Source organism: Carex rostrata, chromosome 25 (assembly GCF_964058835.1).
Source record: "Carex rostrata chromosome 25, lpCarRost1.2, whole genome shotgun sequence".
Lineage (NCBI taxonomy): Eukaryota > Viridiplantae > Streptophyta > Magnoliopsida > Poales > Cyperaceae > Carex > Carex rostrata.
In genome coordinates, this window is record NC_135942.1 from 3279977 (window position 1) to 3351433 (window position 71457).

At 34.1% G+C, this 71457-nt stretch overlaps 5 protein-coding genes, 1 long non-coding RNA gene, 1 other non-coding gene and 2 pseudogenes across 9 annotated transcripts; 4 read left to right on the top strand and 5 right to left on the bottom strand.

Moving 5' to 3' along the window:
• The first annotated feature begins 829 nt into the window (after positions 1-829).
• On the top strand, positions 830-901 carry TRNAP-CGG (transfer RNA proline (anticodon CGG)). Its single transcript has one exon. It is a non-coding gene; the product is annotated as a tRNA-Pro (tRNA).
• A 399-nt stretch (positions 902-1300) lies between these two features.
• On the bottom strand, positions 1301-18452 carry LOC144576242 (uncharacterized). 2 transcript variants are annotated; one of them, XM_078326554.1, is made up of 20 exons: positions 8967-9054; positions 8491-8540; positions 7727-8145; positions 7119-7269; positions 6541-6860; positions 6338-6419; positions 5326-5614; positions 5165-5223; positions 4982-5071; positions 4716-4807; positions 4519-4617; positions 4341-4418; positions 3822-3906; positions 3670-3728; positions 3503-3572; positions 3185-3406; positions 2513-2764; positions 2268-2384; positions 2028-2180; positions 1301-1626 (listed from the first exon to the last, which is right to left on the bottom strand). In XM_078326554.1, exons 3-20 carry the CDS (start codon positions 8110-8112, stop codon positions 1420-1422), a joined length of 2811 nt encoding a protein of 936 aa, XP_078182680.1. In that variant the 5' UTR covers positions 8113-8145; positions 8491-8540; positions 8967-9054; the 3' UTR covers positions 1301-1419. The 2 variants fall into 2 exon arrangements, with proteins under 2 accessions (XP_078182680.1, XP_078182679.1); XM_078326553.1 differs by lacking the exons at positions 2028-2180; positions 2268-2384; positions 2513-2764; ... (14 more) ...; positions 8491-8540; positions 8967-9054 and adding exons at positions 12800-12952; positions 13041-13157; positions 13277-13528; ... (12 more) ...; positions 17629-17779; positions 17996-18452.
• A 4502-nt stretch (positions 18453-22954) lies between these two features.
• On the bottom strand, positions 22955-24394 carry LOC144543933 (UDP-glycosyltransferase 92A1 pseudogene; annotated as a pseudogene).
• Positions 24395-29744: 5350 nt separating this feature from the next.
• LOC144543636 (putative F-box/kelch-repeat protein At5g24040) lies at positions 29745-32187 on the top strand. The gene is made up of 3 exons (XM_078291971.1): positions 29745-29994; positions 30295-31399; positions 31567-32187. Exon 2 carries the CDS (start codon positions 30299-30301, stop codon positions 31361-31363), a length of 1065 nt encoding a protein of 354 aa, XP_078148097.1. The 5' UTR covers positions 29745-29994; positions 30295-30298; the 3' UTR covers positions 31364-31399; positions 31567-32187.
• A 4280-nt stretch (positions 32188-36467) lies between these two features.
• Positions 36468-37312, top strand: LOC144543765 (uncharacterized). The gene is made up of 4 exons (XR_013508061.1): positions 36468-36492; positions 36574-36659; positions 36745-37009; positions 37103-37312. It is a non-coding gene; the product is annotated as an uncharacterized LOC144543765 (long non-coding RNA).
• A 2700-nt stretch (positions 37313-40012) lies between these two features.
• NPQ7 (antigen receptor-like protein (DUF565)) lies at positions 40013-43677 on the bottom strand. Its single transcript, XM_078291972.1, has 2 exons — positions 43280-43677; positions 40013-42570 (listed from the first exon to the last, which is right to left on the bottom strand). The coding sequence occupies exons 1-2, from the start codon at positions 43417-43419 to the stop codon at positions 42114-42116; spliced, it is 597 nt and encodes a 198-aa protein (XP_078148098.1). The 5' UTR covers positions 43420-43677; the 3' UTR covers positions 40013-42113.
• Positions 40024-41466, top strand: LOC144543934 (UDP-glycosyltransferase 92A1 pseudogene; annotated as a pseudogene).
• A 6381-nt stretch (positions 43678-50058) lies between the features above and the next one.
• Positions 50059-53980, bottom strand: LOC144543810 (3'-5' exonuclease domain-containing protein). Its single transcript, XM_078292220.1, has 8 exons — positions 53486-53980; positions 52777-52908; positions 52541-52664; positions 52103-52365; positions 51373-51449; positions 51147-51282; positions 50776-50979; positions 50059-50330 (listed from the first exon to the last, which is right to left on the bottom strand). The coding sequence occupies exons 1-8, from the start codon at positions 53891-53893 to the stop codon at positions 50271-50273; spliced, it is 1404 nt and encodes a 467-aa protein (XP_078148346.1). The 5' UTR covers positions 53894-53980; the 3' UTR covers positions 50059-50270.
• A 6935-nt stretch (positions 53981-60915) lies between these two features.
• LOC144543695 (alpha-galactosidase-like) lies at positions 60916-64843 on the bottom strand. 2 transcript variants are annotated; one of them, XM_078292056.1, is made up of 15 exons: positions 64629-64843; positions 64273-64331; positions 64119-64175; positions 63897-63931; positions 63692-63795; positions 63265-63340; positions 63114-63172; positions 62891-62956; positions 62610-62693; positions 62216-62280; positions 62014-62096; positions 61802-61892; positions 61621-61670; positions 61404-61547; positions 60916-61159 (listed from the first exon to the last, which is right to left on the bottom strand). In XM_078292056.1, exons 1-15 carry the CDS (start codon positions 64739-64741, stop codon positions 61073-61075), a joined length of 1173 nt encoding a protein of 390 aa, XP_078148182.1. In that variant the 5' UTR covers positions 64742-64843; the 3' UTR covers positions 60916-61072. The 2 variants fall into 2 exon arrangements, with proteins under 2 accessions (XP_078148182.1, XP_078148183.1); XM_078292057.1 differs by lacking the exon at positions 62891-62956 and having other exon boundaries at positions 64629-64841.
• Positions 64844-71457: the final 6614 nt, after the last annotated feature.

A 71457-nucleotide genomic window follows, 5' to 3' on the forward strand; every position in this document is an offset into this window, starting at 1 on the left:
GTTTACTTGCTTACACATAAATATGATATAGAAATTTATTACTTCGACGGTATCTACTTTTACTTGAGAAACTAATGTAACATGCTATAAAAACAGGAAAAATAATATATTTATAATTTAAGCTAATTTTTAGAGCTATTTTTCTTGTTATTAACTTTCTTTTCCACCTCCTTTCTTTTATTTTGTTTTTCCTTCTTGCCATGTTCTATCTCCTCCTCTGCCTCTTTTCTCTGCATCACAAAAAGAAAAAAAAAAAAATTGAAAACAGGAACCAATGGTATAGTATATATTATCTTCTCTCCGACTGCTTGTGACCAAACAATACTAGCCAAGAAATATATACTTGGTCAAGAGATGTTTGGAATTGTACTTGTGATTTATAAAAAATATGTTGGGCCAACAAAGTTAATATTGGCACTTGTCATAATGAGAAGGATATAGAAAAAAATCAGGTTGACAACATACGTCAATAGTATCAGTCACTGGAGAGCGGGACCCATGCACAGCTGCTCGATTAGCTCCTTTAGCAACAGTATTACAGTACCCATGAGCCTTCTTCTGACCAGAGAAACAAGTGCAGATCCTTGACCGGCCATTAATACTTGAAATATATTCGCTTCTTTCTTCTTTTGGTATAATAACAAGGACTCCACTTGCTCGTTACAATCAAAGGGCCACTAAATAAGCTGGAAAAGATGATGTTTATTTTTTATTTTTTTGTACTTTAGTGTCCAAGTAACGTGGCGGTCCGTTGGGCAATCCAGCAAGAGAACAGACACGCATATTTTAAATGTTACATATTAAGATTTTAGTGCAATAGAACAGGAAAGGGTGTTTGGTCTAGTGGTATGATTCTCGCTTCGGGTGCGAGAGGTCCCGAGTTCGATTCTCGGAACACCCCCATCTGTTATTTTTAGTTTGATTCGCGTTATTTCTGTTAATTTGATTCGATTTTTAGTTTTCCATTTCTTGTTCGTCTTTTTTTTTTTTTTTTAATTTGATTCGACCTCGCACTGTCGCAGAATTTAAAGTATAAATAAAGAAGTTCAAATTTCTTGGTTAAACAGACTTTTTTTTGCAAAAGTGCATGCCCGTAGGCTGAAACTATGTATTTTACAATTAAACAAGTGACCGTGTTCTCAAGCATTGAATGAACCCAACCGCACTAATTGGTGATATGAACCATAGTTTTCATAAGTATATTTTTTCTTTTCTAAATTTAATTAAAAAATAATAATTTGTTACAATTTTAAAACAATTGAAGTCAACATAAATCTCACAGTTTCTTACGGCCACGTAATTGGTTATATGAATCAACAGTTTTTCTCTGTCATTGTATGATTTAATTGCTTTGGTGGAACTTTTTCTTTTCAAAATGGAAGGCGCGGCAGAATGAACATTGACCGTATTAAGAGCATTCTATAACTCAAAAGCCATAATCAATACAATATCTGATTGATAGCATACAACATAATGAATTTTTTCCAACTCTGAAGTCTCGTGGAGAATTAGATACTGTACTCGGGTAGTAGTAGTATCACGCCTTTGAATTTTTTCCAGCCTTTGAATCTCATCAAGAGAACTGCTGAGTGCTTTGAATTCGGCGGTTTCCATAAAATCCCCTGCCTGAAAAAAATACACACTTTTGAATAATATGTAAAAAGCCGATGAAGTAATAGTTGTAATACAGTTCAGTTCGCTCTGAACTGTCAGTCTCTCCAACACATACTTGTTTTTGACCAATTATTAGGGCATGATTTCACGAGGGGACCCACAAAACCTCACATATTCACTGGACATCTATACAAAAAAATAATAATTCATTGGACATAATGCATGTGCCTAAAAAAAGAACATCAGTATCCCCACGAAAAACACCCAAGGGACCTCTTTCCCCGATTTTTTTTACATGAAGAGTAGTTTGGCTATTTGTTTAGAGAAATTGAGATCAGGGCATAGAAGTGCATATGATATTTGAATGTTTTAAGGCAAACATTGAAGTTTCATAATAGAAGCAAGCGATAAACCTGATTTAAAGTGCTTATAAGGTGCATCTGAGCTTTTGATAGCTCTTCCCTGCTCCCACTAGAAGATGAAATTTCCACATAAATATTACATAATTGTAGGGATGCGTGAGCATATATTTTGAACTTATTTTCATCATGCCAAAGCTCTGACCCCTGTCAACACAAAATTTTAGAAAGGAAAGAAGTTAGACAATTTGCCCACACCTTTGTATTAGATTATAAATTGGGAGAATGATTTACCTGGAGTGATCGAAGCTGCTTTACCAGTGCTTCTGAGCACACTGTAAGGTCGCCCTTTATTTTTTGCCACCTCGCATAAATACTCCATATGCCTTCATTTGGGTTGTTTTTAACTATCTAAAATACAGAAAAAGGAACTCCCATTTATATGAAATTTAACTTCCACATATATTGCTTAAAGGTGAAAAGCACAGAAGAATTTATCCTCCAAAAATAAACCATCATGTTAAAGATCGTATTAATACCTGTTGCAGTATATTTCCAAGCAAATCCATCAAGAAATCAAACTCCCTTTGTTCTATAGGGTTATTTGAATGCAACTCTGACTTTTTAGAAGAATCGTCGGTAGAATTATTTGCTTCACATTTATTGTCAAATGGAGATAGAGCAGTGTCCTGTGACCTTTGTTCAAGCTTACACATTATCTTATCCAATATTAGTACATCAATCCGTTTGTTAGATGACAAATCTAATACCTTCTTTACGGCTTCCAGTGCCTGTATTGAAATGAAGTCATAACACAACAAGTCTCCAAGTTAGTGACTTCTTCGAAGAAAACAAGTTGCGACACAAAGAAAACCATCCATTGGGCATGAAAAGTACCATTTCGGATATATTTTTTATACCACTTCAGATACTAGGCCATTGGCTACAAGTATCATGTACCAGTTCCCTATCTCACAACACAATTTCCTATTTTTTTTTTCCTTACATATGCTTCTTTTGCTGTTTGGAAGCTTAAGATTAAGAAATAGCTGATGCATAGAAATTATATCTCTGCCGAAGTACATTCAATAATGAGAAAAAAAATTTAGTTTAGAAAGCAAACATTTCGTACCAAGCAACACCAGATCCCTTTTTCTATTTAGATGGAACCATTAGGACAAAAAAGGCCCACAAATGATTTCAGATAATACCTGGTGAAGATTTCCAGAGTCAAAAGCAACTTTGCTGAAATTCTCCCAAACCTCCCAGCTATTCCTCTTGTATTTGATGGCCTCCTTGAAGGCAATGCATGCTGCTTTGCTCTTGTTCCTCTTCATATGCAAACAACCAATGTTATTCCACGACTCCCCATTTTCCGGGTCTAATTGAACCGCTCGAATAAATGCATCCACTGCTTTATCTAAATCTTGGTTCTACAAAAGGGTGGACAAAACACCTTCAATTTCTAACTACTAGACTTAAGTATAGCACTATAATTTTGTTAAAAAAAACAATTATAAGAGCAAAACCTTCCAAGCAGCAGCGCCAAGAGAAAACCAGCCATCAGGATATAGTGAATTCAAGGCCAATGCTGATTCCCTGAAAGTGTATATCCAAATGTATAATTACCGTTTTAACAATAGATAACACACGCAAAGAGTAAGTTAGATGTGCATCAACTAGTGAATTAACATACCAAAGACTTTTGGCAGTTTTGAAGTCATCTCTATTATATGCACTTCTCGCCAATGAACGCTGACATATTTCAATAAACAAAGATATTTGTTAGTGTCAACTTGCAAGTATTTTCTGCTGGTGGACAAAAAAAAACAAAGAGAATAAACTTACCATTGCTCGAGCAGATTTATTATTTGAAACTTCCAATGCTTTTTCATAGTAAGCATCTGTGGTTGTGACATCACCTAGTGAACACCTGTGAAAGGCAAATTCCATGCAATTTTGAGATTAGTAGGCTTTTGAGTTTCTTCAACGGCCTCCCAGATACAATAAGTAAAATGAAAACAAATAAAAGCGACTAAATTATACAACAATAGTAATTAATATGTAGAGTTAGGATTCCTTCACAATATTTTAATTAGTCAATTGTTAGAAACCACAAAATATAGGTTTCATAATTGAAACTCAACACAACATATGTGACATGCACCAACCATAACTTATTATATAGAAAACAATGAGAATTGCTGCCTGTGTTAAAGACACCAAATAACTCAGGTTCTCAATAGTCTGTATTTCATAGAATAAATTATCATCAAAATTGCAAAATGGAGATATTTGCAATGGATCCTATCCCAATAATTCATAAAAATAACAACAAATAAGCAAATAAGTGAACAAAATACTCACCATAATCTCGGGTCATTGGGTTTATCAAGCAACCGTGCCTTGATAAGATCAACTGCAGCTGACTTTTTACCTAAATATCTGCTCATAGAAACGAAAACCGAGTCATAATCCCATTTAATTGCATGAGGGGAAGAATTAGTGATGATTTCAAAATAAGATATTGCTATAATTAATATACCTATAACAATCGATTAAATTATCCCATAGCTCAAGATCTTCTAGTATTGTCAGTGCCTCGCTTATTAATCCACAACTTATTAGTAGTTCGCTGTATTCCCTGAAAACCAAATAGAGCAGAAGAAATAAGAAAAGGATATTTGCATGAACGATGAATTAAAGAACTAAAAAAAAATAGAAGAAAAATATATATTTTACTTCCTCAGTGCAGGTATAGTTGGCAAATAGACACCAAAAGCCAAGCGAATCCTTTCTGATGCTTCCGGAAGGGGTTTCTCAATGAGTTCAACCTAGAAAAGAAAATTTCTAGCATAAATGATTTGAAAAGAAAAAAAAAGAAAGATTGAAAATGCCGAAAGTATTATGTTGCAATATAGCAGAAATTAATTTTTAGAAAATAATAACTGGGTGGAGCCTAATACGGCTTGTACAGGAACAGCCATGTAAGAAAGAGAAACCCTTACTAAATTCTCCATCATTAGTAGTGCCCGCTGTTTTGTGCGGCCACGATCTGACTCCCATCTGACACGTAAAAGATCACACAGGCATCTCACCTAAAAGAGTATTTAATTCAATTAAGCCTTGTAATGAAATAAATTAAAAATAAATGCATCAAAAAGACTTCTGTGAGTTAAAGATGGTAGTACCGCATAGTAAGAAATCTTTTGAGAATCAATCAACTCTATATATGGAGCTTTATCCCATCCTACAATTAGAGAAACACGAATTACACCAGTAATACTGCATTTACTTTAGGATGCTGAGATGAATCAAAAAGAGGTCAAACTTCATTACAGAACTCATGTACCTGACATCTCATCATCCCTACTGGTACATCTCAGTTGTAGGCATTCTCCCATCACAACTGCTTGCTGCAAACCCTTCAGTGATACGTTTTTGCCGTTCTCAAGAAAAACATTGTTTCCATTGGATTCTTCAGCATCTTCACTCGGCACCAATCTTGGAGCCCTCAATATTTCACACGATTCATCCTCTTCACGAGGGACAGAACCGTCATTACGATCTTTCAAAGTTGTAGGAGCTTCACTTGAATCCTCTGTGTTTGCTAAAAGTACTAATTGGGCTTTTGGATTCACCTACAAAACACACGAGTCTGGTTAAGTTTATTCTCTACACCAAAATTTACGGAGTGAGGCTATGGCACCATGCACAGCACATATCGGTCCCTAGTCCATACTATGGCTTCATATCTCTGTTTTCAAAGTCCAAACGGCCGATAGGAACCTCTCAAGTCTCAACGTGATCTCCATATGAAAATGTACTTGGTGACTATATTTTATATTTTTTAGAATTTTTTTAATATTTTTTTAGATAGGTTGAAATTCACTAGTTTCAAATGGTCCAAAATCTTTAGATCATGTTGAGTGGTGCGGATTCACAGTTAAACTTTGAAAACAAAAATATAGAGCCATAGTACGAAACAGTGTGCACCCTCACTCAAATTTCAATATCCCATATACTCGCAAAATCTGAATTATTAGCCAGGCTCCTAAACAACTTGAGAAAAAAAAACTGGGTCATCCCCTGCCTCCCCACATTTTAAGGAGCCAAAGTACTAATCTTTTTTAACTCTTTAAATTTATAAAATGGGCATATGATTATGAAGGGTATATAATATGCCTCAAACTTTGAAAGGTACAAATTTCTGATTTTGCCTAATCATATTTAAGGGTTTTATGCAAGAAAACAATTCATGGAGGAATCCATCCTTTTGATATTCATACAATCAAGCTGAATGTCAAATTTCACATGTATTTGAGCAATATATAAGAAAACTTTGAGACCACATGTTAGATAACCTGGTGAATTGTACGAAAGCCAAGAACCCCGGTCAGAGAAAGATCCACTTTGCATTCTTCTTTTGCACAGTCCAAATGCTTCCTATTGCATATAAAAGATAGAAACATAACAATTGGAAAGTTATAAAGTTCAAGGTAAAAGGGAAATACAATAACCAGCCAAATTAACACAAGTATATAACTTAATAATTTACAATAGGAACCTTGAAGCATCAACACGGCCATATTTATAATCTACCATAGCTGCTTCCAAACAGGCCATACATGCAATAGTTGAACCTTCTCCTTCCGCAAGCAAATTACACCAATATTTAGAAACTCCTTCTAATTTACCAAATTGGGCCAACATATCCTTTTTGTATAACTCCAATTGATCAAATAAAGAAGAGGAGAGCTCGTCCAAAATTCTTTGTTGGAGGAAAACAGCTCTATATAGCCACCAAGATATGCTGAGAGAAGAGTTGCTTGATTTTGTGAATAAATCCTTGATATTTGTGAATATTATTTTGGCACAAATTAGGTACTGCACAAGAAAATAGAACAACTTAGGCTATATAAGAACTACGAAAAATATTTGAAAGGAGCAAAGGAGCACATAACTGGTACTCTGGTACTGTACATTGGCCAAACATTGTGCATTGAAGTAAGAAATGACTAGCCTATTTAAAATACAAACACAAACTAGTACTACCAAGAGAAGACAAACAACACTAGAAAGATCAAGCCGGTACCAGTAACATTTTTATTTTTTTTTATTTTGCATGGAACTTGGAATGAGTACCTGTAAGAGAGAGAGCTTTCCTTGGATATGTGACCCAACCGAAGACAGCTGGTTTGCAGCCCACAAATCCCACTTTGCTCCAGTTGTATCATCTCCATTTGATTCAACACCTCCAACCTTTACAGGAAAGGGAGAATATTTTCCAATAAGCCTTCATGAAAAGCAATTAGACAAAAGAAAAGAACTTACATTAATTGGTATGTACATTAAGAGAATGGAAATTACATGATCACCTCCCATGCAAATCAGATCATAACCAAATAGAAGCCGACTTTGGAGGCTAGAAAACTAATATCAGTTCTCACATGCATATTTTTTATTTAAATAAGGCTACGAGGCCCGTTGCATTGCTTGAAACTTGGTAAATTACAACTTAAGGTCTTAAAAAGGACAGACAGATGTCTTCCTGAACGGTCATCACATAGCTCTGTCTATTACAGAGAGGATGTTTTAAAAGTTTGACCAAAATAACCCCTACAAGTTCTTAAAACACAAAACAGCATAGTAAAGCATTTTCAAAATAAGCTAAAACAAGCATTGTTTTTTAAAGTTCTTGTTCTTCTTCTTCGGATTGGTGCACCTCACATGCATATTTTAAACAAACTTACCCAGCCAGGTTTTGTTGTGTAAAAGCTAGAAGAGCTGCCACACCGACACACAACAAAATCGCACACTTGATTTCTCTCTCTTCCCCATCCAGTCCTTCGATAAAATCCCTGATTTGTCCTTCCAGCTCACGATAAAATCCCTCGGCACACTCAATCGAGTCCTCAAACTGCCACTTGGAAGCAAAGCCGAAGGGCTTCTCCGACATGGCAGCGGTGCAGCATAGCGCCCCAGCATAGTCTCCTTTCTCGATTGAAGAGAGGAGGGATTCGATGAGAGAAGGAAGAAGTGGCGATGGTGGCGTGGTGGTGACGTCAGGGAGAGTCGCGCAAAGGAGACGGAGCTCGACTTCGCGCATGTCGAGTTGCTGGGATTTGGAATTCGCCATAAGAGCTTGTCTGGTAAAGGGTTTTGTTCAGGCCTGCTAATGAGCAGGTTTCAGTACATAACTGGCTCATATCGAAATTTGAATAATAATGTCCAGTCCTTGTGGACTGAACTTGAGAAGTTTTTGACCATGTTCGGTCCGTCCAACTCAGATCATTACAAACCCCAGTTCCAACTGGCCCTGTTTGGACAAAAATATATGGACAACCAACGGGCTTTGTGTGGACAACATATATGGACAATTTAGATAGAAGAAAAAGTTATTAAAACTTGTGCTTTCTCCAAAGAAGAAAAAGTTGGAACTATAAAAAATAATAAAACTTGGAACTATCAAAAATATAAGTTAAAAGAAAAGAAAGAACCAATTTCAAATTCTTACCCTGAAGCACGTACAATGAAGATGGTTCTCTTCCCAAAAATAGGAGGCACCTGTATAACAAATAGGAGGTGCAAAATTAGCTACTCTGACATTTCATTCAACAAAACTAAATGACCTATCAAATCATTCAGAATCACAAAAAAAATATGTTCAAACTTTTTATTTCTCAAAACGAGTGGAGCAAATATGCATCAGCAAAAGATAACGGGGAACAGTACAGGTCAAGGTAAATTGTATCAGATCTAAAAAAAATAAAACTTTATTGGCCCAAAAAATTACTCGTAAAAGAAATGGTATTAACATGCTACATTTGGAATTTCAAAGAAAATATCTAAATTTATTGATTTCTGATGTTATGAACTAGTATTCTCAATAACCAAGTATCGATTCAGAATCCATTTCATCGTATTCTCAGCAGGCAAACCAAAACTATCGCTACTGGTCTACTGTGTCCGAACTCAAAGGAAAGTTTGTACCTTGAGGGGAAGAGGCGTTGGAGACTGAGAAGAGGCGGCGTGATGGAGGAGAGGCGGTGGCGACTGAGAAGAGGCGGCGTGATGGAGGAGAGGCGGTGTGACGAAGGAGAGGAGAGGTGTCGCCACGGAGGAGAAGCGGCGCCGGCGCGAGCGAGATAGAGAGGCGGACTGACAGCGGGAGATTATTTGAGTTGCACAAACGGGCTTGTCCAGTGGACAACTCAATGGACAGGAAAGAACTGCTCAATGGGCTTTTAATTTGAACAACTCAATCGATCAGATCTGGTTCGGATGTAAAAATTAATTCGAACATGGACCAAATTTTGGGCTCTGTTCAGATCACAACTCGTCCAGCATCAATTAATTATCTGCTCGTTCTGTTTGCCCACGGGTTAACCAAACGAGTAACGACTAAATGAAATGTAATATTATTTTTATAAAAAATTTGTAGAGTAAAAATCAAATAAATATTTCTATATTGCATATATTCTCCGTTCTCTTAGCTTTATATTTCTCTAACTAAATGTTTAATTCGTCAAAATAAATTAAAAAAAGATTGAAATGTCTTTATTTTTTGTGTCTAGGTCGTGCCTTCATATTTTAATTTTATAATGATAAAATTTCTAAAATTTAAATATCAAAATAAAACTATCAAATACAATCTATATTATTTTCTCTACACAAAAAAAACTACTTTTAGTATTATTTTCTCTAACCCTTGATGCTAATCAAAACAAGTATCCATTCATACAATCAGCATAATTGAACCAGAAAAAATGAATCACTAATACATACATGTACCAGTCAAGATTACTCCTAGCAACACCTTAGAAATAAAGTTCTGAAATCGGTACAAGCGCTTGAAGCAAGAAATTGACCGAAATTTTTAAATATACCATTATTCAAAAAATAATAAATCAAAACATCATTTTTCTGTAGAAATTATAAAAATAACATGGCCACATTCCCTAGAAGCGGCCACTGTTTTGGTGGCCGCATCTACATAAATCGGCCACTATTTTGGGCCGCCTTTATGGGCTGCGGCCATGGTCACTTCTAGGGGATGCTGCCATCCCTGCCCGCTTCTAGGGGATGCGGCCACTCCCCAGGCCTATAAATAGTGGCCGCTGGTTTCATTTTTTTGTCACAATTCCATTTGGTTCTCAATCCCTTCGAATCAGGTAATTTTCTTCTTCTTTTCTAATTTCAATTTTTAGTTTAGATTAGGAATAAGAGTAGGAGTAGGTGTATAATTAGGAGTAGGGTTTAGAATTTAGGGTTTAGATATGTACCAAAGCTAGTTATTGATCAAAATTATTAGTTATGGACCGAAATAATTAGTAATTGTCCAAAAAGTTAGTAATTGTCCAAAAAATTAGTTATTGACCAAAATAATTAGTTATGGACCAAAATAATTAGTCATTGACCAAAATAATTGTAAATTCTAATAAAACCAAAATATAAAATACAGTATGTCATCTACGAAAGATATACCTTCTTCCAGTCGAGGTGCAGCCCCTATACCTACTCCTATTGAGATGTCACAGTACGTCGATGAGGCGTTGACATCTGTGGTGCCCGGTATTCGGTACCGCACTGATCGAGTGTCAGACTTTCTCTGATACCCGAACGCAGAGCACCGTATCTTCGAGGCTGCCACTGGGTAAGTTTTATATTATTAATAAAATTATAATTTTATTGCAATTTATATTTATATGAATACTCTGACATTTTTAAAAATTTAGGGACTAGATGCAGTTACGGTACGCCACAACAAGATGTGGCTTAAGTACCAGACAGCCTATACTGGGACATTGCGTGCCATGGGATTATATCAGCTATCCCAGATGGCCGAGGAGAATGCTGACGAGGGATTGTGCTCTGGCCTCATTGAGCGATGGCATCCCGAGACCCACTCATTCCATCTCCCCTACGCTGAGATGACAGTCACCCTACAGGATGTCAGCTGTCTGTGGGGCATGACTATTGTCGAGGAACCTCGACTCTCTCATGAGATGTGCAGGATTGCCTGGATGTGATGCCATTGATGACATATCGGATGAGCCAGATATCTACGTCCAGTACGTTGGTGACGAGTCTATTTGGGCTTCAGTCTGGGATGCGAAGACTGTCGATCAGGCGTTCGACATAGGTGCTGAGACGTTGCGCTAGCGTGCCGCAGAGCATACCATCCCTACTCAGGAGCAGGCCGTCCCTACTCAGAAGCAGATCCCTACTCAGGCCTTCTCTACTCAGGCCACGCAGACGCAGGTATGTTTTTTAAAAATATACAACTTGTGCATTTTAAAAAAAAAAATTTAAATAATGCATAACTAATTTGTAAATTTGTAGGAGGACGATGGGCTAGGCTTCAATATCAATACAGACCCCGATGGTTTGTATTCTCCGGGTTACATTGTGACTCAGTCGTTGCCTGCATATCTACCAGGGTTTGTTCAGCCGAACCCCTTCCCGCAATTTCCTGGCACCTGCACACAACCGACTCAGTATCCTCCCGTCTCGGACATTGCTGGCACCTCCACGCAGTAATCTCCTATCTCCATAGAGGATCCTATCATGAGATGTGCCTACGGTTTATTCCCGCCTTCCGAGACCGGACAGACAGTAACATTCGGTCCTGCAGTCCAGCAGTCAACCGACATTGAGATTCAGGATGCTCAGGTAAAGGATTCTCAAGCAGAGGACCAGCAGTCACCTGATAACTCAGATGATTCTATGAATGATCATACACCGATTGCAATTTTGATTCGAAGTATGAGAACTAAGAGGGCGAGGCAGCCGTTCACTCCTTCTGACTATTAGATTGTAGTATTCATTTTTTTTTTACTATAGTGATGTCAGATACTGTGATTTGTTATATCAGGATGCTTATTTTGTCATATACAGTTTATTTATCGTACTATTTCACTTTTATCTTTATCATTTTGGCGTCACAGTAAAATTTAAATATAACGACATATTAATTTCTTTCGACAAAAGTAAAATATTTTCAAAATAAGAGAAAAAAAAAAACAATTACAACTATTTTTAAAACAAAAAAAAAAATCAAAACCAAAAACACAATAAATTAAAACAAAAACAAAATAAATAAATACATTCTAAAAAAAATAATAATTGGGTGACCGCAACCCCTAGAAGCGGCCATGGCCGCATCCCATAGAAGCGGCCACTTAAAAGGTAACCGCTTCTAGGGATGCGGCCATATCATTTTTATAATTTCCACAGAAAAATAGTGTTTTAGTTTATTATTTTTTGAATAATGGTATATTTAAAAATTTCGGAGATATTGAAGCGTACAACAGCTCAACTCAATCAAAAAACAAAATAAAGCCAATTGAATACTGTATCCTTAGGTAGAAGCAGCATCAAGCCGCCTTTCAATTTCATCAAGAGAACTGCTGAGTGCTTTGAATTCCGCGGTTTCTGTGAAATCTCCTGCCTGAAAATATACTCACTTTTGAATAATATGTAAAAAACTGATGAAATAATAATTGTAAACAGTTGCTTCCAGTCCACTCCGAACTGTCAGTCTCTCAAACACATTCTTGTTTTTGACCAATCAATAGGGAATTATTTCATTAGGGGACCAACAGAACCTTACATATTCACTGGACATCTATATAACCCAAAATAATTCATTGGACATAATGCATATGCCCAAAAATAAGAAAATCGAAACATGAAGGGTAGTTTGGCTATTTGTTAGAGAAACTGACAGGGCAAAGAAGAAATTTCTTATTTTACAAGTGCAGATGATATTTTAATGTTCAAAGGCAAACATTGAAGTTTCATAATAGAAGCAAGCAAGAAACCTGTTTTAAAGTGCTTTTAAGGTGCATCCGAGCTGCTGATAGCTCTCTCCTGCTCCCACTAGAAGAAGAAATTTCCACATAAATATTACATAATTGTAGGGACACGTGAGCAAATTTTTTGAACTTATTTTCATCATGCCAAAGCTCTGACCCCTGTCGACACAAAATTTTAGCAAGGAAAAAAAGTTAGACAATTTGTCCACACCTTTGTATTAGATTATAAATTGGGTGTATGATTTACCTGGAGTGATCGAAGCTGCTTTAACAGTGCTTCTGAGCACATTGTAAGGTTGCCCTTTATTTTGTGCCACCTCGCATAAATACCCCATATGCCTTCATTTGGGTTGTTTTTAACTATCTAAAAGATGGAGAAAAAAGAACTCCCAATTATATGAAATTTAACTTCCACATGTATTGTTAAAGGGTGAAGGGCACAAAAGAAAAAAGCAAACCATCATTTTAAAGATCGTAATATACCTGTTGTAGTATATTTCCAAGCAAATCCATCAAGAATTCAAACTCCCTTTGTTCTATAAGGTTATTTGAATGCAACTCTGACTTGTTAGAAGAATCGTCAGCAGAATTATTTGCTTCACATTTATTGTCAAATGGAGATAGAACAGCATCCTGTGACCTTTGTTCAAGCTTAGACATCATCTTATCCAAAATTAGTACATCAATCCGTTTGTTAGATGACAAATCTAATACCGTCTTTACGGCTTCCAGTGCCTGTATTGAAATGAAGTCATAACACAACAAGTCTCCAAGTCAGTGTCTTAAACAAGTTGTGACTTGTTCCTATTTGGGCCCAATGGGCCATGCATTTTTCTTGTACATATTATGTAATTTAGACTCTTAATGAGAAAGAAAATTATAAAATTCAGTAACCAGGCCATTGGCTACAAATTTTATGTATCAGTTCCATATGTCACAACTCAATTTCCTTTTTTATTTTTCTTTCATATGCCTTACTGCTGCTGTTTGGAAGCTTAGTATTAAAAAATAGTTGATGCATACAAATTATGTCTTTGCTGAAGTACATTCAATAACGAGAAAAATATATTTTCAGTTTAGCAAGCAGGTATTTCATACCAAGGTGAAGCAACACCAGATTCCTTGTTTCTTTTTTTGATGGAACCATATAGACAAAAAGGGCCCACAAAATGTTTTCAAATATTACCTGGCGAAGATTTCCAGAGTCAAAAGCAACTTTGCTGAAATTCTCCCAAACCTCCCAACTATTCCTCTTGTATTTGATGGCCTCCTTGAAGGCAATGCATGCCGCTTCACTCTTACCCCTCTTCATATGCAAACAACCAATGTTATTCCATGCCTCCCCATTTTCAGGGTCTAATTGAACCGCTCGAGTAAATGCATCCACTGCTTTATCTAAATCTTGGTCCTACAAAAGGGTGGACAACACCTTCAATTTCTAAATACTAGACTATAGCACTATAATTTTTCAAAAAGAAAAAAAGAAACAATAATAAGAGCAAAACCTTCCAAGCAGCAGCGCCAAGAGAAAACCAGCCATCAGGATACAGTGAATTCAAGGCCAATGCTGATTCCCTGAAAGTGTGTAGCCAAATGTATAATTACCGTTTTAACAATAGATAACATGCGCAGAGAGTAAATTAGATGCGCATCAACTAGTGAATTAACATACCAAAGACTTTTGGCAGTTTTGAAGTCATCTCTATTATATGCACTTCTTGCCAATGAACGCTGACATATTTAAATAAACAAGGAGGTTTGTTAGCGTCAACTACTAAGTATGTTCTGCTGGTTGGTAAAAAAAAAAAAAAACAAAGAGAATAAAATTACCATTGCTCGAGCAGATTTTTTATTTGAAACTTCCAATGCTTTTTCATAGTAAGCATCTGTGGTTGTGACATCACCCAGTGAACACCTGTGCAAGGTAAATCCCATGCAATTTTGAGATTATAAGGCTTTTAAGTTTCTTTGACGGCCTCCCAGATACAATGAGTTAAATGAAAACAAATAAAAGCGACTAAACTATAACAACAACAATAGTAATTAATATCTACAGTTAGGATTCATCACAATATTTTATTTAGTCAATTGTTAGAAACCACAAAAAACAGGTTTCATAATTGAAACTCAACACATCATATGTGACATACACCATCCATAATTTATTATATAGAAAACAATGAGAATTACTGCCTGTGTTACAGACAACAAATAACTTCAGGTTCTTAATAGTCTGTATTTCATAGAATAAATTATCATCAAAATTATAAAATGAAGATATTTGCAGCGTATCCTATCCCAATAATTCATAAAAATAACAACAAATAAACATACAAGTGAACAAAATACTCACCATAATCTCGGGTCATTGGATTTATCAAGCAACCGTGCCTTGATAAGATCAACTGCAGCTGACTTTTTACCTAAATATCTGCTCATAGAAAACGAAAACTGAGTCATAATCCCATTTAATTGCATGAGGGGAAGAATTAGTGATGATTTCAAAATAAGATATTGCTATAATTAATATACCTATAACAATCGATTAAATTATCCCATAGCTCAAGATCTTCTAGTATTGTCAGTGCCTCGCTTATTAATCCACAACTTATTAGTAGTTCGCTGTATTCCCTGAAAACCAAATAGAGCAGAAGAAATAAGAAAAGGATATTTGCATGAACGATGAATTAAAGAACTACAAAAAAATAGAAGAAAAATATATATTTTACTTCCTCAGTGCAGGTATAGTTGGCAAATAGACACCAAAAGCCAAGCGAATCCTTTCTGATGCTTCCGGAAGGGGTTTCTCAATGAGTTCAACCTAGAAAAGAAAATTTCTAGCATAAATGATTTGAAAAGAAAAAAAAAGAAAGATTGAAAATGCCGAAAGTATTATGTTGCAATATAGCAGAAATTAATTTTTAGAAAATAATAACTGGGTGGAGCCTAATACGGCTTGTACAGGAACAGCCATGTAAGAAAGAGAAACCCTTACTAAATTCTCCATCATTAGTAGTGCCCGCTGTTTTGTGCGGCCACGATCTGACTCCCATCTGACACGTAAAAGATCACACAGGCATCTCACCTAAAAGAGTATTTAATTCAATTAAGCCTTGTAATGAAATAAATTAAAAATAAATGCATCAAAATGACTTCTGTGAGTTAAAGATGGTAGTACTGTGTAGTAAGAAATCTTTTGAGAATCAATCAACTCTATATATGGAGCTTTATCCCATCCTACAATTAGAAAAACACAAATTACACCAGTAATATTGTATTTACTTTAAGATGATGAGCTCAATTAAACAGAGGTCAAACTTCATTACAGAACTCATGTACCTGACATCTCATCATCCCTACTGGTACGTCTCAGTTGTAGGCATTCTCCCATCACAACTGCTTGCTGCAAACCCTTCAGTGATACATTTTTTCTGTTCTCAAGAAAAACATTGTTTCCATTGGATTCTTCAGTATCTTCACTCGGCACCAATCTTGGAGCCCTCAATATTTCACACGATTCATCCTCTTCACGAGGGACAGAACCGTCATTAGCATCTTTCAAAGTTGTAGGAGCTTCACTTGAATCCTCTGTGTTTGCTAAAAGTACTAATTGGGCTTTTGGATTCACCTACAAAACACAGGATAGTCTGGTTAAGTTTATTTTCTACACCAAAATTTCAATATCCCGCCCCCCCCCCGTATACACAAAATCTGATTTATTAGCCAGGCTCCTAAACAACATGAGAAATAAATCTGTGTCATCCCCTGCCTCCCCACATTTGAAGGTTAAAAAATACTAATCTTTTGTAACTCTTTAAGTTTATAAAATGGGCATATGATCATGAAGAGTATAAAATATGCCCCAAATTTTGCAAGGTACAGATTTCTGATTTTGCCTAATCATATTTCGGGGTTTTAGAAGGATACACTGCGAGAAAACAATTCATTGAGCAATCCATGCGTTTGATATGCAGACAATTATACAATCAAGATAGATGTCAAATTTCACACATAGTAGAGCAGTATATAAGAAAACTTTGAGACCACATGTTAGATAACCTGGTGAATTGTACGAAAGCCAAGAACCCCAGTCAGAAAAAGATCCACTTTGCATTCTTCTTTTGCACAGTCCAAATGCTTCCTATTGAATATAAAAAGACAGAAACATAACAATTGGAAAGTTATAAGTTCAAGGTAAAGGGAAATACAATAACCAGCCAGTAACACAAGTGTTGAACTTAATAATTTATAATAGGCACCTTGAAGCATCAACACGGCCATATTTATAATCTACCATAGCTGCTTCCAAACAGGCCATACATGCAATAGTTGAACCTTCTCCTTCCGCAAGCAAATTACGCCAATATTTGGAAACTTCTTCTAATGTACCAAATTGGGCCAACACATCCTTTTTGTACAACTCCAATTGATCAAATAAAGAAGAGGAGAGCTCGTCCAAAATTCTTTGTTGGAGGAAAACAGCTCTATATAGCCACCAAGATATGCTGAGAGAAGAGTTGCTTGATTTTGTGAATAAATCCTTGATATTTGTGAATATTATTTTGGCACAAATTAGGTACTGCACAAGAAAATAGAACAACTTAGGCTATATAATAACTAAGAAAAATATTTGAAAGGGGCAAAGTAGCACATAACTGATACTCTGGTACTGTACATTGGCCAAACATTGTGCATTGAAGTAAGAAATGACTGTCTTGTTTAAAATACAAACACAAGCTAGTACTACCAAGAGAAGACAGACAACAATAGAAAGATCACGCAGGTACCAGTAACAATTTTTTTTTAATATTTTGCATGGAACTTGGAATGAGTACCTGTAAGAGAGAGAGCTTTCCTTGGATATGTGACCCAACCGAAGACAGCTGGTTTGCAGCCCACAAATCCCACTTTGCTCCAGTTGTATCATCTCCATTTGATTTAACACCTCCAACCTTTACAGGAAAGGGAGACAATTTTCCAATAGGCCTTCATGAAAAGCAATTAGACAAAAGAAAAAAAAAAAAAACTTGCATTAATAAGTCAATTGGTATGTACATTAAGAGAATGAAAATTACAAGACCACCTCCCATGCAAATCAGATCATAACTAAATATATAACCAAATAGAAGCCGACTTTGGAGGCTCGAAAACTAATCTCAGTTCTCACATGCATATTTTAAACAACCTCTTATTAATACTTACCCAGCCAGATTTTGTTGTGTAAAAGCTAGAAGAGCTGCCACACCGAAACACAACAAAATCGCACACTTCATTTCTCTCTCTTCCTCATCCAGTCCTTTGATAAACTCCCTGATTTTTCCTTCCAGCTCACGATAGAATCCCTCAGCACACTCAATCGAGTCCTCGAACTGCCACATGGAAGCAAAGCCGAAGGGCTCTTCCGACATTGCGGCGGTGCAGCATAGCACCCCAGCATAGTCTCCTCTCTCGATTGAAGAGAGGAGGGATTCGATGAGAGAAGGGAGGAGTGGCGATGGTGGCGTGGTGGGGACGTCAGGGAGAGTCGCGCGAAGGAGACGAAGCTCGACTCCGCGCAGGTCGGGTTGCTGGGATTTGGAATTCTCCATGAGTGCTTGTTACTGGTAAAGGGTTTTGTTGGGGTTTTATAAGGACGAATTTATATCAGCTAGAACATTTCGGGTCTGATCGGAATGGAGCTTTTCTAGCGTAAACGAGAAACGAAAATATAATTGACGCCGCTCAACTGATCGAAAGAGAACGACCAACCGGAAAAGAAACGAATTGGCACGATTTGGAGGCGTCGAAATCGCGAAGAGAAATCCGACCAAAAAGGTAGAGAGATTTGGCGAGAATTGCTTCCGTGGAAGTGAAGTATGATTTTTTTTTTTCCGCAATACCCTTGCTTGGGATTCAAATCTGTTCATTTTCTTAAAAAAATTAGTAATCTTTTATTTCTTTATCCGAGCCGTTCAAAATTGATCTGATGATTTCAATTACTTTTTTATTTATATCAATATAATATATTAAAACAAATCAGATGTAATTGAAGTCGTACGATGAATTTTGAACGGTTCAGATGAAGGAATAGGAGGGTGCTCCTTTTCTTAAAAAAAGGAGCAAATTTTATCCCTATTGCTTGTGCCTTTCACATGAGGGGTCTCTACCAAAACGAAGAAGATATGAAAAATAGGAAGAAGAAATAAAGTGAGGTTCCTACGAAACAACAATTTCTAGTGATTCAGGATTTACTCCCACGCAAGTATCCAGGTTAATACCTTTTATGATTCAGACTAATTTACTTTTCTGATTTCATTGTAATACTTTAGGCAAGTACCAAATTACTTCCAATGATCTCATTAAGGATGAATCCCTTTTCAAATTGTTGTATTAATTATCTTGTGATTCAATGTTTTACTATTTAAATAGTACAGGTTAACCTCCAGGTTAACTTAGGTTCATTCACTAATTGTGTTTGTTGCAAATTAAGGATTAGGTTAATCCACTTGGTTCATTGGATTGGTTGATTTATTAATTAATTGAATATGCAAGAAAAGAAATTAATTTTCTGTTAAGTTGTATTCGTTTTTTTTGTGTTTGTTACAAATTAAATATGTCTTTGGATTTTAAATACTGTTGAAAAATTTGAAGCGTCACGTCTGACTTCTGCAGCCTCAAGCCTATTATGAGTCTTAGTATTATGTAAAGATATGCGTGTTAAGAATCTTAGTATTATTAGTGAATGCTACGGTTTTTGTAGTTTTTTCTAAGTTCTGATATTGGTAAGGTAAAAACTTACGGTGTGGCGTTGTGCAAACTTTTTTTTTAATACAAAGTTAATAATCTATCTACTCACCTTCGAAAAAAAGAATACGGTCATCACAAAGAAGACATATGCAGTTTATAGAATTAGTTTTATGTATTAATCATTAGATTTTAAGGCATTATTTTATCTTCTTCTTTTTTTTAGCTCAATTTGATTTTTTACTTCCTCATATGGTTGTGTCAGGCTATGCTTGCTGGTATTATTGACACCAACTTCATTTGGTTTTTTGTTATCTTGGATAGCCTTAATTGTATTTTCAGAAAATCAAGGACTCTGATTTAATTCTCCTTTGTTGTATTTGATATGTACGAATATGTACCAAGTCTGAAAGTACACAATTTTCATTTTGTGTTCACATAACTATAGTATTCCTTGTATGGGTTAATGATAAACATGATAAGTCTATCATAAAAATAGACCGATAATATTTGAGGTTAGAAAAAGCACATAGAAAGATAGTTATTGTATATGTTTGCTAAATAATAATAAGGATGAAACTGTCATTTTCTCTTAAAGTGAAATAATTTCTTTTGATTATACACACTTTAAATAAAAAATTAGCCATGAATTCAATTATTTTATATTTTGATTCCGATCAACAAAATTCAATTGAAAATCGGCTCTATTGAATTCTATTGAATTGAAATCAATTGAACTCTATATTAGAATTCGCACAAATATTAAAGGGCACATGCATTCTGGAAGCGTATCCTTTGCAGAGTCGTTCCGTGCGGAGCTTTTAATCTGGTCCGTTTGTTTCGGATCGGACAGACCAGATTAAAAGCTCCGCAAATTTTGAGAATTTTTTTTTTTTACAATTCGGGCAAAATCTGATCTGGTCCGTTCAATCCGAAACGAACAGACCAGATTAAAAGCTCTGCATTGAACAACTCCGCAGAGGATACTATTCTCATGCATTCTATCTCAGATCGGATTTGTCAGGATTTTGATTGAACGGTCTGATTTTAAAAAGAAATATTATGTTACCTGCACCCTGGTGTATGGATGGAGAGTAGAGGAAGGGGAGGTGAAGAATAGAAAGGAAGATTAATATGTTTAACATTTTTGTTTTTAGATAATTAATGAGAAAAAATAAATGTAATTTTCTTTTCTGTTTTTTTTTTAGTTAATTAAAATTTACAAGGTTAATAAGAAATTCGGTAGTTGTTGTACGATTGTGACAAAAAAAACTTATATTAGAATTATATAGGTAAGATAAATGATTGGGTATTTGTGTTATTTTTTCTAAAAATGTTTGCAACAATTTTTTTTCCATCCATTACATCTCAAATTGAAAGGGAAGTCAATTATATTGATTTACAATGATACAATTAAATATTTCACCTCCGATATAATTTTATCAACCAAATACAATTCGATAAAAAAAAAATTCTTTCTATTCCCTCCCTTCCTCTACTTTCCATCCAAATAAGGTGTTAGAGGACTTTTATAAGGAATAGTTATAAACCTGGAAAGTTTTTTCTTGCGGCATTTTACACTTTTGTTAATCGGTTAAATGCAGCTTTGTTAAATTAATTTAGGGAAATTTTTTTTATGCCACTCCAAAACATAAAATTTAGAAATTTGCCACACCAAAACCTTAAATTAGCTAATTGGTACTCCAAAATCATTATATTTAGCAAATTGTCACAATTATACATTCAATTCAGATATTTGATTAAAATTTGCTGAAAAGTAGTGTATAATAAAACGTATTTTGATATTTCCAAAATTATCCTTTGGACCCCTTAGATTGGTCTCTGTATAATCCCATTTCTTCCCGTCTCTCTGGCTCTCCCTCTCCCTCTTCCTCTCCAGTCTCTAAAAATGATTGAGTAACGGATCAGGTCGAATCGGGTCGGATTGAATTTCAGATCATTTCAATTTTAAATCATGTCTGAATTTCAAACAGGTCAGATCGAGTCAGTCTGATTTTTCAAGAATTTCGAGTTAGGTCGGGTAGGATTGAGTGAAATTTGTTACTTCTGACCGACGTATATATATAGGTCAATTCATGTTGAAATCAGATATGATCCATTTGATTTTAAAGAATTGTCGGGTAACAAGTCGGATTGGATTTAGTCGGGTCAGATTTAGATCGTTTAACTTTGAATCATGCTCGAATCAGTTTGACTTCAAAAAAAAATAAGCAGATCAAATCAAAATTTGTCGCCTCTTAACTACAATTAATGTTTGAGGATCACTCATGAGACTCGAACATACTTTCGGCTCTACAAAATGAGTAGAACTATAAGAGCATCTCCATTCATGCAATTGAGAACGCACTCACTAAAACATAATCTCAAAAATAAATCCTGATTGGTAGTAATACCTATCAAGGCTCACACAACAACTAGAGATAGAAATCAGATAATCAGTATCAATGGACATGAAAGGGAAAATACCAAAATCAGTAAGCAAGGCAAATGGAGAACAACCTAAAAAGGAATAAACAGCAAGCAAGCAAACCACAGGAAAAAGAGTAAAAGGCGAGAATATTAGCAGTAACCAACACAGTTGTAACAGACTAGATTAGTTATAACAATCTATTAATTCAAAGGTTGATTAGTTAGTCAAAGATAGTTACCATTTGTAACAAGAGTTGGTTATAGAACTGATTAGTCCTAACCACTCTCACTAAATAGATTGCCTATATAAAGGCACTATTACAATCATGTAAAGATTAAGGAATTGAAATAAAAAAGATTCATTCTTTCAATACTATCTTTCTCCATTTACCAGTATTCAATTATGGTATCAGAGCCAAGTTCCATAATTGAATACTGGTAAATGGAGAAAGATAGTATTGAAAGAATGAATCTTTTTATTTCAATTCCTTAATCTTTACATGATTGTAATAGTGCCTTTATATAGGCAATCTATTTAGTGAGAGTGGTTAGGACTAATCAGTTCTATAACCAACTCTTGTTACAAATGGTAACTATCTTTGACTAACTAATCAACCTTTGACTAATAGATTGTTATAACTAGTCTAGTCTGTTACAACTGTGTTGGTTACTGCTAATAGAGAACCCTAAATTTTGGTTTCGAGAGAGAACACAACCTCACATGCCAATCAATTGAACAAGGAAAAATAAACAATCAACTAAGATTAAACATTTCTCAGCCATCAACGGCTTCAATCCGAAAGAACTCAAGAAGGGGAAATTTAGGGTTACCCGCATTTATCAATTTCCAGTGAATGAGAGTGTCGGTCACACACTGATAATTCACATAATAATTAAATTTTAGAGCGTCAAATTTAAATATGAACTGATAATTCAGTTTAGAAACTTCCAGTTAGATGTATGCGAATTGCATAATGTAACAACTAATAATTAAATTAAAGTAGCTCATTAGTTTCCAGCTGCCGTATTGATCGATTGCACAAACTGTAGCAAGTTCTCCATGGAAGAGCCTCCTTGCTCATCCCATGCCTTGTTCATCACGTCTCTATACTCCTTGGCACGTCTCCTGATTTCCATCCCCTTCGCATCAGGCCCCATCACCAAATCCACCACCTCCTCCACCTTTGCCTTTGTTGGCTCCGAGCTTTCCACCATGCCTCTTGCGAGTTCAACACCCAAACCCGACTCTATCAACATCATCGAATTAAAAATTTGATCTGCGTTGAGTGGCCAAGCGATGATCGGTACTCCATTGCTCATGCTCTCAAGTATTGAGTTCCATCCGCAGTGGCTGAGGAATGCTCCGGTCGATCTGTGGCCGAGAATTTTTAACTGTGGGGCCCACCCATGAACGAGTAGCCCTATGTGTTTTTGCTTGATCCTGTCCTTGAAGCCATGGGGTAACCATTCATCTCTGAACCCACCCCTCTGATCAGATCCAATTGGAGGCCTGATGACCCAAATAAAAGAGCAACTGCTGCCCTCGAGACCTTGTGCTAAATGCATCATCTGTTCCTGTTGTATTGTGTTCTGAGACCCGAAAGAGATGTAAAGCACTGATTCCGGTGGTTGTGAGTCTAGAAATGTCATGATTGCAGTGTCATCTTCAGATTTTGAAGAAGATGGTTGATTGGCCGGAGCTAGTGGTGGACCGATAGGCCAGATTGGAAATTTGAGGGTTTTTCTAAGCATACCTAGACCAAGTGGTTCAAACTCTTCAACAGTATTTACCACCATTGCATCGGTCTTGTGTAAAAACATGATCTGTCTCTTTACAAATTGAGACCATTCATCTGTACCGTCTGCTTCTAGTAATAACTTTGTCAGTTGCGATCGGTCCATTACCACCTCTGGATATTCTGGCAGGGAGAATGAATTGCTCTCTGTCAGTGTATGAGGAAGGTTATACCACAGAGAGAAGAACACTGCTCCTCCAAATGCACCCATGGTGAGAAAGGTAGTATGAAAGACTTTGTATTTGCGTGCTACTTCAACCGTCCAACCGAGGAAAAAGTCGGTCACGATGCACAAGGGAGCATGGTTTGATGCATTTGAAACAAGACTAGAAATGAAATCATCAAAAGCACTGTAGAGTGTTTCGGTAGCTTTAAATAAGGTGATGAATTGAGGTACGGGGAGGTCAGCGAGGGATTCGGCACTGGCTGGAAGGCCATGATCAGTAGGGTAAAAAGGGAGGGAATGGAGCCGGAGACGCGAATCGGGAGGAAGAGAAGATCGGATTTGATTTGTGTTACGAGGGGTTGAGACGAGAGTTATGGTCAAGCTGGGCCAATAACGGTGGAGTCGAGTTGCAAGGGAGAGAAAAGGGGAGTTGTGGCCTTGGGCTGGAAAAATGAAGATAATTACATGAGCTTGAGGTTTTTCCATGGAGGAGACAAGGCACACAGTCTAACTCCATGATTGAAATGAGCCCATTTAACAGTTGAAAACATTTTTTTTATTTTTCATTAAAACTTTTTCTAATGGGTAGGTCACTAAGGTCAGTAGGTGTACATCTTGAAAGTGAAATGCAAATACTTTTTTTATTGGTAGGACGAGCTGTCAGTGGGTTTGATTAAGTATATGAGGCAATGCTTTGTCCTATGTGTGCAGCAGGTTGAAATCAAATCTGAATCCCTACAACATTTTTGGAAAACGGTTTTGGTTTTCTCCTATATATATAATCGAATGATAAGGAACTTAGGAATCCAGATCTATGTAACCTAATATTTCTGTTTAAAATAATGGCCGTCCGATAAGAATTCGGACCAATCCGGTCCGACGTTAAACATACGGGGTTGATGCGTATTCTGATTGTATGGTTCCGATCCAAACATAAATATTATGTCACTTTAGGTGATACGAAGTCAGAATTTAGGGGGTCCTCCTTTTGGCTGAAATTTTGAGGTTGTTCTTGGCAAAACGTTCCGGCGTTAAATTGATACATGAGAGTGATAAAATAGTGGCCAAACACAAGAGATGTATTTAGTGATCATAAATTGCTTGCGTATGCACATATGTAAGCAAGCATTACTCAAAAATAAATAAAAGAGGAAACATCAATTATATGACAAAACTAAAAATATAACTGTGATGGTGTAATTGTCCATATTCATTCCGATGAATGGAATGGGCATTTTGTCTTTTTTTTTTTTAATGACAAAACTAAAAAACTTAAAGTACTTTACATCCTTTATGGAATATCAATTTCCACGCTTTATTGCTCGATCAAATGAAGATTCCACCCGGTCGGGAGCCCAATACATCTCCAACTTGTAATATAAGACAATCAGAAGGATTATATATTATGAGGGCATTATTTTGATAGGTCATAGAGCAGGGTTTTATTAAGTATATTTCTGAGTGTGCTCTTAATTTGTTTTTATCTGGGGACAGAAATTAAAAGGACATACATTTCCATTGTTAGATCCACCAACAAGCAGACAGGACAGAACTGTGCTTCAGTCAAATGAAACCGGCATGCTCAGTGCGGCAAGGATGAACATCCCGTTGAATATGTGCTTAACCAGCCCTTCCCCTATTTTCAAGGAAGAAAGTTTTACATATAAATAAATAAATTTTAAGCAGGTGTTTATAAGACAATTAAATAGCATACCTTGAGTGGGCCGTCAATAACCGTGATTACATCCTTGGCAAAAAGATGTGTAAGTACATGTTATCTAGCTAGTAGTATCGGACAAAAACGGTCAATACATGCCCATTCATCTTCACCACCGTACCGCTTGCACCCTCCAAAACCCCAGAGATCACCTTTATTTTTTTCCCATGCTTAAAAAACTTACATAGCTCCTCATTGAAAGAAAGTGTTTCCTGCATAAATGGAAGTTTTAGTAGTGAGGAGGGATCCAATTACACTCTTTTTTGGTGACACCAGATTACACTCTATATTTTTGAAGTCTAAACAGTCGACTCAAACCGTTCAACATGATGAATATGTTAAAATGTGCTTGCAGATCAAATTTTATATTTTTTGGAATTATTTTGCTATTTATTAAGATGGGTACAAAAATTCAATAGTATGAATATAGCGATTTTGTTAAATACTTAATAAATAGTAAAAAAATTTCAAAAAATATAAAATTTGATAAACAAGCACATTTTAATATATTCATTATGTTAAACGGTTTGGATCGACTATTTGAAATTTGAAAACTTTGAAAACCGAAAGTGTAATTCGGTGTCACCAAAAAAAGTGTAATTTGATCCCTCCTCGTCAGGAGGATATACCATCTAGTCACCTAGACCAACACCAAAAACATGCCCGAGTCCAAAGGAACTTGAGTTGGAAGTCCATATACCATAACTTTCATATGATTTCTATTTAGTAAAGTACTCTGATTGTGTTTTTAACTAATTAATCATCAATATCTAAGTAATTATCTTGTAAAAAAAAACCCACTTCAAAGTTGTTTACGGGAGAAAAAGTAAAGAGATCAACAAATCTTTTGAAATTGATATTTGCTAGAAAATTAGAGTTAGTGGTTCTTAATAAATTTATATATATGGAAGTATTAATCATTTTAATTTGTACATCTAATTTTTCTAGTCATAAAAGATAAAACTAATTTAAATATAACTTGAAAAGTAATTTCATAGAAATAACAAAAAAAATACAAAACATGCAAGAACATACCATAAATACCATAATAGTCGAGCCTGTTGAGCCGCCCCCATTTTTTGGAGAGAACAACGAATCAACCAAAACCTTCCTTTTTCTTTTTCCTCTCAAAAACCTCACCATCTAAATTCTAAATTACATCTAGCTAAAGAGATTTTACAACTTTGCTCTTTTTCATAGAGAAGCACATGTGCGGCGTTAAATATAAGCATGCTCACGCTATTTATAAACACTTATAGTCGGTTTCAACCATTGAATGACACAGATACAATGCTAGGCGAACAAAATCATCTTCACTAAATATCTAAACAACCTGGTTTTAAAAAACCACACCGCAAAAAACATCGCCGTTGTTTTTGATAAGCATGAAACATTGAAACATTGTTCTAATACTATCTTTGTTCACACATATACGAAACCCTAGTCATTTATTAAGCACTTTATATTTGATCCATAAATGGTTGAGATTGAAGATATGAGAAGAAAAAGTAACTCTTAATCGTTAGATTAGTTGATGTAATCTATAAATGAAATAGATTAAACAATCATGATAGGGTACAATCCCAGTCATTTGATTTTAGATGAGAGAGTTAAATTATGGAAAAATTTGGTATATATTTATCAAAATTCACAATTTAACAATCATTCCATGCAGATTTTTTTAATAATTTTAGATTCTAACATTTTAGAAAATATGTGAATTATTTTACAGGTCCTACGTATTAACTTCTTTTATGTTTTTTGTTTTGTTATGATTTGCAATTTCTACACACAAAATTTTATTTCAAATTGCTTAGTCAATCTAAAAACTTAATTATAACATTTCAAAAATATATCTCACTTACATTTTCAAATTACAGATTTTGTTATTTAGACGATGATCTGAAAAAATAAGGCATGCATGCATCAAAATGTTTTCCAAGATTTGTGTATTCTGAAATTTCAATATACATAAAACTTGTAGTAAGAATAGAAAAAGTGTACCGAAGACTTGTTGTTGCTCGAAGAGAATAAAGTTATTAATTCACAATATATTTCAATTTCTTTTTCAGGTTACAAATTTTATTATGTTATTTTGGTTCGACGAGACATGAGAAATAAATTTTACATAATTTTTTACATGTATGATTTGTAAAGTCAAAAATTGATGTTACTACCTAGAATGAGCAGATATTGATTAAAATGCGTTTCACATTCTTGACCGCATAGCTCTTTATTTTTAAACTTGTACTATAAGAAATAAGCTTGTAAAAAGGAGCAAAGTAACATGAGACATCGGCTTTATTTGTAAACCTCAAACTGTCAAAATATAACTCCTTAATAATTTAATGAGTTTTGTACATGACATTAATTTATAATTTGTCCTTTTAGTAAGGCGCTCCTTGGATTTAAATCTTACTCAAAAGTTCTTAAATGCATTAAGAAAAGAACTAAACCGATTCAGAGGAGGTTTAAAATGCACCATTCCTTTTGTGCTTCTAACGTGCACCCTTTTCTCATATTTTCATTTTCAAAGTTCAAATAGTCAATTCAAACCTTTCAACATGTTCTTCGTATTAAAATGTGCTTAGAGACCAAATTTTACATTTTTTGAAGTTTTTTTTACTATTTTTTTAGAATTTTTTGAAAATAATCACTTTGCTTAATTTTTTATTATTGTTTAGTTTAATCAAAAATTCTGAAAATATAGTAAAAAATTTCAAAAAATGTAAAATTTTGTCTCTAAGCACATTTTAATATGAAGAACATGTTGAAAGGTTTGAATTGACTATTTGAATTTTGAAAATAAATATATGAGGGGAGAGTGCACGTTAGGAGCACAAAAGGAAGGGTGCATTTTAAGAATTTTTTTGAAAAACCATAAATAATTAAATCAATTTTACGGAACCAACATGATTGCTTTTACCATAAGGACCGAACGGTCCGTTCGGTCTCACAATCACCTTTTCCCCAGACCAAACGGACTGTTCGGTCTCAACTTTTTCTTTTTTTTTCAGTTTTTCCAATTCTTTTTCAATTCTTCATGATTGCTGCACAATTTCTGCCACAGAAGATCTGCCAGTGATAATTTTTTCTCCTCTATTATTTTTTCTCCAGACCAAGCGGTTGGTTCGGTCTCTATTTCAGAATGAGAAAGATATTGATAGAATTGATTTGATTATAGGTCGCACAACAATAAAAAATAAAATAAAATAAGTATATAACAGGTATATTACACGAAATCAAATTAGTTCTATCAATATTTTTATCCGTGATATTTTAATATTTTCATCACAATTAATAACCCATCCATCAAAGTATAAGAAAGGATAAAAATAGAATTTGTATCATCTACATTAATTCAACTTTTGAGTTAATGCATAATGAATCAGGGCTGTTCAATTAGTGTTGACACAAATATTAAAGATATTTCGTGCGTTTTACTTTAGATCAGATCTTGATTAAACGGTCAAGATACATTAACTCAAATGCTGAAGATGCGGACTCATAAAAATAATCGAGGATGAGTATCTCTCACATGGGATATATAAATAACAGTCAAACCAAAATCAGTTCAGTACCTATTTAAATTATTGAGACCGAACCAACCGCTCGGTCTGGAGAAAAAATAATAGAGACCAAACGGTCCGTTCGGTTTGAAGAAAAAATTATCACTGGCGGATCTTCTGTGGCAGAAATGATGCAGTAATCGTGAAAAATTGAAAAAGAATTAGAAAAACTGAAAAAAAAAAGTTGAGACCGAACGGTCCGTTCGATCTAGGGAAAAGACGATTGTGAGACCGAACGGAACGTTCGGTCCTTATGGTTTTTCAAAAAAAAAAAAGCAATCATGTTGGTTCTGTAAAATTGATTTAATTATTTATAGTTTATTAAAAAAATTCGCATTTTAACCCTCTCTCCATAAATATAGGGATTACTAAAAGCTAAAATAATAATAAAATGATGAGAAAACCTTGATAGTGTCAAAAGGGTGACCAGTGATGACCATGCAAGCAGCCGGCCACAGACTCCTTGGCAGCCTCACCAGTTCCCATGGAGCAAAAGTGCAAAACTATTCTTTCCAGGGCTATTAAGCAAAAATTAGCAACGATGATACAAATTATAGGAGAATCAAGGGCATTTTGAGAACTTGCACAAGCTTTCAGACCAAGGAAAAAGGCGCATAGCGCGATTTTACATTGGAACCTCTACTAATCCCAAATTATTTTAATTTAGTTCAACTGAGTACTTCCAGACGATTAGGGTTTAATCGAAGCTCTAATTCAGTATTAAAACTGATCAGGCAAACTTAATCTCAAACTAATACATAAGGAATGGGAATGAGAAGGGGTTTCGACCACTCTAACTGGTATTTCTCTTTTTCTCCTCTCTCTATCTCCTTTATCTGTTTCTCCGTGAAATAAACAATGAATAGAATGCGGAGAAAAGAACAATATATATAATTATATATTGTTCTAAATAACGCGCTATTAAACTTTTTTGTTGAATTTTCGTCAGCATTGCAATCGTGCCTTTTTAGGTATTGTTCAGGGTTTTCAGTATGACATGCGATATTTGGTTTAGGGTCTACTGCCAGGTTTAGGTTGAATTTTTTTCACGTACTATTTTTGAATTATGGAAAATTACAATATAACATGTACTGTAACAGACTAATGGTGATACCAGGAGAGCGAAGCGGTACCGATGGTGTCCCAAGCGATGAGAGAAACTGGTCTGAACTTCCAAAAGACATTCTCCATCTCTTCTCCAAAAAACTCACTGATATCTTTGATTTCATACGCTTCCGTGCTGTGTGCAAGAGCTGGAAATTATCAGCCCTAGTCACTGATCCTCCTCCACTTCTCCCCTGGCTTCTAGAGGTCCGCCGTGAAGAAGACCGTGAAAACGCCGTTATACGCTTCTACTGCCTCTCGTCTGGTAAAGTTCACACTATCACCTGTTCATGTTCCCGTGGTGCCTGGCTCAGGGGCCCTGCACGCCGCTACTTGCTTGCCTCTCAGTCGAGATTCCAGGTGTATCTCCTTAATCCTCTTACAAATGATCAGATCCATGTCCCTTTTGTTAATGCCTGTTGGTGCCCCATATATATTGGTCCAGATTCAAGTGAAGGTGGCGATATTGTGGTTATATCAGGATTTAAAAATTATTTTGACATGGTATTTAATACCCGACCCAATATGATGGTTTTTTGGCGACCTAAGGCTGACGATTGGGTCTATGTAGAAGGGGTCGGCAATGGTGCTAATACATATTATAGGGGACAATACTTCTGTAACGACAGTGAAACTGGAATTACGAATGTTATTGATAGTGCAACCAAAAAAATGGCTTATCAAATCACAGCACCAGAGGACACAAACCCTCTTCTAAGAGGTTACACGGTTATAGTCGAGGCAGGAGGAAAGATCCTAAGGTTGTTCCAACATTACGAGGCTGAGCAGTATCACTTTGATATATACTGTCTTTATTTTGGTGATGGTGAAGCGAAACCTTGTTGGGGGAAAATCACTGATATTGGTGACCAAATGTTGTTTCTGGAAGGTCATCATGGGTTATCTTTCTGTGCAAGTAACTTTGCTGGATTCAAAGGGAATTGCATTTACTTTTTGAAAACCATGCAATATCTCTGTAGATATGACATAGGAGATGGTACAACTGAGGTCCTGCCTTGCCCTTTTGATTGTGTGGATACTTGGTTTGTGCCAAGTCTGGTATAGCTCTCCAATATCAATTATGCATTCCTTAAGAGCCAGGTAAGTTTAACTGAGTATTAATTTAGCTTTTTGTTTAGTTGGTTAGATATTTAGTTCAGTTGTTCTAGTCTGACAGCCTTCTTAACTCTTTTAGTGATCAGTGTTTTTTCAAAGTAATTTTAGAATTACAAATTTTACCTACTTGTTTTCACTTATGTTGGTTTCAGGTACTCAAGAGTCAAGGCCAGTTTTGTGCGTTTCCGCATATTAAGCTATGAGAGCGCTTAAATATAAGTCGTTACTGCTGCCACTTGGGTTAATTTTATTCTCACTCAGGGTTATTATGTTAGGATTTATTACGATTTCAACTAATATTCTAATATGTTGAAATTTGATATCTTGTAACCATTCACCATGTTTGGCATTTATTTCCATTTTATATATCTAAATTTATACCTTGATATGTTGTATGACCGGCTATGATTTATGAGTATGCAATACGTGGTAGTAATTACTATTATGTTATTGTTTGTCTATATGATTATTTGCATTCCAAGCACAAAATTATGTGAATATAAATACTGCAGGTTGTTCTTCAATGTGAACATAAAATAACTTGTGGTTATACAATTTAAGTTCTATATAATTTGGTGGCCAACGTTGTGATAGGAACTCATCCTTTCTCTTTAAAATTACAAATAGAATTGACATATTTCCAAATCCTGCAATCTGAATGCACACAGGGATGAAAGTTTGCTTCATATGGCACGATTTGGAGGGAAAATTCAGCTCCAACAAAATCTTGCGAAAATTGGTGGGATTTGGCAGGACTCCTCAAACTAACGTAGGAAACTTTATCAATTTGTTTGTGATTTTATATTTTCTTATTTTAGTTTATCGGTTAGTATCTTTGTTGATAAATGTAGATATTCACATTAGACAATGAAATGAGGCTGTCTGCTTCAGTATATGTTATATAGACGCACAAGAAATTTAAGATTAGACAATTTCATAGTTGATTTGCGTTTGGAGAAAAAAAAATTAAGATTGGTTTAAACTTTGGGAAATTGTAGAAAACTATGACTGTATTTTGTTTGACTTGAAATTAGATCCAGTTCAGTTATTTAAGTATTTTGTAGGAAACTATCACTGTTAACTAATTTAAGTTTGAATTTAAGGTAGGGTGTAATATAAATTTGGAATTATTTGCTGACAGTTCTTTAATGGTGTCTAATTTGTTGGTATTGAGATATCACCTGGAGTTAAAATTTGCCATTTTTTGAGTTAATTTCAGCATTTGCAATGTCATCAGTGAAAAAAAGTCAGAATAAATCATGAATGACAATACCCCTGTACAAATTAATTGAAGAGGCAAGGGCAATGTGGTAATTTGTGTGGTCAATTGTAATGATTTTTTTTTGGGCTATGTCAAGCTTATGATGATATAAATCAGGGTTTGAACTGATGTAATGGTGTTGTATTGCCATTTGTAACTACACGATTATATGAACAAATTTGACTTTCTATTTTTGTTGTGTCTATTTTATGTTTTCCATTTGTAACTCAATTGATATATAATGGTCTTGTATTTAATGGCAGGTTGTTGGTGCTCTCTCTCCTGGGATTAGGCTTTTGTAAAGATCTTGTTTGTTACCAATTGATAATTTGGTACCATACTGGTAAGGTGGTACATGTTTTTGTACTAGTGAAGTAGAAGGGAGAAACAAGATAATTAGAAGTAAATGACACCTTCATTTAAAATTAAAAAACATCTTGGTCAATTCAATTTTTAAAATAATTAAATAAAATGTTAAATAATTAAAAGAGGATATAAGACAAAATGTTAATATATTATGGTGATTTCAAAAGTTCATATAGACACAAGAAATTTTGCGGGAAAGAAAAAGGACCTCCTAACTTCTTTAGGGTAGCGCTATATTAAGGGCTATGACTATCATTCGATTATATAAGAGAAAACCAAAACCGGTTTTCAAAAATGTTGCAGGGATTCAGATTTGCTTGCAATCAGCTGCCTGCTTACATTGCTACACACATAGCATTGCCTCTTTATAAAATTCATATTCTTAATCACCATTTTTTGTAAACTGTTATTAAAAAAAATAATAAAGGAGCATGAGTGCGTGGTTTTTTTTTTAAAAAAAAATATCAATACCAAATTTTAATTTTGGTATATTCCAGGGGTACTAAAATCGAAGTTCGGTACATCCCTTACCACCCAACTCTACCAAACTCGGTCACAGAAAATCCCCAAGGAGGTGGTACCAAATCCCTCGTCCAGTTAGAGTGCGTATCCTCTGAGATATCTCAATTTTTAAGTGACCGACGTGTCCGGTGCCTATTCGGGGGTGATGTAGGGGGTCAGTATTATGTGTGCTTTCAGATTCGTGCATAGCGTATTTAAACGGTTGGGATTTTCCATAAATTCACGCAAAGTTTGAGAATTCGTCTGGTTATCCCTTCCTATGCCGAATTTGAAATCCTGTCTCCACCTCCCTCTCACACACATGACGCACCAGTGTCGTAAATAACGGTATGTGGTTATGGAATGAGCAGGTACTGCCAAGCGATTAATTGAGAATAATTGTGAATAATCAATCATAATCGGAAATAATCGGCCAACTAATTGAAAAAAATTCATAACGGTTTGATTATTGCCAATGACTAATCAACTGATTAATCAACCTAAACGGACGTTTTTTACAACATTGACACACACAATATCAAAATATCAAACTGCACGACTCCTCTCTTCTTTCTCTCTTTCTTCTTCCTCCAACAACCATGGCTAGCCTTTTCTTTTCTTTTCTTTTTAAAAAAAAACCCTCTCCACTCATCTATTTTTTATTCTGATCACGTAGATTTGTATATATTTCGAAGAAATTCAAAAGAGATTTCGATCTACATATTTTGCTAGGCATGTCGTTTTTATTTATTTAATTTGTAAATATTATTTTGTAGCGTAAATTTAGTTTTTTTGTTGTGTGAATATTTATTTGTAGTCTAATTTAGTTAGGGTTTAATTATTTGTAGTGCAATTTTTTTTGTAGTGTAACTTAATTATGATTTAATTATTTGTAGTGCAAATTTATTTTTTTGTAGTGTAACATAAATGTACATGTCGGTGTGTCTTCTATTTCACGTCTGTGGTCTGGTACACATTTATAGTAATATGAGACTTTTCTTAAACTAAAAATTTAACAATGAACCCTCCAAATCCTTTTTAATTTTACAACGTAGAATATTAATGTAATTGAAAAAAAAAATTAATACAATTTTCAAACGAATATCACAAGCACAATACCAGAAACGATCGGTATGTAAAACATCTTTTTTACATACTAAGATCCGCCCTTGTGTTTTGAAAAGTGATCATTGATATCTCCTCTACCTTATTAAGGAGCTTAATGTCTAGATCCTGCAAGGGTTCTGATTTACTGTTTTTTGGACGGAAGGATGCTCAGCCATTGAATTTTCAGATCGCACATAATATGCCTTCATTTGATGAAATACACCCTTTTTATGTGTAGAGGTCTAAACTTAGTGAAAATTATATCCGCCACACGTAATGCCACACATATTATCATATTATCACATGTATTTCTATTCTGCACCGTCGGATCTGAATCAAAATTCGTGCAGATCAAATCCAACAAATGTAATTTTTTTCGCTGAAGATTTAGAGGCGCCTCTCCCAGTTCCCCTCCCCGATCGATCTATTTTTCCCCCACACCGACCTATCCAATTCTCACTACCAAACCCTAGGTTTTGCCCCAACGTAGGGTTTACATGTCTTTATCGATACCAGTAGTGAGAAGGAGAGCGGAAGGGAAGAAACACAGTACGAGATAGAAGCGTGATGGTGTCGCACAGCCTCTTCGGGTGGTCGCCGTCTCACTTGCAGCCTCTGACACCGGTGTCACAAGTGTCAGAAGAAATTGCCTTCGCCCTATCTGGACCCTATGGTGGACGAGGGCACCGGAGTGATGGATGACGAAGCGGGGGCCGACAGTGATTTAGAAATACCAATATGATGATTTGGAGAAGAAATGGGTATGGTTTTCTTCTCTATCTCGTTCGATTTTACTTGATTTTGTATTGGCTTTTGAGAAATCTGTGTGGGCCCTTGGTAATATATTCTTTTTCTTGCATTTTTACTTATGCAGAACAAAGAGGCAGCCTCAGGGTATGGTGATGCAAGGTATTTGTAATTGATTTTTCATTTTGCTTTTTAATCTAATTAATTTTTTGCATTGTATTTTCACGAGTGTCTTACAAAATTGGCATATCACTTTCAATTATTTCATGTGAAACAGTTCGATACCGAGAAGGAGACAGCAGGATGAATTCGAGTTTTTTTATTTTGAAGGGGATGAAGAAGAACACAACCGGCAGCAACCGTTAAAAAGTTGAACTATCACACCCATATGAACAGAACCTCCTCCAGTCGGTGGACCCAATCTGAAACCGAGTTGTTCTACAAGGTTACTTTTTTTTTTTTTTATTGATATCAATAAAGTTTACAACATTACATATAGAGTTTACAATATGCATTTATACAAAAGATTGTGCACATAGAGATTACAGTACAAATTTTTACATCAGAGCACAATCTGAAAAAAACTGCAAAACTGAAAACAGTTTACCAGAAAGTATGAAACTGAAAAACTGAGACCAGTATACCAAAATTCACAATCTGAAAAACTGAAAGTAGCTTACAGAAACCCTAAAAACAGAAAACAGTATACCAGAAAACCGGAAAAAAAACTGAAACAGTATACCAGAAAACATTAGACTATCTCTAAAGAGTGGGAAAGGTTGCTAAAATATAACGAAAATTTTACAAGGTTGCTAAAATATATCTATGGAGTATTATAAAATAAAATAAAAAATATAACCACTTGGAGCATCTCAGAGGATCCAGCCCCTCCCCCTTTTTGATTGCCATTTCTTTTGTCTAAATCTATTGTTTCTATTTATTTGGTTGTTTATGTTATAGGGGATACGACAGTTTGGTACGGATTTTGCGATGATACAACAGCTTTTCCCAAATCGAACAAGACACCAAATAAAATTAAAATTCAAGAGTGAAGACCCGACACGTGTACGGAATGCCATCACACATAGACTCACCGGTTAGCTCTTCTTCTTTTCATTTTTATTTTGTTTATTAAGTGTTTACTGTATTTTATTTCTCAATTTTTTTTTGGGTGTAGATAATTCACAATTTGAGAAGGTTATAGAGATTTTGGAGATCCAAGCGGATAAAGTTGCACCAGAAGAATCGGAACCGTCATATCAGGTTCGTCTCTAACTCAATAATACCTATTTTTCAATAATATAATATTGATTTCTTATCAGTGTGCATTGTTTCTTATTAAAATAAGGCTGATCAATGGAAGAATGAAGAAAGAGATGAAATTTTTGAAACTTGCCCTAATGATTTGGATAATTCTGGCAAACACGACTCTGCGCCAAATGAAGATGATTTGGATGCAGTTTTTAATTGGGACAATGAAGAATTGGGGCAAGAAGATTTTGTGTTTTGAAACTCATTTGTGAATCATCAAACCATAACTTCAGTTGCTTCAAATTTTTTCCATTTGCACCTAAATGAGGTTCTATTTGCAAATGCATCCTTCTGTTCATAAGGTGCAATGTTCTCTCTCTCTCTCTCTACCACATTTTCTCAACCCCCCTCTCTCTCTTAACTTATTGGAACTGTGTATCTGATCGATTTATCAGTGCCATTTTAAAGTGAGTTCTTGAAGGGTGCAACCGCAAATAAATTACGGAGGCGTATGATAGCTTTCTATAGAGGCTGATAACAACTTCATAAATTATCTATGTTTTTAATCTTATGTACCAATTTTTTATCAATTAATATAGGTTTTTTTTTTGTTTCTCAATGTTGAGTGTATTAAATTTAAAAGCCTTGTATTGGCTTTAGCAACACTTCATTATGAATGTTGATAAATTATAAATAGCTATCAACATTGATGTGGATAAATTATGAATGTTGATTTTTCAACTAATTTATTCATATAAATAAAAATTAAAGAGTGATAATGTTTTATGCAAATGTAGAGAAAATAATATAGATTGCTTATAACAGTTTTATTTTGACATAATTTTTTTTAAATATTTGTTATCTAGAAAAATAAGAAACAGAAATATGTTAGAGGCCAAATAAAATAGAGCCATTTGAACCATCCTCCACTTTGGAGAGTTACCACAATGTTTGAATAAATCAGGAGCGTGATCATTTGAAGTTGTGTATCAGTCATTCAAGTTACTCGTCACCTAGAAACTTATATACAAAAAAAGGAGTAGAATTATTGTGTTTGTAAGTTCATCAAGTCTCTTTGTGAACTCAATTTTAAAATCTATCAGATTGACTTCAAATGATGAATTCAAATTGTTGAAAACCATACCCATTTCTAAATACCCATTGGTATTTAGAAATACCAAATTATCACATTATTAAATTATTATTCGAGATCATGGTTCAAAATAATTAAAATACAGAATTATATAAATTCTCTAATAGTATGTCTCTTAATTTTTGAATAATTATTGATTATAATGTGATCCCGTTGCAACGCACGGGCACGATACTAGTATTATATATAGATGTAGCAAGGGTGTACCGAATCTTAATTTCGACACGTCCTAAAATGTACCCAAATCAAAATTCGGTATTGATAATTTTGTCAAAAAAAAAAAAAAGCGCACTGATGTTGTTTTCTTATTAAATTTTTAATAACGGTTTATAAAAAATAAAAAAAAATCCTTAACCACACATAGCATTGTCTCATATACTTAACAAAAAAAAAACCCACTGACAGCTGAATTTTTATTTATAAATCATAAATAATTAAATCAAATTTACGAAACCAATATGATTGCTTTTTTTTTTTGAAAAATCATAAGGACCGAACGGCCCATTCGGTCTCCAGAATTGCCTTTTCCTCAGACCGAATGGGCCATTTGGTCTCACCATTTTTTTCAGTTTTTCTTAACGCCACCACAGAAGATCCGAATAACACAATTTTGAGTCTAAACCAAATGGCCATTTCGGTCTTGTGAATGGATATAATTTTAGTAGTTTATCCTATAGTCCTGGTATGCATTTAATAATTGGGGTAAGAGGTTTCTTCTTTTGGTGCTTGTAAAATCTAATTGATTAGTAATTTAAACGAAGCCACATAATATAATTTATATATATGATTGTTTTTTTATAGTTTATAATTATTTAAATTAAAATAAAAAAATTAAAGAGACAAAATATTACTTTAATAACTAAAAATGTTCAGAATATTAATGCGTGATACTTAGAATAATCAAAATTATATATTTGAAATTTCAAAGATTAAAATGATAAATGAATAATACTTTAGAGACTATTTGTATAACTATTTTATTTTATGAGATAAAATATTATGTTTAAAGTTTTTTTTAAGTCAATGTTTAAGTTACATTAATTTTCATTAATTTATGTAATATATAATTCATTTTGGAGCATAATTCATTAGCTTTTAAGTCCATGTTTAAGTTTATTTGAAAAATTTTGCACCTTAGATATTTATGTTTATAAATTAATGTTACAGTGGAATTTTCGTTTATATATATAATAATTTTTTGAATATTCATTAAAATGAGAAATATTTTAGATTTAACAGAAGCATGAAGTTAAATGAATATAATAGCATAATTCAAGTTTAGTTATTATCTTGTAGTTTGGTGTATGAACTAAAATATAGACTACCGGTACCAACAATAGTTCCTCAAAGAGGGTCCAAATACGATGGACCCACAACAACACTTTTTGTCTTTTCTTCTCCTCAAGAACAGATCAAATAAACCTGGTTCTTTTCAACCACCCAAAATTGGAACTTGGATGCAACCAAATCCTGTTCTTACATCATCAGCTGCATGAGAAAGTGTGGAAAGGTGAAAAAATCAGTGAGACCGAATGGGCCGTTCGGTCCTTATTGTTTTTCAAAAAATAAAATAAAATAATTATATTGATTTTGTAAATTTGATTTAATTAAGAGGAGGGTTAAAATGCATCCTCCCCTTTTCTGCTCCTAACGTGCACCCTCTCCTCATATCTTCATTTTCAAAGTTCAAATAGTTGATTCGAATCTTCCAACGTGTTCTTCATATTAAAATGTGCTTGGAGACCAAATTTTACATTTTTTTGAAATTTTTTACTATTTTTTTTAGAATTTTTGATTAAACTAAACAATAATAAAAAAATTCAGCAAAGTGGCTATTTTCAAAAATTCTGAAAAAATAGTAAAAAATTTCCAAAAAATGTAAAATTTGGTCTCCAAGCACATTTTAATATGAAGAACACATTGGAAGGTTCGAATCGACTATTTGAACTTTAAAAATAAAGATATGAGATGAGAGTGCACGTTAGAAGCAGAAAGGTGCATTTTAACCCTTCTCTTTAATTAATTATGGTTTATAAAAAAAATTCCAGCTGAATGGCTTGCCCTACACTCCTACCAATGAAAAAATATTTGCATTTCACTTTCAAGAAGCACACCTACTGACCTACCCATTAGAAAAAGTTTTAAGGAAAAATAAAAAATGCTTTCAACTGTTAAATGGGCTCATTTCAATCACGGAGTTAGACTGTGTGCCTTGTCTCCTCCATGGAAAAACCACAAGCTCATGTAATTATCTTCATTTTTCCAGCCCAAGGCCACAACTCCCCTTTTCTCTCCCTCGCAACTCGACTCCACCATTATTGGCCTAGCTTGACCATAACTATCGTCTCAACCCCTCGTAACACAAATCAAAGCCGATCCTCCCTTCCTCCCGATTCGCGTCTCCAGTTCCATTCCCTCCCTTTTTACCCTGCTGATCATGGCCTTCCAGCCAGTGCCGAATCCCTCGCTGAGCTCCCCGTACCTCAATTCATCACCTTATTTAAAGCTACCGAAACACTCTACGGTGCTTTTGATGATTTCATTTCTAGTCTTGTTTCAAATGCATCAAACCATACTCCCTTGTGCATCGTGACCGACTTTTTCCTCGGTTGGACGGTTGAAGTAGCACGCAAATACAAAGTCTTTCATACTACCTTTCTCACCATGGGTGCATTTGGAGGGGCAGTGTTCTTCTCTCTGTGGTATAACCTTCCTCATACTCTGACAGAGAGCAATTCATTCTCCCTGCCAGAATATCCAGAGGTGGTAATGGACCGATCGCAACTGACAAAGTATTTACTAGAAGCAGACGGTACAGATGAATGGTCTCAATTTGTAAAGAGACAGATCATGTTTTTACACAAGACCGATGCAATGGTGGTAAATACTGTTGAAGAGTTTGAACCACTTGGTCTAGGTATGCTTAGAAAAACCCTCAAATTTCCAATCTGGCCTATCGGTCCACCACTAGCTCCGGCCAATCAACCATCTTCTTCAAAATCTGAAGATGACACTGCAATCATGACATTTCTAGACTCACAACCACCAGAATCAGTGCTTTACATCTCTTTTGGGTCTCAGAACACAATTCAACAGGAACAGATGATGCATTTAGCACAAGGTCTCGAGGGCAGCGGTTGCTCTTTTATTTGGGTCATCAGGCCTCCAATTGGATCTGATCAGAGGGGCGGGTTCAGAGATGAATGGTTACCCCATGGCTTCAAGGACAGGATCAAGCAAAAACACATAGGGCTACTCGTTCATGGGTGGGCCCCACAGTTAAAAATTCTCGGCCACAGATCGACCGGAGCATTCCTCAGCCACTGCGGATGGAACTCAATACTTGAGAGCATGAGCAATGGAGTACCGATCATCGCTTGGCCACTCAACGCAGATCAAATTTTTAATTCAATGATGTTGATAGAGTCGGGTTTGGGTGTTGAACTCGCAAGAGGCATGACGGAAAGCTCGAGACCGACAAAGGTGAAGGTGGAGGAGGTGGTGCATTTGGTGATGGGGCCTGATTTGAAGGGGATGGAAATCAGGAGGCGAGTCAAGGAGTATAGAGATGCGATGAACAAGGCATGGGATGAGGAAGGAGGCTCTTCCATGGAGAACTTGCTACAGTTTGTGCAATCGATCAATACGGCAGCTGGAAACCAATGAGCTAGTTTATGTAGTAGTAACTGTCCTTGTAGTATGAGTTGTTGTTGTTTTACTGGTAATTGTTGTTGTTGTTGTTATTGTTTTACTGGTACTTGTGCTGCTGCTTATCAGAGACTGATCTAAGGGTGACTGGCTGAGGCGCCAGGCCTTCTATTTATTTTAGCATTAATAGGAGTTTCATTTGTGCTGTTATTAATTTGAACTTGCTACTTTCATGTTTCTTTGAAGGTTGTTAGATATAAAAGATCGCTTCCACACAACTTGGAAACTTTAATTTTAGATCAAACCCTTCTTTATTTAAAGAAAAAAGGTACGTAGACACTGATTTCATTGCAGAAATCATTTAGTAGATCACATTATTCAAAATGACAAAACAAACATATGCAATTAGAAAGCTTGTAATTGTTATGGCGCCGTGTTTGAAATGCATTCATTCAATCGAAATACATTAATTTTATTTTTATCTCTAGCATTGAAAAAAAAAATTAATCATGTGGCATCAAATTTGAAAAATGCCCTTTGTTAGCATCAACACTGTTTTTTTTTTAAATGGCACAGATATCAAAAATGGACGACATACCTAGTTGAGCTGTTGCCTACTTAATCAAAGAATGGAAGCTACATTGTTATATTTGAATTAACATTTCTCAGCTTCCCAATTTAAAAGCATCTACAAAAAGCCCCAAACAGACCCCGGCTTTCCAAAAATTTACCATAACAACCAACTTCTGTAACCTTCCTCCTACCATTTTCGCGTCTACTGGTTTTCCATACATCAGCATGCCAATGCCTTCTATGGACGCCACAACCATACCAGCCACCAGAACATCCCAGTCTCCAGTTTGACCTAAAATGGTTGCTAGAGCATTGGCTGTGTAAAACCCTAGGAGGAGGAGAAATATTTTCATCGGAAAATTTTTTCGTGCGGAGTTGAGTTTGTTAAGGAGTTGGGTTGCAGCTTCTCTGACAAGTGTACCCAGTCGGGTTGTGCCAAGAGGTGAGTTGTCGTCACCTCCATTGGGGCTTAGATTAGGGTTTGTGTTGGGAGATGAATCAGCATTCAATGCAAATGCTGGTCTCCATTTGTAGCCTCTTGTCTGATATCTATACAAATTGGAAAAACAAAATCACTCTCGTAAATTATCAATTTTAATTTCTCTGAATATTGAGCTAGAGCCTACGATAAGTATTATTTTTCGCCAAACTACTACCAGCTGGTTGAGGTTCAAAATAAATTATCATTGAACACAACAACTTATGGTGTATAACAAAGAGTACAGTATCCATTTTCTAATGTTGTAATTTGGGATAATGTTTGTTTTTAGGCCTCTTAGTTGAACTAAAATAACAAAAAACCTATAATTTGATTGGTAATGGCATATTGGAATCTAACCATAGAGGCAGTACCAATTTTCACCGTTGTAGCTGGTACAGTATGGCAGCAGTGAAATCTGATAATAAAATGTACCAGCTGGTATTCCCATCCTCAGGTAGAGAACATAAATGGAAGATCAGGTAAAAGGTGTAATTTAAAACACATGCAATTAGCTTAACTCCAGACAGAGAACAAATACAAAAGTTACTCCCTTTATATGTCATTTTGTCTAAGTTTCGCCCAAATCAATTTATTGAAAGGCACATGCTAAGGTAAAACCAGAATTAAATCACCTATTTTGCAACTCGGATTAAAATAGTACACTTCCCTTTGCCATAATTCGAGGAACTAACACGAAGTACAAAACCAGAAATTAACTCCCTCTTGAAAATGTACTCGTAACAGATCCCATCTCTTTCGCTCAGGTTAGAATCTGACCTTAATCGGGTGAAAGGTCTGAAGCCCGCGCGAACCTCAGCGCGAGGTCTGGTGCGGAGCCTGCAGCGCCGGCCTCCGCAATCGCCGTCCATCCATGGCGCAATCTGCTGTTTCGTGCTTGTGCTCATGCTCCCGATCATTGGACCGTCTTTTCCACTTTCAATTTCTCTCTATTTCCTTTTTCACTGGAAAGAGAGTTTGGTTTTCAACTTTCAATTTCGCTCTTTTCGTTTCTTTTTCAAGGAGCAGGGGCTTAGAGGGAACGGGCAAACGGCGCGGGAAGGGAAGGGAGAGGCTTGGACGGCGCGAGAGAGAGAGAGAGAGAAGGCAGAGGCTTAAAGAGAAGACAGGTTTAGAGAGAGTGGGTCCAGTGGACGGCGAGGGAGAGAAGGCTTCGAAGCGACCAATCCCTGGCTGTCTCCACGCGCACGCGCGATTGAAGCTCCTCATAAGTCATTAACTGATAACGCGATCGTATCCGAATTGGTTGACTTCAGTTAATTTGTCCCACATGGTAAGGTAAAAACTAAAATATTTATTTAAATATTGGGGAAATTGGTTCCGTGCCACTCTAAAATTGTGAATTTAGAAAAATATCACTCTAAAATTTTTCTTTTGCTAAATGCCACTCCAAATCGCATTTATTAAGAAAATTGCCACAAATACCATATTATTATACATTTGTAATAAAAAATAAACATAATATGTTGAGTATTTTCGTATAATCCAAAAATACCCTCAGTCCCTAATCCTTTCCTTTCCTTAATGGTCCGATCAGAAATGTCTCCTCTTTGTTTCTTTGTCTCCCAGTCACAGTGGTGAGGTTGAAGAGAAACTGGGGTCCGGGAAGTAAAAGGAAACTGGAGCCGTTGAAGCATTCTGAGGTTGAAGAGAGGGACCCGCGCAGCAGAAATGAAGGCTACTGTAGAGATCGCACTGGAAGCGAGGCTGGACTGAAGGGAGAAGGATCTGTTGGGCCATCTCAGTAATAAAAGCTGATGTAGAAGCGAGTTGATGAGCCGAGATGTGTTTGAGAAATCCAAAGCCGACCGATCAGATTAATTCCAGTTCTATAGATTTCGCCTATATATATAGAATTAGTCTATGGTTTCTGATTATGAAATCATTTGCCAACTGTTTGAAATTTTATTATGTTTTTTTTTTTTTCAATTGGCTTAGGCAACCCACTGTATTCATTTACCAGAATTAATAGAAATTCACCGTTCATTCAACCCACTGTATTCATTTACCAAATAATTTGTGTTAGAAGAGAAAAAGAAATTTTGAAGATTAAGGCTATTTTCGTCAGTTCACTTATACTGTAAATTGTTTATTTAAAATTATACATTAATATGGTATTTGTGGCAATTTTCTTAATAAATGTGATTTGGAGTGGCATTTAGCAAAAGGAAAATTTTGGAGTGACATTTTTCTAAATTCACCATTTTAGAGTGGCATGGGACCAATTTCCCCTTAAATATAAGATTTGGATTTTCGGTAATTGTGGTCGTGTACTAGACGATCACATAACGTATACTGTAGCGAGGTTTAGATGAATCCTCATACTGCCTTGTAAGACGGCGAATTGAATGTTATATGCGACATTCATTGTTTCCAAAGTTCTTATTTACTAAATTTACTTACAAGCTTGCTCAATCTATCTGTTGAAACTGTTATTTTTTTTCGATATAGAAAATGCAAGTAAATTTATATTGAGAAAATTTATATATAGAAAATGCAAGTAAATTTGTATAAAAACCTTTTCTTTTTAGTTTAGTGCTGACGAGTTTTCAACTGCCATAATTTTAAGTATAATATATACGTTCACAGGATAATATGTGTATGTTCACAAAAGGTGGTCTCCAACAGCTGTTACGCGTTTTTAACAATTTTCACGCGTTTTCATCTGGGACCACGCGGTTTCATCTGCAGAACATCCATTAAACTTGTTTATATGATTGTTTTCATAGTATTACAGAATTTAATGAACTTGTTTATAGAGTTAGTGTAAAAAGTTCGGAGATTTTCGGAGAACTGAGAGTCGGAGACTGTTAGCTGCTTCCATTTATATTATATAGTACGAAATGGATGAAAAATTTATCTTATTATGAAAAAAATGGTTGGATGAGTCATTTGCATTTGCACTTTACTTGAACAGAACCTCACATTCATTGACTTTGAATGGCGATCCCTTTTTTTTTTCCTGTCATGTTATACATAGCATTAAATCTTTATTTAGTTCATTTTAATTTGTCTGTTGAGGCGTAATATTTCTGAGCAAAAGACTTTGTATTTAAATTTCATATAATATATCAACGAAGTGCACTCGAATTGTCAGACATACACAGGTGAAGTTGAAGGCACTGGATTCAGAAAGGGAAGCTCAATGACATGAATACGCAAGCAATGAGAATTTAATCATTTATCAAGAACAAGAAACAGCAAAAGCAAAATAAATAAAATAATAATAATAATAATAATAATAATAATAATAATAATAATAATAATAATAATAATAATAAATAAGATATCAAATTGTAAATGATAGGGAGAAGAATTTGTGGCAGCTGGCTGATAGATTCTCCTTCTCAATCTTTGAGCTTGAAAATTGACACAAACTTATCATATCAACAGCATGACCATATTTAGCACCCTGTTAAAAATAAGTAACAACAAAAATCAACATGAGAAAATGGAACATTATAAAGTTTCTCTGATTAATGAACATTATAAAGTTGGAACTTATTAATATCTTAGTTTGCAAGTATTAATTTATTATCTTTCAAATATTTATATCTATGAATTTAATCAAACTTGGAAGATCACAGTGTTTTGAATAAATTTAATTAAATTAGTTAGTTAAGTTAGTATATGGAAGTTAAAATCGGTTTAAGAGATTGGGGGGATGATGGGGAGATGCGGAATCTACGATTGGAAATAAATACTTACAAGTATAGATATAAATACTTGCACGATGAGATATAAATCTTTGTGTGACGATGAGTCCGAAAGTATGTTATTATGGATCTCATTTGAAAGATAAAATTGCGTAGAATACGTTCGTGGTTTTAGATTGACAAAAATTTTTATAGACCGTGAAAAATGTGGATGACATTGAAAAAACAAAAATTCACCTCTAAAATCTGTTTAAGAGGTGGGGAATGACGGGAGATGGGAGTGGAGGAATTTATATAATTATTCAAACAAAAATAGACTATATATTTATGGATTATGTCTTAATCTCTTGCCTTAAATAAAGGTGTCATGCCATTCCATAAATAAAAACCGACTTTCCTTCCTCTCTCTCTCTCAGATTATATTTTGAGAAACCTCTCTCTCTCAGAATTGTTCGTCTAAGCTTTAGGCCAATTCATCCCACCATATGTTCTCATATGTTGAGATAAATTCCACTAAACAATTTAATTGCTAACCATATTCAGCTAAGCTTTGGAGTCTTGGAGATTGAAGATATTCCGCTAAGTTTGGGTGCGGTGACCTTGGTGTCTTTGACTGTGTAACCAAAACGATTACTTATTACCCCGCTGAAATTTTCCACCCTTTGGTAGCTCCTCCAGTTTGGCTGACCCCAAACCCGTGGTAGGACACCAAACTTTTAAGAGTTTTTTTGTTAGTTGATTCCTATTAGTTGCTAAACTGCTTATTCTGTGGGAAATCTGGTTTGTTCTTTACTGCGTTATGGATATCTTTTAATTAATATTGAACTGTTTCTTCATTGTAGTTTACATTGTAATTAGGGTTGAAGTTTCGTGTTGATTTGGCCATCTTTTTTATTCTCTTAGTTTTTTTTTTCTATAATAGAATGAAAACGTGTAATAATATTTATATAGCAATAGAGTTATATATGTCAACAGAAATTATTCATGGTCTAGCAAGATATAAAACCTTGACATGTCATATGAATTTATTTACCATAAAATTTTATAACCAATTTCTGAAATCGATACTAGCTAGGTTTGTTTTATGCATTCAATGAGCATAGAAGCAATACCCCATAGTTGTGGATTAGAACTCTAAGTACTTAGCTAATCTCCATGTAAGTAGACATTATACATGTAATTAATACATGCTACTTGTTGGTTTATCGGAATATGTTTTCCGAATATATATGTTTATATACATGTGATGTCATATATATATAAAAAAAAAAACATAACTTCTAAAAATGGCACACATTGTTCATTTGGGTGCTTGTTTGCTATAAGTTAGTAGCTGTTTATCTTTGCATGGCATACATATCTGGCATTACGTGAGAAGCAATGACTATATACAATTTCTGAAATTCATTAGTACAACTTTTTTTTATCCTAAAAATGACTTAATGATTTTTCCAAAATATGGGCAATTCAGTTTAATCGACTGTAATTGTATCACTGTTAGCAGAATACCTGCATTGTCTAAATTACGAGGTCTATTCTCAGTAAGATCGTTTCCCGCAAATATTTCTCCTTTCAAGTTCCTTTGAGTACAGATTATTTTATTTAAAGAAATAAGAATTTAGTCCTTAATTATTTATTTTAATTATTGAGATGATACTTGTACAAGGTCAGATTTCAAACATATATTTTTAAGAGGAGGGTTCAAATGTATTCATTTTTTGTGCCTCCATCATGCCTCTTATTTTTAAAACTTTAATAATTCAAAATTTAAAACTTAAAAGTTAAAATAAAACTGTTAGATGTGATCTATGTTATTTTCTCTATATGCTCATAAAAAATTATCACATTTTAATTTTTTTTTTTTTTTGTGAATCAATAAATTAAAAAATCAACGTCTATAAATTATCCACATTAGTACGTTTTTTACAAGCTCGTGATGACAATCCAAATAAAATTGAAATGTCATAATTTTTTACACATGCATAGATAAAATGATGTAGATCATATCCAACGGTTTTATTTTAACTTTTAACTTTTAAATTTTAAATTATTAAAGTTTTAAAAAATAGAGACATGATGGAGACACAAAAAATTGAGGCATTTGAACCCTCCTCATATGTCATACACACACAGGTAAAGTTGAAGGCACTGGATGCAGAAGGGGAAGCTCAATGACATGAAGACGCCAGCAATGAGAATTTAATCATTTATCAAGAACAAGAAACAGCAAAAGCCTCCTCATAGTCATAAGTCATTACGCGATCGTATCCAAATTGGTTGATTTCGGTGTATTGGTCCCACAAGCTAAGGTAAAAACTAAAATATTTATTTAAATATAACATTTGGATTTGGTTAAGTGTGGTCCTGTACTACACGATCACATTTCAGATACTGGAGGCACAAGGGGGCTTTAGTTGAATACGAATAAGGGGGTTAAGAAGTATGCGACATGCATACTTAGCAATCCCCCACAAACTTTTTTATATTGTACAGTAAAAAAATATTCTGTATCTGATATTATTATAATTATTTTTGCTATATTCGGTCATGTCTCATCCGAATTTATGTACAATTATGCCTTATTTATTTTATTTTTGCTTTGTTTTGAAAAGCAAAAATGTAAAATTTTGGATTCAAACTCTACGGTTCTTTCAGTATTAAAATCATATATTTTTTTAATTTAATATCATTTGGAAAGGTGTTCGATAATATTCTATATATACTTCTGTACAACACGTCTTTTTTGTTTGGCTTTAAAAAGTAATTGCTCGTAATGTTGAGCAAGTATTTGTTTTTCTTATTTTTCGTGTCTAAAATATATTTTATTTACTAAATTTTTTATTTTATTTTTATTAACTGTTTATCAAATCAATCCAGTGATGTACAATCCAATAACTCCTTTGATTGTATAATAATAATAATAATAATAATAATAATAATAATAATAATAATAATAATAATAATAATAATAATAATAATAATAATAATAATAATAATAATAATAATAATAATAATAATAATAATAATATTAATATTAATAATAATAATATATTAATAATTTCTATTAACTGCTTTATTAATCCAGTGATTATTTTAATTTTCATTGTTTCGAGAATTCTTATTTTCTAAATTTGCTTACAAGCCTGCTTAATTCATATGTTGAGATTGTTATTTTTGTCGAGATAGAAATGACAAGTAAATTTTTATTATATAGTACAAAGTAGATGAAATTTGTATCTATTTATGTAAAAATAGTTGCATGAGTCTATCGTATTTAAAACTTACTTGAGAAGAATCTCACATTGATTTGAGATGTAGACCGTAGAGAGAGAAATAGCAGGAAGGAGACGAAAAAAATTGTTGACGAAAGAACTTTGCCCTCGAGTAAAGATAATATCAACTGCAAGTGACGAAAGATCTAAAAACCATAGATGGAGGGCTGAGATCAGCACGCGTTGAGATCGAACGATGCAGATATAGGTAATGTTCCACATTTTAAAGAACAATAAAGGTGTGCAATGCAGGATCCGAATTCAAAGTCGATAATAAATTAAAGACATAAAAAAAAGTTACAATAAATAAAAGAGTTCAGATCAGTCCGAGATCGCATCAGATGCCTGCTCAGAACCGTTCGATTCACTTCATGATCCGTACATGCTTGATCCGCAATTGCTCACTTAACATCCAACAATTAATGACCCTAAAGAGCAACGTTATATTTTAATAATGGAGAACGCTTAATCATTTGTTTCGCCAAATCTGATGATAGATGAAAACAATTTGTCACTCCTGTTCTGTTGAAGGGCAAACTTTTTTTTCCTAGTTCATTTTAATTTGCTTGTCGAGGCAGAATATTTCAGGGCAAAGACTTTGTATTTAAATTTTATATAATATATAAACAAAGTGCACTCGAATTGTCATACATACACAGGTAAAGTTGAAGGCACTGGATTCAGAAGGGGAAGCTCAATGACAAAAATATGGAGAGGCAATGATCATTTATCAAGAACAAGAAACATCACAAGGAAAAGAAATATCAAATTGTAAATGATAGGGAGAAGAATTTGTGGCAGCTAGCTGAGAGATTCTCCTTCTCAATCTTTGAGCTTGCAAATTGACACAAACTTATCAACAGCATGACGATATTGAGTACCCTATTAAAAATAAGTAACAATAAGAATCAACATGAGCAAAATTAACATTATATAGTTTCTCTTGTTAATGAACATTTACAAAGAATATAGTTGGGTAGGATGATTCCAGCACCACAAATTGTCAATCTTTCTTTTGCTTTAATACTTGCAAAAACCAAATCAGACAGAATTTTATAAATTTTCCATCCGTTTTAAACAGACAAAGAGACCAAAGATGAAAAAACTATAATAAATCTCATAGTTCAATTTATTTATACAAATACACCTCTTGTGAAGAAAATTAAGAGCGATAATTCAAAATCATCAACTGAATTTTCAATTTTGAAACATTAATACAAAAGAGGGTTTCACTGGAACATCATCCAACTGATGATTTATTAACCAAATTTATATAAAAAAATTAGTGAGGGAAACAATAAGCAACTCAAAAATCTTAAATAATTACCTCCCAATAAAGCTGGTGGCAACTGGTGCATTTCCAAAATTCTAAATTCTTGTCAAAGAGGCAAGATGGAATAATCTGGAACCCTTTAGAAGCTTCTACAGCCTCTTCTATAGTTAGTGGTTTCTGTATGAAACTACCATTGCATTTTGTACATCTTGACATGAGCTTATCCTCTGATATACTCAGTTTGAATGTCTCTATGACCTGTTAAAACATCTCGCAAGTTAAAAAAGACTCAATTGATGGAAGCGCTGTTTACCCCAACCAAAACACTTTTTTTTTTCTTTTTATAAGCAGGGGAGGGTTTGGAGTGTATTAGAAAAGTGCATGTGCTCATGCATTAATTGTTTCACATTTCAGAATGTGTTTACCTCGAGTAATTGATCATTTTTCAACAAGCTCTTCACTTTATAAACTTGGTTTTCAGCCAAATATTGATATCTTAATAGCTTAATGTCCCTAGTCAAAAGTACTCTTTTCTCCTTGTATGCTTGGTTCAATAATTCCCTATAAACAGTAGAAAGAAAATAATGTAATGATACTATATGATAAAGGTAACAAAAATGAATCACAAAATTATTTTAGAAATGAGAATACCTTGGATCAGGTTTCTTCGACGATGGCAAGGCCGCATCGATCCCCACACACCTCAAATGTTTTGCTAACCCTTCTATCTAAAGAAAAGGAAGTGAGTATTCGGATATGTCATTCTTCTCATTTTGATTTATGTTTTCTTGTGATTTTCATCTGGGTAAGGTTGCCAAATATGATAGAATTAGGTACAAGAGATTCTCTTTTAGACCTTGCAACCTAATAATAGTCAATATATATCAACCTTCGGACCTATAAATGAAAACGAGCTTTTTTGCTCAAAAGACATCCAATAAATATTAAATATGCAATATAAAAACCCATCAGTTGGGAAAGTTATAGAACCCAAATTTATATTTATTATATAACTATAGTAATATCTGTAAAAAAACCTTTTCTCCCAAGCACAAATTGGACTGCATTAGAGGAAAAATGAGCTAAATGTCCATTCATGTACAATCTAATGATGCATAGCTAGGACCAATTTAGCAATTTCCATGTTTATAAACACTAGTTATGAATTGATTTGGCTGAGGTTATATAAAAGTTGGGGATAATTTGTTTGATCTTATCTTATCTTGCACAGCTTATCCCTGCTCCCTATTGTAAAGTGTTATTTGCAAAGACACAAAATTCATTGTACCTAAAACCACACATGAGAATTATGGGTTACAGGCAAATAGCCAAATATTTAATGTTGCTGTCTCCAAATAAAGAACAAAAGAATATTACTCACCATTACATCACATAAGAATTTAGGATATCCATCCCCACCGATAGATGGGTCCCAAGGTGCAGGGCCCTGCCATTCAGTACTTATCTCCACTCTCTCTTTTCCATTGTCATTTATACATTGTCTTTGCCTCACCTTTTTCTTTGTATTTTTTGGTACTTTGTCTGATTCTTTAAGGACAATTTTATCATCAAAATAACTAAGGATGCTTTGCATCATGTTACTATGATCATCATCTACTTCTGACACACTTGGCCCACATTCCCCTGCAAAATCAACAGAAACAAAAAGCTCTTATCAGACAAGGCTGAGTACTTCCAACCAGGAGAATATTATTGGAGGGATCAAACCACCAAATCAAGAGATATACTTTTACTTCTCTATTAAATTGAATCTAATGATTCAGGTTTTTTAAATTATAAAATAGAAAAACACAAATACCTTCATTTAAAATTGATTGCTGAAATATTGAAAATATTTCAAGCAAGTAAAATGCATCGGCTGCAGCATATTGTATCTGTTCTTCACTTAATGGTCGGCTTGACCAATCACTACATTGCAATTCCTGAAAGATAAAAATAATAACATAATGTAATTAATAATTTATTTTGCATGTTAGACAAAGTAGACATGCTTAGACAATATTACAATAAAAAAATGGGTTATAAAAGAAAAACCTTAGAGAGTGAGATACCCAATAATTCCTCGCAAATTGTCGATAAGCTTTTTGTACCTTTGGAAGAGCTTTTTGCTGAATTGTGGTTCTTCAAACAATGATAAATGTTTGCAATGTCAAGGAATGGTGCCACCTAAACAAAATAAACCAATAGATAGTCATAATGATGAAAAAGGTAATAGAAAGTTAGTTCTCAAAGTTTCAGATTATGTTATATGGAGCAATGCATTAGAATAGCCTAATTTGTTTATCACGAGCAAAGAGTTTAATTGGCATATACTAAATTGTCAGCGTAGACTGATCTAGCACTGTAATTTAGTTATATTACGTGTCAATAAGTTAATAAAAACCGGCTTAGTTATTTATTAACTAGGCATTGTGAATTAGCTATTGGATATTAGCAAATAAAGCAAATGCTGCATTAATGAGTTGAATTTCCAGACAAAAGCAAAAATACGAGAGCGAGCAAGCTAGTGAGAGAGAGAGAGAGGCGTATGGTGGCTGAAGGTATGACTCAGTATCTGCTGGTACGGTCACTGGTATGAGCCCTAGAAGGATGGTACTGATCCAACTTTCCTGTTTTAGTTGTTTATTATTGTTTTTGTGTGTAACAATCTTTTTTTTTATCAATTCAATACACTAGGCAGCCTCTGCCTTTTAATTTTTTAATCGATAGATCGGTGGAGAGAGAGAGAGAGAGAGAGCAGTACCATACCAAAACCAGGCTCGCATCCCTGCGTAGAGAAAGTATAAGATAAGTAAACCAAATCCTGCTTAAACCGAAACCCCAATTTCAGTATGCTCTCTGATTCAAACATCTCCTTTAACGGCTGATAGACTTCTCCAAGTGGCACTCTCAAAAGGTCCACCAGGAAAACCTCGGATTTGGGACCTCCATCGGACGGCTGAGCTTCAAATTGACATGCAATCTGGAGTAGCGTAACTGGAGGAAAAGGAGACGAATTAGGCTGACTTGACCGCCGAGGTTTCCACTCGGCGTCTAGACCAACCACGGTGGATTGGCGGAGGGACTGTTGGAGGTGGGTGAATTCGGAGCACGTGGACGAGGTCACGATGTGGATTTGAGAAGGCAGGCTGTGGTTCTGCGCCGAGTCCATGGGAACTGGAAAGGCTTAATGGCGGTTGAGAATCGAAACAAGGAAGAAAGAGATGCTTCTGGAGCGGGTTCGTTTTCCTTGTGACAGGATCCATGAAGACTCCTGCTTAGAATGACTCGACCGTTCGATCTTCAGATCACGGACCGGATTCACATCAGAATCTCTTTGATATATTAGTTTGGGTAATATAACATCAATATCATTTTAGTCTATATAATATCAACTTTAAAATCTATTAGATCGACTTTCAACGGTGAATCAAAATCGTTCAAACCAATTTACTTCATTAGTTGTGCATTCACATGTAAAATTTGTAACTGTTTGAATTTATTTAGTATCAAGTCAGGCGGTCAAATGTATGAGTTTTCAAGTTAATTTTAATACATTCATTTTTTAACATTTATACGGCTTGATTTGATACTAAAATAACTAAAAAATATAAAGAAATTGCATGTAAACGCATCACTCATAAAGTAAATTGATTTGAACGGTTTGAATTAGTCGTTTAAAGTCTATTCAATCAATTTTAAAATTAGTGTCATGTGACACTGATATTATACTAGCCGAGCTCATTACTCACTGTACTTGACTCAACACAATTGAAACAGACAGCTCAGATTTACTCTCAGCCGGTTGGGTTGGGGATGACAGAAGGGGCAGGATTATTTATACTTTGAGATGCGTGCCAATCTATTTTGGGACCGTCCGATTCAATTCGTCTGATCAGATGAGATCCAGTCCGTATCTTATAACGGACGGACTGGACATGTAGAGGACTCGGTGCTGGAGCGGTCGATTGCGAATTTGCGATCGTGTTTTTCCACGGAAATAATTATGCTTTCTCCATTTATCGCAAATGGATATAACACTGTATAACCGATGGCATTCGTCTGATAGGATTAAAGATTATAGATGTTACTGCTCTTACTTAGCTAGGTCCTTCCGTCCTTGTGTGTGCTTCTGTGTTGGCTAACATGCTAATAATTGCACGAGCATTTACATTCTAATTGTTAGACATTATTCTTTTTAACCTATGTTCCATCTTCTTCTTTTTATTAATATTTAATTATTTATTTTCATTTTTATAAAAAGTTTTTTTTATATATTTGGGATCGTCTGCGTAGAAAATACACAGGTGGAATTAAGACTTGTGATTCCGGTTGAATTTCATTTTTAGCTTACCCAACTAGTTTGAGATTAAAGTCCCGGTTGTTGTTGTTGTTTAATTATTTAGTTATATAGTTGCTGGCAGTTCAACTTGCTATTATGTTAGAATATCTGAGTGTTTTATTATATTTGTACCAAGTTATTTACTATTTCACTCTTTTGTTTTTCTGTTTTTTTCAACTAGATGACATATGGGATATATCTCTCCTCATAGGGCCATGTAATGTGTTTTCTTTATAGCACTAAACTTGTACTATGACTTGTTAGTTGATTATGTATTGTATTTTCAGAGGATGAGTACTGTAGGTTTACAGTTTTGGTGTTTTAATTATATTTTTTTGTCAAATTGTGTATAGTCAACCTCTTAATCAATTTGTCAATATATTTGCTTTACTGAAGGGATGTGATTTTTTCATCTGTTTTTGTATTCAAAGTTGTCACTTACCCTTCATTTTTGTGGACACCATCAACCGGACCTTCTCTCCTACAATTCTACTCTTTCCAATTAGTCAAGTTACGTACATCAACTGCCAACACATTCACAGAAGCCAAAACACTTTGGCCGACTACTTAGCAAATAAGGGCAGAGTTGAAGGTTGGGATCATTTGGGTTTTACTTTTCCAATTTTTCATGATTTTCAGCTAGTTTAGCTAAGGGAAAAGAGGGCAATTTTATTCTAATACTATCTAAAAATGAAGCTGTAAGCATGGCCCTGTAAACCCTGTAAAACTTGTTCTGTTTAATGCTAAAGCCTACGGGCGTTTAGTAGAAGCGGTATCTCCTATCTCAGTTTGAAAGATTTACCAATAAAGATTTGATTTCACTGACTTCGCAGGTTGTTTGTTTATGCTAAGATCATCTATGAATTGAAATTAGGATAGATTTTTTAGGTCTTCTGTCCATGTCATGCAAAGATGACTTAAGGGTAGGAAAAGGAGGTTAGGGAGGAATGCATATCCTCTGCATTAACTCAAAAGAGAATCTTTTGAGTTAATAAATATCAAACTGTCTGATTTTAAACGGAGCTAATTCGTCTTGCTTATAACGTAAGGGGTCCTTCAATATTAGTGCAAATCTAGTCTGCATAAATTTTAAAACATATTGGATGGTTGACATTGATTAGCTCAAAAGATTCCCTTTTGAGTCAATGCAGAGGATACGAATTCCTTTGGGGGGGGGGGGGGGGGTTTGCTGCTGTCTTTAAATTACTCAGCTGGAAGCCTGGAACCATCTACTAAGTGTGTTTCTTGCGTTGTCTGACAGGCAGGGGCAGATCTACCGCAGCACGGGGCGGGGTGGGGTGGGGGTGGGGGGGAGGGGGCTGTTGATACCAATCGACTTTGTCCCTTCCTGAAAATTTTTTTGACCTCCTTTGAATGTTTGATTTGTAATTCGGGTTAAATTTAGTGTTAAAATTAAAATAAATTTTTTGAATTATGATTGATAATATTAATTATAAGGTAGGGTATTTGAAAATATAAGTCAAAATATTTTTTTTTATAGAGTATTCAATTAGTTAATGGGTTTAAATCCGATTTGATATTTTTTGCCTAACGAAAATCATGGGTCCGCTCCTAGTAGGAGAAGTAAACAATCAAGGCAACTAACTATGGGCATTAACAGCGACCGCACTGGCAATTATTCAAGTAGTTTTGACTTTTGAGCAATACATTAGTATGGGAACATCAGCTGTTTTTCATTTATTTGTATTTTTTTTATGAACTAGACCTTTTTTACAAGTTAATGTTAACAACTTGTGTAAGAGGATAGTATGATTTTCCTTTGCATTAGGTTTCCATTTGTGCTTTTCCCTTGTGATCAGTTTGGCGGATGCTCTTGTTGTGGAAATATTTACTTTTCCGCAAATAATTAAAAAAAAAAATGTGATGTCTTTTTTTAATAGGAAAATTGGTAGATTCTTCTATGAGAAATTTGTTATGTCAAGATGTTTTATATGGATGCCTATTGATTTTATATTATGCCCTTCAAAAATCTCAGAATTTTATTTATCACCTTTAAATGATATTTGTGCTTTTAAATTAGGTTTTTTTTTTTTTTGTGTTCACCCAAGTTACACTCTCATCCCTTCAGCATTTAAATCTCCCAACAATTTTAGCTAATTAATGCAAATAAATTCCAAAATTAGTGGCTCTACATCAACAGAAAACCATGAATACTAAGCATCCACCTCATATCAGGTAGAATAATATTACATCCCATTAAGATAGGTTTCTAGCATGACATAACACACATAGAAAAACACTTCATAATTATATTAATACTACGCTCGTAACTAACAGAATGACACTGCTCATGAAAACACTAAATGGAAATGCAAATGATTTAGGTAGTTTAACAAAGATAGCTAGTGGCAGCATCTAACAAGAAAAATCTTCTGACAGATTATAAAAAAAATATATATATATATTGCTGGCAGAGGCCGATTGAAGAAGGGGAGTTGGGATTCAGAGTATAAAGGAGATGCTGAAAAATGTACGGGGGACAATTAGCAATGCAGATAAACATGGGATCAAATAGTTAGAGCGAAATATTTCCTGGTGAATGGGATCTGGATGGAGAATAGCACAACAATGTAGTTTTCCAAGGATGATATCGGATGGGAAATGGGCATCGGGGTCACCGGATCAGAATATAGAGGTGCGGGCACAACCATGGGTACAAAACTGGGATGCAAGTAGCAGAGCTGTGGAACCTGATAGCACAAAAATTAGAAACATTGGTCAGTTACAACCGCTGTCACCTCCACAATCCAAGTACCACACAGACTACTTACATGACAACTGAATTGTACCTGTTCGCTGAATTTGGGAACTCTCTCCTTATGATTTCTTGTTAAGTATTTAATGAAACGACCTACAAATTGCGCCAGATTTGACACGTTAATTATTATCCAATTGAAATTTCATCACCAAATCTTGCCCCTCCCAACAAAAACCTGTAGTGCTAAACCAGTACCCAACTTAATATGACAAAGGGTTTCCAAAGCATAGACTGCATGTGAAAATCAGTAATACCAGTACAGTAAATATTAGGGATGTACAACGGACGGGTCGATGATATTTTATTAAAATTTGAATCCAACCCGATTAAACCGGATTAAAAAAATTCCTTACTTGACCCACCCATAACCCAACCCAACCCATCTATTTTTTTATATACGGATTATTACGGGTTATGCGGGTTAGACGGGTTAAACGGGTTATAATTTTGATCAAAAATCTATTATATATCTTTTTAATATTTTTATTAAAACTAGGTACAAATAAAATTGACAAACATAAATAAAATAAAAATAATTTAGCATATAACATCCATAACAAAAAAAACATATCCAGAATGTAACATCCTAAAAAAAAGATAGCGACATATAACAATCGCATATAAAATTCATGAAATAAAAAAAACATAACAATTCAAATTCAAATTAAATTTAAAACTCTTAAATATCCTCAGATTGGGTAAAAATAAAGAGTGCTTTAAACGTGAGAGGAGGAGTAAATAGCAAGAGAAGTTTTGTAAAAATGTAGAAACGTAGATTTGAGACCGAGTCCGGGTATAAACGGGTTATTAAGAGCAAACCCATGACCCGATCCAGAGTAACAAGTTTGTCAAAATCCAACCCGTACCGACCCAGTAACATCTCCACCCGGTAAAATACAGGTCGGGTAGGTCGACAATATTTTTGTACACCCCTAGTAAATATACCTCTTCCAACTTGTGCCATGTCATGAGTAACACCCTAACACCAACCAGTACAGTAAAAATACCACTTCTCAAATTGATAGTTTTTTCCTAAGCAATCATTTGTAAATATAAATCCCTACCAGTTTAGCTTGGCAAAAAGCCGTACTTGTTCTTGCAATTTGTACCGTGTCATATGTCGATCGTCAGGTCAGCATTCTCCCATGCAAGACATCATGCTCAAGTGAGCATTTCATCTATCAACCAAGCATATATTACAAAAGAGAGAAAGCAAGCTAGGTATAAATAATGGAATACTCATTTGAGCAAGAGGCCTTCCCATGGGTAATATAGATATACAAAGGACCGTGTCAAGCTACATGTTCCCCCCTTCCTTCTTCTATAGGCTTATATAACCAATATATTTTTCTTATGCATAATTGACCTTAAAAGTACCATATTTGTAGAACCCATCTTCAACACGTTTTATTCATCGCATCGGTGTAGATTTATCAAGGGAGAAGGGTGTCTATGTAAAAATAAAAAAAATCTTGGTACTTCGATAGAAGTAGTTGCTTGGGACCAAAATTCAAGAAATGCTATTCATTGCGTCGGTGTAGATTTTATTAAAGAAGGGTGTCTATGTAAAAATATGGAAGTTGCTTCGGACTTCAATGGAAATAGTCAGGGGCGGAAGAAGATGTAAAGTGTGCTAAGCACTCATAAATTGAAATTTTGCATTTTATTCTTTAATTTTTTTATTTTTTGCAAAAATTATTATGAGTAGCCCCTCATAAAATGAAATTACACGATACTTATTCATGCAGTCTTCCAATCTCAATTTTCTTGTTTTGCTCCTGAGTATAGTTGGTTGGAAGTTGGGACCAGCATGAAACAAAAACATAAAAAAAGAACTTTTCAGCTTAAACCGAACTAAAGATCAGTGTTATAAAAAACATCCGTTTAGGCCAATTAATCGGCCGATTAGCCGTTGGCGGTAACTAAACCGTCACGGACTTTCTCAATTAATCGGCTGATTATTTCTGATTATGACCGATTATTCTCGATTAATCACTTAGCGGTACCCTTATTTACAATACTGCTAAAGATAGATAACTCGTGTGAGTTGATGCAAAAATATAGTAAATGGAGGGTGGATGTGCTAAAAGCTCCTTGAACTTTTAACTGAAAGTCTGGAACTGACAGTTGAGCGCCTTAAGTTTCTTAGACTGTTGAGAGTTTGGTAGTTGGTTGGAGAAATGAACAGAATAGTTATAAAACCAGGGCTGTAAGGTAGAAGAAGCGAGAAAGATAGGTCAGATAATTATTTACTTGTAAGTCTTGGTCTTTTGATTTGTGTTCTGGGTAAACTTTGTGTTGCAAATAAGAAATATCCTCAATGTCGAATTTTTTTAATAAACCATAATTAGAAAAAAAAAAAAAATTTATGAAACCAACATGATTATTTTTATTTTTTTTACAAAAGTCATAAGAACCGAAATGTAATTTCGGTCCCAAAATATATATATAGAGAGAGAGATAGAGAAGAGGGATCAAGTTATAACAATTTTTGAGTTGCAACAAGCATTTCCTACATTTTCAAAGTTTAAATCGTCGATCCAAACTGTTAAATGTGATTTCTACAATAAAATATGCTTGGAGACCAAATTTTATATTTTTTGGAATTTTTTTACCATTTATTAAGATGGATACAAAATTCAATGATTTGATAGGTGTAAAAATCAGAACCATTCAGCATGAATCTTAAATCATTTTGAACAGCTAAGATCATCAATTTAAAAATGAAGGTATGAATCCATAGCACAGTCCCTATGTAATATGCATATTACTATAGCCTCACTCTTTGTCAGATTCTATATAATAATAATAAGTTTGTTGTAAAAAAATTTCTATGATAATAAAAATTACAAATTTGCTTAATTAACATTTCCACCAAATCTTCTCGTCTACTGTAAGCATTTGTTTATCACGAAAATGATTTCCGGTGGCCCAAAACAGTTCAATTGAGTTTCTAAATTTGTTGTACTACTCGTAACAATTGCTAGTCTAGATAAATAAACAATTTAGGGGGAATTGGCAATGGTCATTTGGATTTCTGGTCCGTACATATCATACGAGTAACACAAATATCGAAATGAGTCTAATTATTTCCCAAAAATTTAATTATGAATTAAATTTACCTTACAATAAATTTATCTTTCTCTATCAAATATTTGTTCTCTTATTTTCTTTTGAAGAACTGAATCCCAATCCAAATAAGATTTCAAATGAAGAAAATCTTCTAGTAACTAGGGCTGTAGCACAAACAATCTGCAAGAATGAGCTGCGATCCAGACCGTTAATTTGCGTCTAATTCTCTTCTTATATGTAAAACGCTGAAAAATATACAAAAATAAAATAAAATTATAAGTGCTACAAATCAGATGAATTCCAGACACTGCAGGAGAATTTGGTACAGAGACTTACTGCTTAAAACATTATGTTTTTTTCTAGAAATTTTGTTTTCATGATCGGATTATTAGACAAATTGCAATATAAAAATACAAAAAAAGGAAGTAAAAATGGAAAAAAAAAAAAAAAAAAAAAAAGAGAGAACAGAGAGAGATAACATGCATGTACCTTCCAAACATCTCTTAAGACAACAGCAGTTTTTGGAGAAATTCCAATATCATTCCATCCAAAGGTAATCAGTCCATACCTTGCACTTCCTCTGTTTAATAGAAGCACCACCTTTTTTCCTTGCGAGAGCGGCCCGGCCCATACCTACAAATTTTTTAGCTTTGTTATAAACAAATTGTCAATCTTTTTTTTGGTTTAATAGTTCACAAGAGTTTACCTCCAGATCTCCATTTTTCTTCACTTTCTTTGCTTGAACACCGAGAGAATCTGGGTTCAAAAAATTATGGTTTTGTAAATGTTTAACAATTTATGGTCAAATACAGAAATGTCAATGATAAAACAGAGCGGAAGAGAATTCATAAAATTTGATACTAGTTTTTATAGTCCCTAGGCCTGACCTTGATTTATTGCTATGACCTCTCTGTTTGTAAGGATATCAAATGCCGCCTTATTAAGGTTAATCAAATCACAGCCGATAATAAGGGGTGCCTAATATATATAAGGAGATCAATTAGTACTCATTTTATATCAACAGTTGATTAAAATATCATTTTTTTCTCATATATGTGCATTCCAGTTGAACTTAAAGGAAATTAAATCGAAACTTTACCTTAGAAATAGCCCATAAGCTAAAGTGCACGACGTATTCATTGTAAGTCATACCGCCATTTCCTACTTCCAACATATCAGGATCTGATCCGAGGAACAAATCAAGTTAAAGCAAGGAGAAAAATGGAGTCAAATCATTTGAAATAGTAGAGAGAAAATATATATTTGACTAATTAAACTCATTGTAGAAGGAAAAGGCAAACCATTCCAACCACCAGGCCCTGCGTAGTTTGCGTATGCATCATTGATGTCAATATTTCGAAGCATACTGGTCACCGCAAAAAAAAAAAAACAGAAATGAATGATTTAATTTGTTTGTCTTCGAGGTAATATTAAACAAGATAGTAATGTATTACACTTAGAAGAATTATAGTGTTAGCACGTCATCACGGGTAGTTAAATCCAAATTATAAGCACATGCGGATTTACATATTCTATGCATAAGTTCACTTTGGCTTTTTTTCGAATACCTCGGATACAAGAGAGATAAATAAATGAAAGAACTTCAAAGAAGGCATTCAAATTCATTTTAATTTTCTTCTACTTAACATTACTGGTAAATTAATGAGAGAAACACAAAAGTTATGGTATCAGTACCTGGACCATTGATCATTTATGTCTCCAGTTGTTCTCCAACTGTTACCTACTCCTGATCCCCATTTTGCTGGTTCTTGGTTTCCCCTTTTCATAAATAAATAGAAAATAAGAAGAGATTACAAATAAGAAAGTATGCTTTGGAGTAATGAATGAAAAATTAATATTGCTGTAAATTATTCAAGCAACATAAGAACATTGCTAGAAATTTGACCTAATTCATAAGTTAGGTCAACTAATTAATTATAAAGGTGGTTTTTATTTAAGATCTTTAGACTCCATACCATTCACACATCGAATAAAATATATTTCGACCGGAAGCTCTCAGTGCTTGCGTCATTATTGGAAACCTGCAATTTCATGTTGTTTATGAAATACGGAAAGCTAAAAATCAATAGAAAGACAATATTCAAATTTTTAAGTGGAATTGCTCCTCATCAGTCAAATGTTTTATGTGATTGTAATAAATTACATACTTTTCTTTGCAAAAATAGAGAGAGAGAGAACCTTGTTTTCTCCGGGGAACCATCAGTATAGCAATTATCATATTTCAAATAATCAACACCCTGCACTTATTAAATCAAAGCATTAAAATATCTAATACAGCAAAATGTTTTCTAAAACTTCTGATTGAAACCATTTTGATGTTTATGCATACCCATGAGGCAAAGGTTTTGGCATCCTTTCTCTCATAACCAAGAGATCCCGGCATCCTGTTAGAACATGTTCTTGTCCTGAAATTAACATAATAAATACCCTTTATAAGTTTCTCTCGGTTCTAATACAAATAGCTTCTATTGGTTCATATGACGAATGATACGTATCAGTATCACCAGAATCTAACCAAGTTTTAACTTAATTTGCACATGAGATAATTATTCAATAAACATTGAAATTTGTCTTTCATACTTTTCAATGAATTTAGTGGGACATATCATTCTGCTTCAGACCAAAAAAACAAAGAAAAAAGGAAAATCAATGGGCCATGCCATTTGGAGTTTCCCTTTAGTGGAAGTGTGAATGATTGCTCCAATTTCATCTTTTTCTTTTTCCAAAAGTCAAAATAGCAAACATAGCATACATACCCAGCAGAAGAGTATATACCAAACTTGAGCCCCTTGCTATGTACATAATCAGCCAATGCCTTTATTCCTGATGGAAATGTCGATTCATTTCCACGTAGATAACCCTGATAAATTTAATATAATGAAAATTTACCCAAATATGGATCTTAGTTAATTAAGAGAGCTAAACTCAATATATTATATGTTGTAGTAGAAAAGGCCTAACCCATTTATCTCGATAATAATTTCCCCAGCAGTCATCTATGAAATTTCAAGAAAAAATAAATTATTAATAATGAAATACTTCTTCCATTATCTTAATTCTTAAGTTCGGGATGCAAATTGCATGATATAATTCATAATGTATAAATGTCATATTTCTCATTACAAAAGCCTCCTTAAATAGTGTCAAATTAATTTATTGATAAAGACTTGTCAAAAGTCATACCTATGTTTAGATACTTGTATCCAGCACTAGCAAGGCCAGTAGATACTAACGCATCAGCTGTTGTGGCAATGGAAATATTATTAAGTCAACAAATAATACTTTATTAATTCTAATAATGAAATGAAAATTTGCATAGAAGAGTTTCTCCTTGTACCGGTTTGCTTGATAAGCTTCTCGTTGATGTTGCATCCAAAGTGATTCCAACTATTCCACCTATTTAATTAAGAGAGAAGAGCGTAAATGTAATATTTTTTTACATCAGTTAGAAATTAGGAAGCTATCCAAAGTTTATTATATTATTATAATTTTTTCTCCTTTATCAGACAAATCTCTGGTAAAATATTTTTAAAATCAAAATTAAGATACATTATTTAGATAACATGCATGCAGAACACTATTTCCTCCTCTCAGAATAGACAGCTATTTGAATTTCTTACCGAATAAAGAAAGAAGAATAAATTATAAAACTAACCATTTGAAAAACAAATATAAAAAGAAGAGCAAAATTACCCCATTTGAGGCGTCAATCCAAGCCCATTTTTCAGTGATTCAACTCCAATCCATGAAGCTGTAATATAAGCAAACAAAATCACAAACCGGAGTCCTTGTTTCTTCTTCACCATCTCTCTTCTCCTCCCTCCTCCTCCTCCTCTCTCCCTCAGACAAGGAAAGACAGAATTAGCAAAGTGCTCTGTTCTGATAAAGTAATGGTGTGAATTGGTGATTTTATATGGAATGATGCATCTGAGTGGGGCTTTAACTCTTTACACTTTCTCATTTTTTGTCTGGTAATTCTAGCGAAGGGTAAATTAGGAATAACACTTGATGGCGCGGATTCTTATCTGGCAATCTCTACTCTACGTGGCATTGTTGTCTGATTACAAGCAATTTGGTGTTTCGCCTTGAGCAATCACACGTGGCACTAGTTAACCAGTTAAAGATTGCTTATATGCGTGACTTGCAACGTAAGTGAGAAGGTATAACCATTGCTGGAATATGGATCCCACAATTTTGTAAAATCCTTGAATGGCCTAATATTGCTTGCAAATTTTAACAGAGTAGTTTTGGTTTCTTACAGCACACCAGCAATAGAATTGAAACAGTACTTTATGCTGCATGAAGCCATAACTGCTCTGTTACAATCATTACCCCTACTTTTGTCTTGTATCCTCTGCATTAACTCAAAAAGGAATCTTTTGAGTTAATAAATCTGGACCGTCCAATTAGCTTTAAAATTCGTGCGAATTAAATCTGCACTAATTTTAAAGACCTCCTATGTTTAGGCGGGGCGACCGTTTACAATCGGACGGCCGATATCTATTAACTCAAATGATGCTCTTTTGAGTTAATGCAGATGATGTGGACACGGAGTGAACTCCTGTATTGGGCTTGTAGATTTTCTTGCTAAAAGCAAAAGTGCCTTGCAATTTGTAGATTCTTTTTACGTCACCAACGGAAAAGGAAGAGATAGACTTGTATTTTTTAGATAACATTTTTTTCTTCACCAAAAAAAAAAAAAAAGCAGACGAATCGCCAAATTATTGGGCAATTATCTGACCAAGTGTATATGGTATATATATTGAAGCCATATATTAATAAAAGTTTAGCTTGAGAGAAACTTTAATCTGAGAATGAGAGTGTTTGAAGTTTTGAGATACTAAACAAGATTAGAGATAATTTGTGGTGGATTAATTCTAATTATGTTTACTTGTTTGATGAAAATTGAAATAGTACGTGGAGGAGACAAATAATTTCTCTCTAGAATACTTACTCGTCTCGATATTTTTATATATATTTCTAAATTTCAAGATATATATACAACAGAACCAAAATATTTAACAATATAATAAGAAATTAATTTTATTTATTTAACAGAGAATACCGATATTTTGACAAGCTTTTTGCAATATATTTTAACAAGCTTTTCGCAATATATTTTGACAGGTTCAAAATATTTTAGCTAAAATTTCTAATTCTTCCCTATAGATATAAAATCGGTACCTTATGGACGTATGTTTCTGAAAATGAGATAAAATGGAGTTGATAGAGATAAATTAGAATCTTATTTCAAAATAATTGATATAATCATTCTTTAAAATTGTATTTGGTAGAAAAATAAGAAGTGAGAATATATTATCATTCTTTAAAATTGTATTATCTCTCTGTAGAAAAATAAGAGGATAATTTTTTTCCCTTATTATTATTATTATTATTATTATTATTTCTTATTAATAATAATAATAATAATTTTATTTTTATTAATAATAATAATTTTATTTTTACTAATAATAATATTTTTATTTTTACTAATAATAATAATTTTATTTTTATTAATAATAATATTTTTATTTTTATTAATAATAATATTTTTATTTTTATTAATAATAATATTTTTATTTTTATTAATAATAATAATAATAATAATAATAATATTATTATTATTATTATTATTATTATTATTATTGCCTTTACTTTATGAAGTCATGAAAAAATGTTTAAGTAGTATATTATCTCCATATTTTAGTCCTTATATATTTCTATCTCTGTCAGCCAATCATATATTTGACATGAATAAAGAAGATAATTGATCTTACATCTAACTTATCCAGGTGCCAAACGTAACCTTAAAAAAATAATTATTTAATATTTTATCTCACTTTTAAATATAAATCTCCCGTAATTAACTTTGCCACCAATTGAGTATGGTAATTAACGGAAGCACTATAAAACCAATTATTAGATGTAAATGGTACGAGATAGGCAGTTTGATGTGCTATGTCTCTGTGCTAGGATCATTATTGTAACTTTTGCAATCAATGGGTACACCCGTGGACGGTGGATCCAACCATCATTTGGTTTTTCTTCAAATTAATGGATCAAATTATTAGAGCAGAGCACATCTATATAGGTTTGTTGGGTAATTGGCTGTTTCTTCATGCTAGCTTATTTTAAACGTCTAAATAATCACCTTCGTGAATTTTCATTTTTTTTTTTTGAGTTAGGCTGGGGTGCTATGGATAGCATAGTGGCCTCTATGCTACGGCTCAATATTTGAGTTTTCAAAATCCAAACGGTCGATCCGAACCGTTCATCTTATTCTCCATATTAATATCTGCTTGGAGACCAAATTTTACATTTTTCTGAATTTTTTTACTATTTATTAAGTATTTTACAAAATTATTGATCCAACGGTGGCTGCACAAAACAGTAAAACCGTTGGATTAGCGATTTTCAAAGTGGCTTAATAAATAGTAAAAAAAATCAGAAAATTATAAAATTTGGTCTCCAAGCAGATATTAATATGGAGAATAAGATGAACGGTTCGGATCGACCGTTTGGATTTTGAAAACTCGAATATTGAGCCGTAGCATAGAGGCCACTATGCTATCCATAGCACTCCAGCCTAACTCTTTTTTCTTTTATTTTGTATATATGTAATTTTTTTTTTTTAAGTTTGTATTGTTTTTTTTAGAAGCTTGATAGTGGCTATCAAGAGTACAAATTAAAATTAAAATATCTAACAATTACAGTCTATAGCATAGCGCTGTATCCTTAAAACAAGATCATCTAAGAGCAATATTTAAATCAAAGTCTCCCCAGCTGTATCATCTTTGGTACCAGACACCATACCGGTACCCTCTAAGAGCAATATTTACCTCAAGATACCCGAATTACACCCGAATTATACCCGAATAATTCTTTTTTGAGGTAATGACGAACCGAACGCCGAATTATTTGGTTGACCGAACTTTGACCAAATCAAATTACCCGAATAATTTGCGAATTTTACGAACTTTCCCCAAATTTTACGAATTATTCACGAATTTTACCCAAATTTTTCCAATAACAATTTTTTTTTTTTTTTTTTTTTTTGCTCCCTTGCAGGACTGAGATTTCTGATTCAGATAATTCCGAATCATTCCCAAATTATACCCAAATTATTTTCAAATCACGAATTTTTGATCTTGTCGAACCGAACCCGAATAATTCATTTGTCACTATGCAGGTAACTGCCATAAACAAGGAATTCCATTCCTTGGTGGTTGTTATGATCCCAACAAAGAATTCCATTATTTGGTGGTTGTTATAATCCCATCTTTTCTTATTGAGTGCTGTGATTTTTGCCAAACTTCTGGTACTGAAGAGGCACAAAAAGTTTGTATTGTAGTGGTCACATTTTCATATTGTATATTTTTACGATTTAGCACCTCTAATTTAAATATTTTAGTTTTGTGTATGAGCTATAAATTACAACTTTTAACTTGCATATCCATGCCTGCTTAGTGTTTACTAACCTTAATGCCTTTCTAAATTATTAAATTCATTTAAATTTTTTCTAAAGATTTAATTTGAAATTTTATATTTCTTAAATAAGAAAAATTCAGGTAATAATGGAACTTATTGTCTATCCCGATTGTATTATATTTAGCAATAAAATTAACAATTTTATGTCTATTTTATGAAGACATACATTAACATGTTATTTTGAACTTATGCATTCATACAACTCAAAAAAAATACCGAAAAAATATTTTATAAACATTATTGAACACGTGTTTAGAATATATTCTTTCGATCCTTAGAAAAAGGACTTCCAGCAATTTTAGTATGAATAGGTTAATTTAAACTTGTGAGTTGTGAATATATACTTTCACAAAAAGTAGATTAATTTCTATTGTGAATATTATTATTTTCTTAAAAATATAGTGTTGGTTAAGTTGTTTTATGAATTAGGATAGATTAAAAAAAAAATGTCTCTGGTCAAAAAGAGGTGAAAAAAAAGAAAATGCTATGCTAGGCGGTGTGCCGTGTGCCGTGTGCGGGAGGTCATGTAATTCATGTGAACATGCCAACATGGGAGACAAAAAGAAAAAGAATGTGTGTAAGTGTAATTCAGACATTTGATTTCTTTATATTTTTCACTGCCGCAGTAAACAGGTCAAGATATTTTATATCGACTACTCTGCATTTATTCGTGTAACAGGTCAAGTAGGCTGATCTTAGATTCTTAGTAGTTAGTACGATATATAGAATTAACAATATTTGTGGGGCATGTAAACTTATAAAGTTTTAAATTCATCGCACAAATCTCAATATAGATTGGACGGTTCAAATCTGATTTTGATGTTCAAAACTCAAATGATAAAATCCAACTCTTTGTTAAAATACTCTAAATCACGTAAATTTCAACAAAGAACTAAAACTGAAATAATTGTCTGGCTTTATTTTTCCACTTATTTTTCTCTTTTCTGATATTATGCAAATTTCTTAAATGAATAAAATAAGTACTTTATCTAACCCGTCTATTATAGAGGTGTAGACAGATCGGATACATATAATATAGTGCTAAAACCATATTCGTCTTCTTTTTTATTTTTTGGGATACATATCAGATATTAGACAGATACATATCGGATCGGATAAATGTTTTACAATACTATTACTTATTAAAAAATATATAAATATATTATTAAAAAATATAAAACTTCATAATATTTATCTAATTATAATGATAACTAATATAATTTTTTTCATAATATAGATTAAACTATATAGCATATATCTACTATTAGTATACAAATTTAAAACCATATATTAAAATTTAAATCCATATCTGTATTTGTATTCGCATGAATATTCATATATCGGATATCCATATCTAATATTCGGATACATATTCCGATTCAATTCAGACGGATAATATCTGATCTGCTTGCACCCCTAAATAATTAACTCTAAGCGATTCGTTATACAAAAGAACCCAAAATTTGAGTGGCAAAATATTAACCGTTCTAATAGTCATAAAAGTTCTTTTTTTTCGGATCCTTTTCAGAAATTAGGATTAATTCACAAAAAAAAAATCCAACATTTACCTGACATGATGAGATTTGATTCATTCACCTAAAGAGGAGGTTTGAGTTAAATGAACTAGATCTACGTTAAAATGTGTCAGAGTTTGGCATTTGATTAAGTTGTTACCAATGTATTAATTTGCCAACTATTGTAGGTTGCAAACTTGTACTGTCATATGTAAATCACATGACAAGTGAATCATATTTGGCTCCACTTTAATAAGAGAAGTGGAAGTGCGGCGTGCTATCTGTGAAGTAATGTTAAAATTGATTATTATTAATTTTTTTAAAGACAGTGGTTTTAAATACACAGTAACAATTTCATTAATAAAAAAAACTTACAACGGGTCAAATGACTTTCTTTCCTAGATCTAAATTCATTTATTTTTATGAAATCACGTAAACTACCCTAATTAACTAATCATATTTATTTACGCTAAAAAAAATATATATATTATCTCTTTCTCCATCTCTACAACGACCGGATCCGCTTTTATCCGGTAGCTGCCGTGTTCCGACGGCCGGATTTGTCGCACTCCGATCAAGATCAAGGTAAAGGCTCTACACTTCGAGCTCCGACGATACCGCGCTCTCGGCTCCGATCGGCTCCGCTTGACTCGGCTCTCTTCCCTCCCCCTCATTCTCTTCTCCACTTAAGGAGATAAAGACGAGAGAGAGGGAAGAATATCGCCATGCCAAAGAAAAGTAATAATAGAATGAGTAAAATGGAAATATATAAGAAAGAAGGGAGTGACGACGACTAGAATTTCTCCTCTCTAGAAAGCTCTTTTAGGGCCGGCTCCTTCCAAATTGATCATTTTTCATAATAAATGATCCAATGAAAATTATTTGACTTGCTGAAATTTGTTCACATCCAACATATTAATTGGGTGTGTTTGGATGAATCAAGGAATAGCTTGGAATAACAGTTATTCCTGAATTCGGAAGAGCCACTAACCCAATGTTTTATAGGAATAGCGGAATAGCAGCTAACCCGAGTTATTCCTTTGTTGAGAATAGCAATTTTTTCCACCCAAACGTGTTGTGTTGAGAATAGCTCACCAAAAATAGCAGCTATTCCTATGTCACCCAAACGTACCTAATAGAAATGCGTCACACCAATTCATAATAGGAGATAGACTAATATGCTTTCGGTAGCATATGGGCCGAAATAGACACAGTCCAAATTTGAAATTTCAAAATACAAAAAGTCGATCTAAACCGTTCATCTTGTTCTCCATATTAATATGTGCTTGGAGACCAAAGTTTACATTTTTATGAATTTTTTTACTATTTATTAAGTCACTTTGAAAATTGCTGATCCAACGGTGGCTTAACAAAACAGTAAAACCGTTGGATCAACGATTTTCAAAGTGGCTTAATAAATAGTAAAAAAATTCAGAAAAAATGTAAAATTTGGTCTCCAAGCACATATTAATATGGAGAACAAGATGAACGGTTCAGATCGACTTTTTGGATTTTGAAAT

Bases quoted from the DNA above. Each gene is read 5' to 3' on its own strand.
- LOC144576242 (XM_078326553.1), bottom strand. From the start codon at position 18,381: ATGGAGAATTCCAAATCCCAGCAACCCGACCTGCGCGGAGTCGAGCTT. The intron at 14,709-15,146 runs GTGAGTATTTTG...TACCTTGCACAG, and splicing joins TCCAATGACCCGAGATTATG to GTGTTCACTGGGTGATGTCA. The intron at 13,158-13,276 runs GTATATTACGAT...TCCATCTTTTAG, and splicing joins TTGGAAATATACTACAACAG to ATAGTTAAAAACAACCCAAA.
- LOC144543636 (XM_078291971.1), top strand. From the start codon at position 30,299: ATGGTGATACCAGGAGAGCGAAGCGGTACCGATGGTGTCCCAAGCGAT.
- NPQ7 (XM_078291972.1), bottom strand. From the start codon at position 43,419: ATGATCGGGAGCATGAGCACAAGCACGAAACAGCAGATTGCGCCATGG. The intron at 42,571-43,279 runs GTCAGATTCTAA...CAATTTGTATAG, and splicing joins AGACCTTTCACCCGATTAAG to ATATCAGACAAGAGGCTACA.
- LOC144543810 (XM_078292220.1), bottom strand. From the start codon at position 53,893: ATGGACTCGGCGCAGAACCACAGCCTGCCTTCTCAAATCCACATCGTG. The intron at 52,665-52,776 runs GTTTTTCTTTTA...TTTATCTTTCAG, and splicing joins TGGGTATCTCACTCTCTAAG to GAATTGCAATGTAGTGATTG. The intron at 50,980-51,146 runs GTAAACACATTC...ATGTTTTAACAG, and splicing joins AAAATGATCAATTACTCGAG to GTCATAGAGACATTCAAACT.
- LOC144543695 (XM_078292056.1), bottom strand. From the start codon at position 64,741: ATGGTGAAGAAGAAACAAGGACTCCGGTTTGTGATTTTGTTTGCTTAT. The intron at 62,694-62,890 runs GTATGGAGTCTA...ATTTATGAAAAG, and splicing joins TTTTATTCGATGTGTGAATG to GGGAAACCAAGAACCAGCAA. The intron at 61,671-61,801 runs GTCAGGCCTAGG...TTTTGAACCCAG, and splicing joins GGTCATAGCAATAAATCAAG to ATTCTCTCGGTGTTCAAGCA.